The sequence below is a fragment of the Zingiber officinale genome, chromosome 3B (genome assembly GCF_018446385.1).
Source record: "Zingiber officinale cultivar Zhangliang chromosome 3B, Zo_v1.1, whole genome shotgun sequence".
Classification (NCBI taxonomy): Eukaryota; Viridiplantae; Streptophyta; class Magnoliopsida; order Zingiberales; family Zingiberaceae; genus Zingiber; species Zingiber officinale.
The window spans coordinates 45,784,233-45,856,321 of NC_055991.1; the positions used below are offsets into that span (position 1 = coordinate 45,784,233).

A 72,089-nucleotide genomic window follows, 5' to 3' on the forward strand; every position below is an offset into this window, starting at 1 on the left:
ATTTTAGATGGAAATTCAACTGTTTCTCTATGTCGCCTATATAAAGGGTTCTCGAGTTACTGGAGTAGCAGTCGGTTGACCATATACCTAATATTGTTGTTATAATTATGATTTATGGAATCAAATTAATGGTATCAATACACTCAACTGTAGACAAATACGGTCGATCGAGCTTAATGTTTTATCGGTGTTGGTTAAATTAGTTTGATTTTTATGTGGTTTAGTACTTGGGCATCTGTATACTATTAGAGTGACAGAAAAGTCAAAAAGGTTGACTTCTCAAAAATACTATTTCTATCTTAGTTCAATCAATCATCAAGTTCATATGAGAAAATTTTGAAAATAAGTTAACAATTATTGAAAAAGATATGACGTGATATTCCTTGAAAAATATCTATGTTTTGACAAAATACATTTTTAAAACACTTTCAAAATGTCCAACTTTGATTTCAGACTTAGCCATCTATAGAATAGAAAATTTTAATCGATTGATTAGGTTAAGTGCTTTCAACTTAATCTTATAAAGACTAAGCTGTTAATATGTTAGAATTACCTAACTTGATCGATATAAAATTTTTAGTCTTAATTCATGATAAATCACTATAATTAAGGGCATAATCCTAAGCATGTCATGCCTTCAAAAACACAAACTAGTTATTGTTCTTTGTGAAGATACTAGTTGACTATATCTATAGTGAATATATCTTATTGGACCTAGACTATTTTATATTTAAATGAATAAAGCAAAATATATATATATATATATATATATATATATATATATATATATATATATATATATATATATATATATATATATATATATATATATATATAAAAGAGATTTAGCTCTATGTTGAGTCTAACAAATTTCAATTTAGCAGTTGAGTTTATATGGCAAACATTAGAATGAATCATAAGTATATGTTGTTTTGGTACCCAATAGTATTTATTTCCTACATGATTGACTAGAACCCAAGTCATCTTACTTTTAGCATTTCTTTTCACTGAGATAAAGTAAGAAACATGATTTTGACTTGAGCTAAATGCAATTCTAGTCTTGTTGTATGTAGCCCGTTTGGTTCGAACCAACATATTTAAATACTTAGACCTATACGTGAACTTGCTCAACATTGACTTTAAATCATTTACTTGGTTTTTCAAGTTTGAGTTCTCTTCCTCAAGCTTTGACACTTGAGTTGAGGTTTCAACTTGACTAAACTAAATTAATGAGTCCAAGTTAGTCATTCGTTAAGGTCTTTAACCTCCTTAAGTAAAGACTAATACTAAATCCTGATCTTGGTAAGATAAGATCTAATTTATAAATATAGATAAATCATTCATGAATATATTTTTCTAACTCTATGTTGTAGATGCATACATAGATCTATGAATTCTACACACGTGATCACTGATAGAGTCTGATTTCAAGTCCAGAGTCAAAAGATATGACCTCCAGAAGATTACTGTGTCGAACCAGTAGTTGGTGGCACCTCAAGTGGATGGAGTGAATTGAATAGAACCGAAATAGACCAAACCAAACCCTACCGGTCTGAACTGAACCAAATTAGATCGAACTGAAGCAATGGATAAGATCTGAATTATTTAATTAGTTTTCTCTATAGAATTATCCATAAAATTCAAAAGTCAGAAAGTATATCCCGAATTCAATGGATCTGATAAGAACAGGTTCATCTATAAAAGGAGGTCCAATGTCCTAGAAAAAGACATCAATCTTCTACGCTAATCCTTGACTGTCTGACTGCTCCAACATCATTCGACTGCTATGCTACAAGGCTGCTATACTCGATTACTGCAAACAGACCAACACCAACGCATGAGTGCATTCAAATGTTCGTCAAAGTATTGGGTAATATTTTATTTACAGATAATTATTGTATATATAAAAGTGTAAAGTGTTGTTACACTTTCTTCTTCAATTTGTGCATTCAATTATGACTTCATAGTGGATTACCCGTCGATAGGTCCAAAGGTCTGGATCTTGGAGTAGGAGTCGTCAAAGGTTCTGAACAAAGTAAAAAATCGACTGTGTTCTTGTTTTTCTTACTTAGTTTATTTTTCCATTATACACTTGTTTTAAAAAAATCAAAAATAAAATTTTAAAATACATGTGATTCCCCCCCCCCCCCCCCCTCTCTTCTCACGTGCAATCAATTCTATAGACTAAACCTGCCATGTCATCAATTCATCTTGAGTCCACAACTGACTTGGCTATATCAGTCACCTGAACATCGTCAATTCATTCTCTGGTCGCTATGTTATCTCGATGAAGTCCATTCATTCACCATGTTAGCAAGATGACGTTTATCTTGAACAAGCACCTGGACATGTCAGAAAGTTGAATTCTTTCCTCTATCACATCGGCATCTTGAGAAATATCCTCATCAACATCAGATGTCATGTCAGCACGATGGATATTTCAGTTGCCAAGTCTCTCCCTATGTCATATCAACTTTTGGTTAACTGAACCTCACTGTTCGATCAACCGGACTTACCTTTAAGTTGTCCGAACCATACAAAATAGTGTTAGTAAAGAAATAATGTAAAATAAATATTCTAAGTGTGACAGTTAAGAAATAACTGTCCAATCTCAACTTTAAAATCTGGTAGGATTCTTAGTCAGATCAACGCAAATTTTTGTCCCCTCAATGAGGACACATCCTTATTGTCCTTCTTTTCAGAAGGACCTCTCTACTTTAAGTGTTTATCTTTATTTACCCTTTGTCAAATATCGGGTCCAACTGACATGTTTGGGCTTCATCTACTTAGCGTCCGATCACTCAATCCACTAGGACTTCCTTTGACTCGATGTTCAGTCCTTGCTGACCCATCGAGTTCATCTTGTCTGATGTCCGATCCTCTTAATCCACTAAATCTTCTGTTGCCTAGTATCCTGCCCAACTAACATATTAGGGTTTTGTTGTCTAGTATCTGGTCAACCTGGCCTACTAGGGCTTTCCTATTAAGTCTTATGCATTTAACACAAATATTAGATCCATAAGGGTTTAACTTTAAACTTTTGCCAACATCAAAACTCATGTTTGATTATTTAGTTCTCCCTGCACCAATATTTTCTCCCTTCCCCTATCCATTGCATAAATTTAAACAAAGTTATATCCTTTGATGCTTTAAGAAATGATTATATGACCTCTAATATTGACTCACAAGATTTACCTCATCATTTAACTCCAAGATAGTGGTATGGTAGTTTGGATTCAACTTAAAGCCTACTTAAATTGTAGGGTCGATAGTGCATTGGACTCTACCTTAAAGCACACATTATGAAGGCTACACATGCTTTGTTTCCTAGAATTATGCTGAGGGAGTTGGTTGTTGTTAGAGGAAATATAGACACTTGGTTGAGAATAACTCCAATCTTAATGCTACTTGGAAGTCATCCATTGATACAATGAAGAAATCTAAGTTTCCACTCCGTTCTCAAGTTGTACCAAAATTAACTTGGCAACATTAGTGATAGGTTTAGCTGGCGAGTTTATAACCTTAAGGGAAACTCTACCACTAATAATCTGGAGACTCAATTGCTTAACCTATCTTCAAAAATAAAATTATGAGTTACCCTTTTATTCAACATGTATTGACTAACTCGAGTTTGATCAACTTTGACTAAAGGTCAATTGCATCAACAACGATAAGTTATGGTATTGTCGTGAGGCCATGGTGGCCTCCTTGTGGCAAGGTCATGGCCTCGCGGTGACCCTTATTCGACCTCCTAGCTGCTAAGTTGCAACCTCGTGACGAGGCCACTAAGGTGGCCTCGTAGCGAGAAGAGGCTCTAAAAACCTCACCGTGAGATCGTGGCCTTGCTTCCTTGTCGACAGGTCACAACCTTGCCGCCTTGCAGTAAATAGAGCATTAGCCTTGAATAAGAAACATTCAATTTGTCAATTGATGCACATGAGTCAATTCGTTGATTGAAGACACTTTTCAATCAAATGGATCACTGACTATGACCTTCTTAATGACTGAGTTTTCGCCTAAATTAAAATCTACCATCTTATATGCACAATCTCTCAATTCTCTTAGAGTTTACCTTACAACTCCTTTACCATGAGGACATCTTTTATTAGGCTTCTCATCTTTCTAGTGCACTAAGCCCTTAGCTCACTCTATGTATCATCATTCATGCTCTATCTACATAATTTACCCCCTTCTAGCATAGTTGCACTTTGATGCTCTCCTCATCCTACAATCCCTTGGATGCTCCACTCCATCATTGTCGGGTCTTTTTGAACCTCATCAAATGACTGTACAACATGTTGGCCTTGGCCCTATCAAGTCATCTCCATATATGTATATATGAACATACCAAATCTTATGACGCTAAGTATCATAATTTTGCCATTCAGTTTGTCACCTTTGTTAAGATGAGTAGTGATAGAATTTGATGTCGCGGTTTAAATATTTAAGAGGTGATTACACATGTTAATGTTCATTACATATACTCATTTGTTTTGTACTTAAAATTAACATCTATGATAATTCAACATAAGGTATAAACTCAAAAATTAGCTTTGTTTCCAATCATCATCTACAATTCTAATATTGCATTATCATGAATTTAATTTCAAAGTAACAACCCATCAATTAATTTTAGGCAAGAATTACTTAAAGTTCTTCCAACCTAAAACTCCCACTTAATTTAGCATACAATATAAAATTCCATCTTCACATATATACAAATAAGTATGTATTAAAAAAATAACTCCAATATTAAAAGTTCCCAATGCATGTTCAATTCAACCATGTATATTATATAATACATTAAATTACATATGTATATAACATGTTTACAAATATTATCTAATGAAACATATATAAATAATAATTCATCTTCTTAAAAAAAATCTAATTCCGCATTAACACATGAGATATCATTTTAACCATTCGTTTCAAAAACCAATTATCTAATGGAATGAACTCCGAGAGATGTCGATTAGAAGTTATCCCTAAAGATATATAATGATCTTTTCATCTCCAGTTCAATCTTTTTCCCCAATCGTTTAATCAATGATGACCACAATTCATTGTGGAATATCGATCCCTCTTGAATTAGTATTTAATTGATTATGTTCTTTCATCGCCCGGGTAGACAATCTTTTAGTAGTTGAATTTCTTCATTATAATTAAAATGATGACCCAAATGTAAAAGCTCCAAACGTTTGTTTTTTCAAATTTTAAAATGTTGTAGCATGCTGTGCATATCATCCATTCTATAATACTTAAAAATACACAACTTTACCAAACATTCTAAAGTTCTTCTCTCTCTAGCTCCTAAATTCAATTATGCCCGATTTTTTTATTAATTAAATGAGCATGATATTCAAAAATAAATTATAAATTTTTATCCAAGTAGTAAAAAAATAAAAAACTTATTGATATTTTCTATGATAAGCTTAAGCACATAACTCTACTAAGAGCACTAGTAACTTCAATAACTCCAAGAGGAGCACTTCACAACAACTCCAGATTTGGGGAATTTAAAAATTTGGTATCGGAGTCCTAGTATGAACCTTGGAACTTCTAAGCTTATGACATCTAGCTCTTTACAAGAGGATAGGAAACTTGACTACCTAGGTGTAGCCTTACAACATCCAACAAGAAAAATACTTATGGGGTGTTTGGTTCTTTCCTAGGAATAGGAATCGGAATGGGAATCATTGTATTGTGTAATGGGAATGGGTATGAAAATGGATATCACTCTTAAAAGCAATGTTTGGTTAGTTGCATATTTTCTATCGGAATAAATCAAAATTTCTTTTTTTACCCTTAAAGGAAAATAAGAGAAAAAAATAGATGTGAGAGAAAAATGAATGTGAGAGGAATATATGATGAAAGAGAATGATGAGAGAGAAAGTACGATGAGAGAGAAAGTGTGATGAGAAAAAAAATGAAGAGAGAGAAAATGTGATGAGAGAAAATGAGAAAAAAGAGTGTGCTAGAAGAGAGCATGATGAGAGAAGATGAGAGAGAAAATATGATGTGAGAGAAAGTATGATGGGAGAGGATGAAGAAAGAGAAAATGTAATGAGAAAAAATGAGGAGAGAGAGTGTGATGAGAGAAATTGAGGAGAGAAAGTATGGTGAGAGAGAAAGTGTGATGAGAAAAAAAAGAGAACAGTGAGTGTGATGGGAGAGATTGAGGAGAGAGAAAGTATGATGAGGGAGAAAGTATGATGAGAGAGAAAGTGCGATGAGGAAAAAAGAGAACAGTGAGTGTGATGGGAGAGATTGAGGAGAGAGAAAGTATGATGAGAGAGAAAGTATGATGAGAGAGAAAGTGTGATGAGAAAAAAAGAAAACAGTGAGTGTGATGGGAGAGATTGAGGAGAGAGAAAGTATGATGAGGGAGAAAGTGTGTTGAGGAAAAAAAAGGAGTGTGACAGGAGAGATTGAGGAGAGAGAAAATATGATGAGGGCAAAAATGTGATGAGAAAAAAAGAGAAAAGAGAGTGTGATTGTAGAGATTGAGGAGAGAGGAAGTATGATGAGAGAGAAAGTATGATGAGAAAAAAAAAGAAGAGAGTGCGATAGAAGAGATTGAGGAGAGAGAAAGTATGATGAGAGAAAAAGTGTAATGAGAAAAAAAAGAGGAAAGAGAGTGTGATAAGAAAGATTAAGGAGAGGGAAAGTGTGTGATAAAATGATGAGAGAGAAAATATGATGAGAGATAACAAGGAGAGAGAAGTGATATGAAAGAAAAAATAAATATATATATTTTGATATTTGATTTAAGGGAGAAAATTTTAGTTTTAGGTCAAGGGTATTTTTGGAATAAGGGAATATTTTGATTGATGAAAATAGGGTAATAGCTCATTGAAGGGAAGGTACATGGGAATGAGTTATTACCCAATTTCAAGGATTCATTCCCTTATTTGCATTCCTATTTCTATAATCCAAACATTAACAATGACAATCAATGATTCACATTCCCATTCCCCACTCCTATTCCCCTAAACCAAACGCCCCCTTAGTGTAGATCAGAATAAATATAGTTAGTATTTTAGAATAATCTCATACTCATTGTCTACATACTACGTTTAGGAAGTTCTTTGGAACTCCAAAACAAAGAAACATTCCAAATTTTAGATCATATAATTAATAACTGTTGGACCTTTGCAGCTGGTAAGAGAGGGTGAATTATCCTGCACAAAAAAAAATAAAATACTTTTCTCAACTCGATCAGGATTTAAAGCAATTACATACTTAAAGAAATATTACAACATAAAAGAGAAGTGCGGAATATTAATTTATTTGGTCGACAATCAGAGGATTCTACTCCAAGGCAAATGAGTTCATTATAAAGATCTCCTTCTCGAACGAAACGTCAAAGACAGAGAAGTCTCATACACAGAAATTAAGCTCATAAACGAAAAACAAAAAGAGAATTGAAGTACAGAGTGTGTTGCTCGAAAAGGAGAAGACGAAGGCCCTATTTATATTCCACTGGTAAAAAACAACCATTTACTGATGTGGCACAGTCCGGGTGCCCGAACCCTCTCCGAGCACCCCCAGCATGGCAACTCTTATCGTCTTGCAAACGGCAACGCGACGAAGATAAAACTTTATCCCGGTCCGAGTTCCTGGACCCGCTTCGGGCGCCCAAACGCCTACTGATGTTGATCCACAATGTCGCAGAGTCGAGGCACCCTGGCTAGAACAAACTAGTCCAGGTCTTCCACTCCGGCTTCGCTCGCTTGGATGATTTCGGCCATCCGGAATAGGGCTCACCTGAACCCATTTTTCAACATTCTCAAGCAACCTTCTACTTCGGCTTCTTGTCCCTCGGAAAAGTTGTGTGCTTCCTTCTCATCCGCCAACGTACTCTTCCGCAGCACCTCGTCCCTCGGACGCACCGAGCCCGTTGACTCTCTCTCATGCCGTCCTTCTCGTTAGTTGTATCTTTCACTCATCTTTCTATGCTCCTAAGTTCCTATACACTTAGACACAATGCATCAAAAGACAACAAGACATAACTTAACTTGGTTGATCACATCAAAACTATCATGGAGTACTTAAAATCTTCCCTTTTTTTATGTGAACAACCCAAATTAAATTAGAATAAATCATAAAATAAATAACAGTAAAATAACAAGTACTTAATATGCAATAATAACATTTAATAAGAAAATTTACCCTCTCATTAGATTTAATCTCTAACTCTCTCCCCTTTAATCACATTAAAAATAGGAGAAATGTTGGAAATAAATCTGAATTAATCTCTAAGGGTAAAAAAATGACAAAATATTAAAATGAACGTTAAAGTTGAACTTTGAACTTTTGGGATTTATAAAGCAGTGTTGAAAAAAAAAGAATATTAAATTTATTTTGAATTCTTCAAATATTCTGAAAAGAATTTTTATAGTAGTTAAGCTGACCTATCTAAAGTTGGGATAAAATTTTCACGAAAAAATGTAATTGATTTAAGCAATAATAAATTAATTTCTTCATAAGATTGTATTTTCTAAAAAAAATACTTAAAAATAAGTTCTTACCTCAAAAAATCATGAAAAATTTTCAGAGAATATAATAGAGTAAGTATTTTTACAAAAAATAATTCAAAAATTGAATCTTTAAGAATTTTTAATATTAAAAATTAGCATTTTGATAAATAATTTATGGAAATTTTAATAACGGTTTAAAAAATTTAAAAATATTTTCTTGGATAGAAAATATGATAAGTTTTTATAGAAAAATAAAGTTTGCAAAAATAAGGTTGCAAAATATTTTTAAAGTAAAAAGATATAATTTTTGTTAAAAAAATTCATAAAAACTAATTCAATGGTTAAAACACTTTTTATACTAATAAGTAATAAAATCCTCTTTCTCAAAAAAATTAATATCAAACTAATTTCAAAGAGAAATCATACAGAAAAAAAATATTACATAATTTTAAGCAAAAAATTATGAATTTAAATTAAAAATAAGGCATGTATAATGATTTTTAATTTAAGCATGATTTTGGAACCCAATATAGGTTCATATTTACTGGATTAATTAGAAATTTTTTGAAATATATTTTAGTGACAATTTTTAAATTTGGTCCTTATGTTATCTAAAATATCAATTAAGATCTTGATAATTTCTAATTTGTTGAACATGTGAACATGCATAATTCTTCAAATTTTCTATTTCTACTTTTAATTTTTCATTTTTCATTTTTATCTTATCAAAATCTTCTAATCAACAAGATATTGCTAAGATTATTTTTAATTCCTTATTTCCCTTTTTAAAATTTTTATTTTCGATTTCTAATTTACAAGAATTTTTCGACGGCATTCTTATAAATTTAAATAACTTATCAGGAGGCATAGATCGTACTTGACTTACCTTGTCGATCTCATTATTTGATACTCCCCATGTAATGTTGTCTTCTTCTGACATTGCTTCCCCTTCATCGATGCTCTTGAAGTTCATCTCGAATGAGCTTACTTCTTCATCTTCTTCGTGATTTGTCGTCAACGCAAGTCCGACTAGGCTTTAATTTCTGATTCTAACGTTTCGTCTCATGTCGCTTTTAGGTTCTTGTGCTACTTCAAAGTCAATCTTTTGTTCTTGTCCTTTCCTTATCTTTTTTTCTTCAGTTTTGGGCAGTTGTCTTTGGCGTGTCCTTCTTCATTACAATGATAATATCTCACTCTCCTTTTTCTTCTTTTGGCCTGCACTTGATTGAATTTATTAGGTTTAAAGAATTTTTTAAACTTATCATAAATGTCGTTTCGTCATCGTCGAGAGAAGTTTCGGACTCTCGTTCATCCATTTTTGCGTTTAAGGCTATATTTTGTCTGGGCTCCTTCTTTAGATTTGCACATCTAGTTTCATATATTTCAAATGAAAAAAATAATTTCTCTAAATTACTTATCTCCAGGTCCCTAGAGATGTAATATGCATCTACTAGGGTTGACCATTCAAGTGTTCTAGTGAAAGCGTTAAGCGCTTACTGTTAGTACCCAAGGTAATTTTGATGTGATCAACCAAGTCAGATTAGGTTATGTTGGTATTTAACCCCTGTGTCTAAGTGTGCAAGAACATAGGAGCTGAGCATAAGAAGTCGAGCGAAAGATACAGCTAGCGAGAATGACGACACGGAAGAGAGCTGACGGGCTCGGTGTGTCCGAGGTATGAGATGCTGCAAAAGAGTACACGGGATGAGAAGGAGGCGTGCAACGTTCTCCAAGGGACGAGAAGCCAGAGTGGAAGTTTGCTCGAGAAGGCCGAAAGTTGGGTTCAAGTGAGCCCTATTCCGAATGGCTGAAATCACCCAAGCGAGTGGAACCGAAGCGGAAGATCCGGACCAATGCAAGCGGAACCGGAGCAGAGGACATGAACCAAAAAGTCAACACCAAGTTGACTTTTTAGTCCAGGCGCCCTGACTCCCGGGACAGCCCAAGGGTGCCTTATTTCAGCGGCTTCACGGAGCGAGTTTAACCCGGTCCGAGCGCCCGGAACTAGTCCAGGCACCCGGACTGAAAAAGTTATCCCCCTCCAGACGCCTGGAACCCTTCCAGGTGCCCCAACCAGGGCTATAAATACAACCCTGATCATAGAAGGTCATATCAACACTTGTAATTGATTATTCTTTAGTCTTGTTCTGTAATTGAGTACTTCAACTACTATAAGAGACTTCTCCTCCTAAAAGAGATTGTTTAGTGAGCTTTTCATCTTCCTTGAATTAACAACCTCCCCGGTTGTAACCAAGTAAATTCTCTAAGCCTCTTCTTTCTTTGATTAGTTTCCTTTTGTACCAGTGTTTATGTTAATATAGCTATAAAGTCGAGAAGGGTTTGTTTTTATTGTGCAGGCTATTCACCCCCTCTAGTCGGTCGTCAAGGGACCAACACATACCTTAGCGAATCTCGATTGGTTACCTTTTCTCCGAGATTCGTGAGTTTGGTGACTAGCTCTTTTAGCTTGGCATGCAGTTGAGCAACTGTTTCACCTCCTTTAGTCATAGATTTGTCAATTGGTTTCGAAGTAGATCTCTCCTTGCGAGCTTGGCTTTGGATGATCCTTTGTGAAGCTCTAGGAATTTTTTCCAAAGGTCTTTTACAGACTCGTAGGCTCTTATTCGATGTACCTCTTGTGGTGGCAGTACGCTTAGCAGATGGAATTCTGCTTTTCCATTTGCCATAAATTTAGCTTATTCCTTCTTCGTCCAGTGTTCTTCTTTCTTCAACTCGCCATTATTCTCGGTAGGTACTGAAAAACTATTTTTTTAAGATAAGAAATATATCAAAATCAGTTTTAAAATAAACCTTCATTTTCTTCTTCCAGTGTGCGAAGTCTCCTTCGAACTTCGGCAGATGGATGCTTACTTCGGCCATCATCTTTGCTTCAGTTGGCAGTTAGTTTTTTTTACGTGACTTTGCTCTGATACCACTTGTTGGACCCTTGCGGCCGGCAAGATGAGGGTGAATTGCCCTGCACAAAAGAAAACACCTTTCTTAACTCAATCAGGATTTAAAATAATTACACACTTAAAGAAATATTACAACATAAAAGAGAAGTATGAGACAATCAATTTACTTGGTTGGCAATCAAACGATTGCTACTCTAAAGCAAATGAGCTCACTATGAAGATTTCCTTCTCGAATGAAACGTCGGAGACAGAGAAGCTTTGTACACAGAAATTAAGCTCGTAAATAAAAAACAGAAAGAGAATTGATATACAGAGTGTGTTGTTCGAAAAGGAGAAGACCAAGGCTCTATTTATAACCACTGGTCAAAAATAATTGTTTGTTGGTGTGTTATGGTTCAGGCGCTCGAACCCTCTCCGGGAGCCCCCAGCGTGGCAACTCTTATCGTCTCACAAACGGCTACGGGACGGAGTTGGGATAAAACTTTATCCCTGTCCATGCGCCTGGACTCACTCTGGGCCCCCGAACCCCTGCTGATGTTGATCCACAACGCCACGGAGTCGAGGCACCCTGGCTGGACCAAATTGGCCTAGGTCTTTCGCTCCAGCTTCGCTCACTTGGGTGATTTCGGGCATCTGGAATAGGGCTCACCCGAATCCATTTTTCGACCTTCTCGAGTAATCTTCCGCTCTATCTTCTCGTCCCTCGGAAACGCTGTGCGCTTCCTTCTCGTCTACCAGCGTACTCTTCCGCAGCGCCTCTTCTCTCGGACACCGAGCCCGTCGACTCTCTCCCGTGTCGTCCTTCTCGTTAGCTGCGTCTTTCACTCGTGTTCATGTACTCCTAAGTTCCTACACACTTAGACATAAGGCATCAAAAGATAACAGAACATAACTTGACTTGATTGATCACATCAAAACTATCACAGAGTACTTACAATAACTTGGTACCAAACAACCAAGTATTAGTTGAGATTTAGAAGAATTTAGATTATCTTAAGGATGCTTAAGAGTCTTTAAAAAAAAAATTTATGATTAGATAGTATCTTGTAAAACAGGACGTACTAGCCCAATCTAAATTAATTGAAGAAAACAAACTTCGACACTTCAAAACCCAATCTAAAACACTCTTATTGCAAATCAAAGGATTGATTGTTAGTAACATAACACAAATTGAAGAAGAACTAGTAACTTTTCGTAACATACTTAATAAAATCAAGTATAAGAGCATCCACATAAATTTCTTTATCCAAAATACATAATTTAAGATAAAAAAAGTTATTTTATTAAATTTGGATATTCACTTTTCACTACATCATATATCAACTTCTCTATTTTTTTCTCTCTCCTCTATAATGTTTAGATAATGAAATTCATTCCCTAAATTTAGAGAAGTATTATTCATAAATATAAAATTTAAGAAATGGATAGAATAATTGATGCAAAAAAAAATTTAACTACCATATCTAAATTTTAGGATAAAATCTTTGATATGATAACTAATGTGGATGCTCTAAATGAACAAATTCTGATAAGGCTTTAGAATATTCACAACAATATTCTCAAATAAAAGAGGACGGTTATTATTTAGTGGATTTGACTCAAAGAATGAGCAAATCTAGGCCCAACAAAACAACACATAATAGCTCTCTTAACTTCACTTCACCACAAAATAACATTAATTGAACATAAACGGTTAAACCTCAAAAAAAACAAGTTCGATGAACTAATTCTTCTAAGATTGGAAAGAAACCCAAGAAAACTTAATCAAAGCCTTAAGCAAGTTATCTACCAGAAACATAGTTCCCAGAAGACAACCAAAAACTTATTCATTTTTAACTTACAACCCTAATTAGTCAAAATGAGTCTCACAAGAACTCACCGGCTTTCTCAAACAGTGAGAGGAGCAAACTAAAACAAAAATAACTTCTTTGTTAGATAATATTTTAGCAAGAAGAAATATTTTTTCTAATTTAATTCCTGGCCTTAGATAGGCTCTACCTTTGTCTTATTTGTCTTGAAGAATCCTCAATCCTTAGCCAATTATACTCTCTATAGAAGGGTAACTATCTAAGGAAGAGGTTGAAAACACCAAGTTTTCAAATATGTAAAACCTGTACTGGCAATAGCAAGGCAGTAAGAGCAAGAAGCTCATTATAAGTCCTGTCTACGACGGGGTAAAGTCAAAAACAAGACATGATTTCTGTTGCTCCCTAATAGATGAGACTCATTGGTGAGAAGAACATCAAAGAAGGGTATCCTTTCTAAAATGCCTAGATTCAAACAAGTCGTTAAACATTCCAATAAACCTTGGAAAATAGTAACAGAACTCCAAAAACAAAACTTCATGATAAGCTTAAGCACATAACTAAGAACACAGCTAAGTTCAGTAACTCCAAGAGGAGCACTTCACAACAACTCCAAATTTGGGGCATTTAAAAATTTAATATCACTTATAGTCATGATTAAGTATGGTCTATGTATTGCACTACAATAGAGGCCTGCTACCCTACCTTGGGTGATCATTTTTTTATTCCACTAACCTTAATTTTCTTTAATTTCACTAATTAATCATGTGAGGTTAAAAAAAAACTTTCTACTTTTATAATATATACTAAAAAAATTCAAATTTCTCAAAAAAAAAAAACTATAAATCTCATGATATTCATAATCATAAAGTAGTTGGATTCTAAACATACTTCTAAAACATTTATATATTAATCATGCTTTTCCTTTAAAAAAAAAATGAAATAAAGCACTTACAGATTTATCATTTAAAATCTACTTTGAGATCATGCTCAAAATGCTGTAATAATTATGATATGTCTTATTTATGATTAAAAAATGGATCTCATGTCTCTCTTTGGTTTTTGACAAAATAATTTTACTTGTGTGCGTGTGTGAGAAAGTTGTGAGAGATAAAATGGAGAAGAATTAATCTTCTAAAAATTCAAATCAATTATTTGAATTATGTGCATTGATCCTCATGGGCGGCCCATTTAACTTTGCTTTCGGAAAGATCTCCAAAAATTCTCGGACCACATGGAAAAGTATACAGTACTAAAATTTTCTTGTTTCACTGGGTTTGCTTGGAATGCCTCATCAGCTTTCCTCCGCATAGGAACTTGATAAACAACGCACGGTCAAATAAAATTTCATCCGAAGATATTAATGTGCCAAAATGGTACTTGTAGAATCTACTTATATAGAACTTGATCTAATATGAGCTTATCATGTGGCAAAAAAAAAAAAAAAAAAAAGTGATTCGCTCGCCCTCAGTGTCCCCGTCAACCCGTCCTTAGATCAACATGGAGAAAATAAATTACGGGTGGCTACTAGCCATTAGTGTAAATAGCCAAGACATAGGGGAAGTTATGCTCGGTCACACCGAGTTTCAACCCCAAAACCTCATGTGACAACACCGAATATCTTAATCATCGCACCGCCCCGAGAGGACATATATCATGGCTCTATAACTGTAGACATCCGATACGATTCATCTATAACTTTTTCCTTGGAGTTGTAAGAATGGTTCAGGTGTTATGTGATACTACAGAAGTCAAGGACGGTGAAGTTTTTGGAATGTCTACATCAATCAGAGCACTTCTCGCATGCACAAACATTGCAGATAGACGAGCATGAAGTATCAGAACAGTTTAAGCTCGTCATTACTAAGCTAAGATTCTCTTGCCTTCAATTGTTACAGACATCCCTTAATCCATCTAGGACACCCTATTTTTCCCTCTTCAAAGGTGCATGAGTTTCTCCCCTCACATTTATACCACATGGAAAGAAAATTATCCTCTGAAATTAAAATAACTACTCATAGATCATCAAGAGGTGGTCAGAAATTACAACCGACTCTATGCATATTACAGGCTGTCCACGTTACCCGCAGGACTATGATACAATAGAAGGACACTCAGTTATCACTCAGACATCTACAGTTCAATTCTCACCTATAATATATTTATAAAAAAATTTCCTTCAAAGAGAACGTGTTACACCAAGGAATGCTAGATTTCTAGACTACCAATCATGACCACTTCCTTATTTATCTTGATAGTTGATGAAAAACTTCCGTAGGACTAAACTAATCGTCCTAAATTTGACGTTACCAAACCTGGTTACTGTCCACATTGATATTCAGATGTAGTTGACGACGACACATCATCAAGCATTTGAGCGTCCTATACACGTCGAGCAATTTGCACAAATGCACTTCTCATTGGTTGTTTCGCCCAATGTCTTTGAACAAAATGTTATTACTCGGGGGACTAAACAATAACCCCTATGGTCGTGTTGTTAGAACCAGTCTATATAAATGAAATTTGGTTTACCAGATGGAGGAGCTTTAGTACAAGTCTCAGAAGTCAGAATTGCGCAGAAGAAGAATATTGATTCAAACCATTAGCAAACAACCAAATACCCAAGCATGAGAGTCTAAATAAAACATCGTTGGAGAAAATGTGTAACCTGCATTATTCTTGCACATTGAGTTCTCCAGTAGAACAGTGGATCTAGACATCAGGCACAAGCACAATAGATCCAGATGTTTTCCTTGACTCCAGGTCAATATGGGCACGAGCAGCATCTGACAGTGGGTAAATATGGTTGACCCGAACACGCAGCACACCAGACGCAACATTGGCAAAAACCTCTCCTGCGGCTGCAAGCAGCTCGTCGCGAGTTGCAGTGTAGTGCATCAGTGAAGGTCTGGTGAGGAAGAGAGATTTGGGGAGAAGATAACTGAGTGGAACAGGATCTGGAGTCCCTGATGACTGCCCAAAGCTGACCATAAAACCTCTAGACATCAGGCATGACAAGGATCCCTGCACACTCATATTCCGGATGAGAATAGAGATTTAAGCATGACAGCTAGTAAAGTAACCACGATGGTTTAAGAGTGCTTTCCCCAAGTTGTTTGCTGGGAGAACAGACTATTTGCTAAACATGTTACAAATGTTTACCTCAAAAGCATTCCAAAAACTACTTCTAATGTAGACTGGAGGATGCTTTCCAAAATAATTTTTAAATACAAAAATTAGCATGTAATAATAAATAATTTATTAATAATATAGACATTAACAATATTGAAAATTATAATTTAAATATTTAAAAATATATTAAAATTTTAGAATCAAATCATTGTTAACTAAAAATTAAATTATTATTCAATTGTTATTAATTCTCTAAAAAAACATGAAATAAAAGTTATTGTTTATGTATGGATAATATGTAAATTATATTAATTAAACATAATTAATAATTATTGTAAAATAGTATCTAGTAATCTAATCAAAAGACGTATTTTTATATTATCAAATATATTTTGAATAAGTAAATAATGTCATCAAGATAACTTCAATCATAAAAGTAAAGTGTATAATGAAGCAATAGTAAATTTAAGTTTCATAATAATTTTAAAGCGACAATTTTACTATAAACATCTAAATATATAAATTAATATTCATTTTTATTTAATTATAAAATCATTATATAATTTCAAAAATAAAAAATAACAATTTAATCACTATACATATGTATATTCTAAAGTATAACAACACAAAGTGTGTGTGTGTGTATATAATTTTGTTAAGACAATTTTCTTATGCTAATATTTATCATGTTATCATTAATTGAACATAAAGTGACAAGTGCTTCTAAATATATATTTCACTAAGTACTATAAGATAAAAACTTGCTTTATAAAGCAATTTCAAAATGTAGATTACCTGAAGTATTGTCACAAAATACTTGGTGCAAAGTGCATTTTCTAAACGCACATTTCAAATGCAAATGAAATTCCAAACTCAGTGTTGATCTTAAGCACTCAGTGTGCATAGATTGGGGACTTTCCTGTATTCTTTTGTATTGGAAGAAGAGGGCATTGTAATAATGCTAAAAGTTAACCAGTCAATTGAAACTTGCAAAAGAAAAGTGATGATCAATACATGAATCCAATCAGAAAATTATGCATTCATATCATCAATTACGATCTATTTCACTCAGTGGCTGATGAGAGAAATGCACAAAAAAAGTCAACATAAAACAAATACATGTCAAGTTTATCAAGAGAAGTTTCATCAGATTATCGGGGTAAATCATCATGGGCTTAAGTATTTTACAAATCGCAAAGGAATATCATTGCAATCAGCCTCACATGAGAGAGAATGTAGTGTAACCAAAATACAATAATCAAGATAGGCCAAATGTTTCCACTTTAACATTTTTGAAGCAGGAGAAACCAATATGAATTATCAACCTTTTGACCAACTAGCATCAGACCCTTAACTAGTTAATCTATCCGATCATAGAATTGGACATGATAGCCCATCAAATACATACATACCTAAATTACTTCATTAAAGTTAAAAATTGAAAAAAGTCACAATGGAAAGAATCACAATGGGCGCAAGTTTAGCTAGATTATTTACTAAGTCTACAAAAGACTTATTGCAGATCTTATGGGTCGTGCTAACTTGAATAAGTGAATTACCTTATTCTTTCTTTTGAAAATGGATTTCTTTGTTCCTTGCCTAAGATAGATTCTCACTCTTTTGAAGGTGGATCACCTCATGGTCATCCTTTTTTCATTCTTTTTTGTGTATTCCTTTTAAGAAAAAAGTTTTGCATTACTGTGATTGAGTTGTCAGGTGTATTGCCAACTACTACCTTATCATCTTCCTCAATCTAGTGCCATTTTCTGTCAAACCCCCTCAATTTCCCCACTAGCTAACCATACCGAAAGTACACATTGAATATCAAAGTCAGCTTGTGGGTTTGAGGTCCATGGGAAATTCTGAAAGTTTGCAGTTGGCTTATAGGAAGAATACATTAATTTTGTTAAATTTAAACATTATGTTTTAACTTTAATTCTTATAAATACCATCGGAATTCTTATTTCAGGAGGGAAATACACTAACTAATATGACACAAACACAGTGCAGTATAAAGGGAAAATTGAGGTAGGAAAATAAGTGCATATGCAGAACAAGCATATAATAAGAGAATAACAGCTAACCTGAAATGTATCTTTTCCAACAGAATCGTAGACAACATTGACTCCTTTGCCTGATGTTATTTCATTCACTTTGGATACAAAATCCTCCTTTGTGTGTACTATTACGTGGTGACATCCATCTTGTGCTGCCTGAGCTGCCTTCTCTTCAGTTGAAACAGTTCCTATAACAGTGGCGCCAAGGGCTTTTGCCCATTGGCAAAGCAATGAACCTACCCCTCCAGCAGCAGCATGAACAAGAATAGTGTGGCCAGCCTCAACCTTTTTCCAAACAGTATAAGTTCATCATAATATATATTCAATCTTGGTTGCAAACATGTTGAGAATGTTATGAAAGGAAAATACAAATATAGCTGATAAATCAAAGAAAGATAGTGAGTTACAACTTACAACTTGGTAAGTCCAAATAACAGCGCAAGATGCAGCTGATTTATATGCATATATATTGGAAGGTTGGTCACATGAGTCGAAACCTCAAACCGAAAGAAACAAATACCTTAGAACCTGATAGGTGGAGCCATTACCTAAACTACACGTCATCTTCCAACCGTTTTATGTCTCAACCATTTGGAGTTGGTATGAAAGAATTAGTCTCTTCAAATCTTTTTTTTTTCCTTTTTTTTTTGCATTATCTAGGATTTTCTTTGGTTTCCCTTTACACCTTATCTGATTAATTCAACTTGTCTAACTCTAAAATTCATTTGTTGTCGTTGAACATGTGCATATATCAATTTATTTCTATCATTTAGCATCTATTGAAACTACACTTGTTCTTGGACAATGGACAATAGTATTTATCTTTCCTTTTGCTTAGTAACCGCACAAATTCATCCTAGCATTCTCACAACCACTGATGTATGTTTCTCACAAACTTATGATTTTAGTTTGTCTATATATCCCATAAACTTAGTTGCACTCTTGCCAAGAGGAAACTGGCATACTTTATTGCAAGGTATTTAAGAAGCTTTATGCATTATGATAATGTTTTCTTGTTCTAGAGTACAAACTTCAAAGTAACAACCAACACAAATGATAAAACATGCAGTTACTGTCAATTCAGAGACTAGAGAAGTTATTTAATCACTTCCTTCCTAAAGAAGGTACAGTATATAGGGAGGTGTTTGGCCAATCATATTGACAATCCAACAAGAAAACTGATGCACGATAGGGATGCACTATTACCAAATTGTTCATATAGCACCAAGAACAATCTCAAACTCTTAAAAACTCACAAAGAAGCAAATTCATAAATCGAAGAACAAACCATTACAAGGGCATTTTAACCTCTTTAATAAACCAAATGATAAGATCAAGTTGCCTAAGATGAGGTCCAACTTATCCTATAAATATACTTCTTCTAAAAGCTCAGATGATTTTTAACAATTTAACAAGCATGTGAAAAATATAAAACCAAAAAAATTTAGAACACTCTTAAAATTTAACTGTAAATTTTGAATCGCATCATTTTAGGGTTGGTTTAAAATTCTTTAGGTTTTAAATCTTTTACAAGTTTGTTAAATTTTCAAAGTGTGTCTATGCTTTTAAAAGTTGTTATTTTTAGGATCAGTTTTTTCATGTCTAACGAAACTTGGATTTATTGTTTGGTTTATAAAGAGGGTTTTGATCCCCATGTAATAGATTATTCTTTGATTTATGAAATTTTTCCTCTCAGAGAATTCTGTGTGATATCGAATTTTTTGTGATACATTAAAAAAAAAACTGATAGTCCTAATATTTTACATAAAGTTGTTTTTATTTGGTTAACGGGTTGTAGGGATCCTAGACTAGGTCTTAGTTGGGAGCCGATTATTTTGTTCCTTCAACCACTAGATGCTAGTAGGAACCTTCCTCAAATGTTCTCAACATGATGATCCGAATTCTGTTAGAGCATGATGAAGATGATCAACTTTGACTTCTTCCTGAAATTTTCTTCTCTGGTGTTTGTGCCACTAGGTTAATACTTTCAGGTAGTCCAAGTGTTTCTCACTATTGAAGATTGCTTTCCATTATTAAGATGCTTGCCATGTTTGAATTATTCTCAGCTTGAAATTTGAATTTTTACTTCCTAATAGAACAAGAAATCTCCCATGACTATCATTTTTGTATTTGCATTATGGTTTGAAGTCTTGTACCATTGAACGACATGATTAAAACATATCATCCACCAAATTACTGACGTCAATATTGATCATTAGGTGAAATTTCTCAGCATCAATTATGCCAACAGCATATCTTGGCATGCAATGGCATGCGTTAAATGACTTTAAGTAATGATTATTATTTATTTGTAACTTTTTTAAAACTTTTAATTTAAATGATTATCTAATTAATAGAGTAAAAAAAAAGTGGACGGAGCAAAATTTATATAAATTCATCTTGATAAGCATAGTACTAAAAAAAATTTAAAAATTATTTAATTACTAATTGATAATCTAATTAAAAGTTGAAAATCTAAATGAAAGAAGATTAAATGAGTAAATCTCATCCAAATTTATTTTTGCATTCTTGAAATCATGCCATAATAAGACTGCCGATGTTGATCCCAAGCCCGAATGTAAAAGGTTGAGGATTGCTTTAAGTTGCTAGTCAGCGAGTCAAACATAGACAAATGTTCTATGAATACATTCATCAAACATGAAATCATGCTACAATGTGTTAAGTTCCGATACAATAAATTCCTATAAAAGTCCAATCAATTAATTATTTAATTATTATTATAGTAAAGGACAACTTGGTGCATGAAGTTCCCACCAATGTGGGATCCCAAGGAAGGATCGAACCACATTGAGTCTATTGTATGTAGTCTTACCCTGTATTGCAAGATGTTATATTTAATTATTATAGTATTAATTTATAAAAATAAACTAAGTAAAAGGGTATTAAAAGAATAAAACTAGACTAAATTATTTAGGAATACCTCAATGCATGTCAAATGATGCCAAAGTGTAGACTTGGCCACAGTTCAAAACCACACTTCGACGATTGAGAATCGTTGAATCAATAGTTCCAAAAATGTAGACCCTTAACCTTAACCTTCAAAGGCGGTTACACTTCACGGTTATGGTTCAATTCACCATTTGTGAGAATTATTATTTATATTTTATTTTTTAAAAAAATATTTAAAAATTTATAAATGTGAAAAAAAAATTTAAAAACTTGAATTATTTTAAATTGCCAGCAAATCCCCTTGGGGAATTAGAGAATTAAAGCTCATGTAGTTCATATAAATTTTTTTTATATATTTGATGATAGTCTTCAAGATATATGTATATAATTTTATTGTTGAAAAAATTATATCATTTGGTAAATTATTATTGAACATATCATAGAAATCAAATTATCTCTATAATCTCAATAAGTTAGGTGTTGAATGAATAAAAAAATAAAATAAGACCAATAAGTAACCTATTAAGAGAGTTAAATGAGAATAACAAATTCAATAAATTGTGGAATAGTCCCACATTAAAAAATTCAAAGCAAATAAATTGAAAAATTAGCTGCAATAAAAAAAGGTGGAATAGTCCCGTATTTAAATTTTTAAAATAAATAGATTGGCTTATATTAAATCACACCATTAAAATAATATATTATTGAATAAGAGGTTCTAGTTGAAAATTCTCAAGTAGTAAAAAATAAGAGTTTTTTTTTTTAAAAAAAAAGGAAAATTATGAACCCTTTATAAACCTTTAATTGAATTGATGGTTTGAACTGTCGATTCAACGGTTAATCGGCCTGTCTAGAGACGAGTGGGTTACAATTCAAACCCATTGAACTAAGTCAATGATTGACCATCCGGTTGACCCAATAACGGTTCCAAGCTGACTCCAAACAGAACCACATTGCATCTAGTGTGAAAGTACCAACAGTTTGAATGTGACTTTGATCACAAATTGAATTTTTGTCCTAGTCCTTCATGTTTCTAGTACAAAACTTAAGTCTCATGGCTAGTCTATCAGATCAGATTACTTCCATCAGATTCTTTGATCTCTTTAAACAGAAACGAAAAAGAGATAACTTGGACCTATGTCCTTACAAGAACTCGTCAAGATTGTCTAGAACTTTCAACCAACGAGTGGATATAACTTATAATCATAAGTTAACTAATTGGTGATTGGTTTCGTACCAAACAGCAGGAAAAAATGATTCAAAATTAGTATTTAGATACCCAGGGGAAGAAAAAACTTTAAAGAAACAGCCAACCTTAAAACAACGACGGAGTAGAACATATGCTGTCATTCCCTTGAGTAGAATGGATGCTGCAACCTTATGATCAATTGTAGATGGAACAGGAACAGCAGCATTTGCCGGAAGAATTTGCTCTTCAGAATAGGAACCCATTGGGTTGCCAGCATAAGCAACAACATCCCCTACTTCTATTCCGGTCAGACCAGGCCCCACAGCGGTCACCACTCCAACAGCTTCCATTCCTAGATTTGCAACAAAAACAGATATCAAGTAGGTTCTAATTTTTCCCTTCACAAATTGCACAGACTAAAGTGGAAACAGCTTCTATGTTTCTTATTATGATTAAGAGAAGAAATATACAACTGCATTAATTTTTTTGTTCAAAATTTATAACATCAGTTTGTGCCAAACCAAATAAGCACCTAATATCATCATTTGTCCCTAGCAAGTTGATGCAGCATATGAAAGCATTTTGGAACAGCTAATGATGGAAAAAAGATGTTTCTGAATTCGTGTTTCCTTCTTACCACTTCCTCTGATGGGCATAATGGGTAACATTTCCTCTTGCATTTTGCTAAAAGGATTTCTTATGCTACCGTTGCATTTGCTTCTACTCCATATTATAAGAAATTTTTAAGCATCATTATCATTTGATCCAAATTTTAACAAACAATAAACACTTAAATGACTGTAGTCATGATTAAACTTAAGTCTATTTGACTCGAATGCTGAAAGCCCATATAAGAGCATAAAACTATTGTTGGGTACTTCTTGGATATTGAAAAAAAACTTCCTTTATTTCGTTTCTCTTCCTTTCTTCCTTTGTACTGCAAGAACAATTCAGTCACATAATTGCTCTGCGTCAAGTGATATCAAGGCCCAACCTCAAGACATCTTTTGGACCACTATTACCCTGCATTACATCCCCCACTATGCTGGCACCTTAATCACATCTATCTGAAAAGGGCAAACTACCTTTACAACTACTACCTTCTTGTGTTGTTGCCTATCAAACCCATCATTTAATTCCACCACCACCAGTTTTATGCCTATTGAACATGTAAATATTTACTAAGATAAAATCTGAATGTCTGCAGAAATCCACCATACTTTCCAACAGAAATCCCCATAATTTCCCACTACTACCATCCACTTTCCCTCTGTCTTTCCTTCACATCAGCCACATGAATCCTGTTTTCCTAACAAAGAGATCAGCCAACTCTATCACCTCCAGTGTAACACTAATTGGCTTTGTCCGGATGACTTTAAAGCAAGATCCGCAATAATTGTGATAAAACAATCCAAGTTTTGCCTTATGACACAGCCTGCATAGGACACCGCCTGCAAGCTTATAGTGTAAGTGGTCTGATATTGCACAAAGCCTCACATGTTTGTCACTAAAACTTTGGTTCACAATGGCAATCTTTAAAAAACATTAATCATAGAAGAAGAAAAAACAAGTTTGTTTGAACATAGTGAGGCTATTATAGCAATAAAAACTCATCTTGTATTGGAAAATTTAAGAAGCAACTCAAGACCCCACATTGAGATTTCAACAACAAGATCTACTCATGATAATTTGACAGTACCACAACCTCATTGAAAACTAGTTTCATTTACTCATGTTAGCTAGTAATTCTTGATATTCTATTTTTCCCCCCCTCAAAAAGTATCACACCTTTGTTTCTTGCATTTTAGTCCAACCAATATCATGGCATAATTGTTGTCTCATTTATCCTTCCACTTCATCCTTTTTATTATCGACCAGTAAATATCTTTATAATTTTCACTAGTTTAACAAAAGGATATCATTAAAATGAGAAATAGGTAAATCTACGAGAGAGACAACCATATAATAGCAGTGAAAATAAATACATAAAACAATGCCAAGAAGAAAAAGTCAACATCAATTTCAACCTTGCTTGGAATCTTATCCTCTTCTAAACCAAACACAAATCACCTCTAATAAAAAAGTATGCCCTAGAAATGTGCTAGGATCACATAGAACAGACAAAGTAGATCAAATTCAAAGTTTCCAACTAAAAAATCTTGATCGATCAAGTTCTAAAGTGATCAAATTTTTATCCAAGGAAGATCTAAAACCTAATGAGGTTGAGCAACCAGTCAAAATCTAGTAAAAACAATGAAGTTATCCAAGAAATTTAACCAGAAGGTGATATTGACAATATTTGGAGATATGACTTACTGAATTAATTGGCACTTGTTAGAAATCTAGAGAAACTCATTGATTTTAGGAAAATATTTACATAGAGCAACTATCATTAAATTGCGTGCTGAAACTCGAGATAAAATGGAAGAAAGCAATATAGGAGCACATTCATAATCAAAAATATTTCGTTATAGGCTTGTTGAATCAAGATGCAATGCTTCTGCTGTTTATCCTCAGACAACGTATCCAGATTAAGAATTTTGTGGAGAAGGAGGTGATTGCAGCATATAGAGACACGGATGATGAGGACATTGGAGTGAAAAAAGTAGATGGGGATTAGATGAGCAATTGTGTTTGTCTATATAAGGTTATGGTTGTAAAATACGACAACAAATATTAATTAAATAATAAGGTTAAATAGAGGAATAACCTTAACGGAATTTTTCGAAATTTTTAGGAATTTTCTGGAAATTTTTAGGAGGCCGTATGGTGTAGGTTACGGGGATAAATATTGAGTCACGGGAAAGCCTGTTTAGACTACCCAATTTAAACGAGGAAAAGTTTGATTTTTCTTTTGTTTTTCTTTTTCCTTTTCTTTTCTTCTTTTCTCTGTCGCATGCCCTAAGCCTCACGCGACGCCGTTTCCTTCTCCCCTCTCGTGACGTCGAGCCTCCGATCGTCGCCCCGTCTTCTCCTCTTCCCCAACCCTCGCAACGTTTCGCTCCCTCGCCTCTTCTTTTTCTTCTTCCCTTCCCCTCATTTCCTCTCCCAATCGCTCCACTGCCGCCCTCTCCTAGATCATCGCCGACGTGGATTCCTCTCCCCGAATCCATAATTCGCCGACCGTCTCGCTCGTGTGACTGCCGTGGCTCGACACCGACAGCCCAACCACCCGAGCACCACCCCATCTTCCCCTATCAGAGAGTCGTGCCCTAGCTTTGATCCGTCGCCGCTGCGAGGGCTGCGACGACCATCGCTGGAGCGACTGGGCTTTCCTTTTCCTCTCCCGATTGCAGCGAGCCATAGTGCCTAACCACTTCTCGCAACAGGTATGAGCAGGGACACGCTGTGATACCCTAGGTTTACTGCTCACAACCTTCCTTCATTTCTTTCACTAGTGACAACCGAAATCTCCTCACTGGTTGCGATAATTCTCTTCCTTTGTGCTAGATCTGTTCTTGGGGATGTGCCAGAATCTTGCTGTACAGATCTGAGATGTTTTAGGTCAGAGGACAGCAACACCAGTTTGCTCCGGCCACTGTTTTTCCGACAGCAAGCACATCCGGCAATGACTCAACAATCCGACATTCAGGTTTGGGTGAGTATTTGGATTGAGTCCTTGGGTTGAATGCTTAGATGCAGATGTGATGATTATCGATTTAGGGCTTTTGGAATTTGTTGTGGCAATCTTGCTTCAGCTGAGGACATTAAGGAAGAGGTTGCTAAGGTGAGTTTTCCTGATAAGCTTTAATCCGAGCTATGAAGGAAGTGTGGATTAATTAAGGAAATTATAATGTTGGGTTGAACCTAATTCAATCAAGAAATTAATATTAGATGAATATGATAATTAGGGTTAGGGAAACTGACCCTAATTGAACGTGGAGTTATAATTAATTAGGGTTAAAATGTTGGATCTAATCTAAGCTTCGGATTAGATCCAATTTATTTAGTTAATCGAAATTTAATGAATGAATTAGGGTTCCAGGTAAATAAGAATTTGATTTAGCTATTTGATAATTGTTGGAGTAGCTAAATTAAATGTGTTATTACATGACTCTGATTTACGACGAGCCGCCTTACATGTGATTACTTTTGGCATGCACTATATTTGAGGCGGGTACCTTGACTTATCTCTTGTGATATGTCATGTTGATATGTGTAGTAGGTTATAGTCTCTAGTAATAATTATGTTTATTATTGTTATAGTATGTCACTACATGATACCTGTTGCATGCTTTCATCTGTTCTACATTTATGATTTATTATTGCCATGATTATTTATGCTCATAGAGGTAGTGACATACCGTGCCTTGTGATACACCGTACTAGACATTTACCATATCTGACCCGTATACCTAGATCTGTTTATTTGATCCATTTATTTTTGGTACATGTTTTATGGAGGTAGATATGGTCAGGATTTGCATGCTTAGTGTCTTGCACCATTCTGCATGATTGCATGTTATGCGATTGGTAGCCCTATTATTGTTGAGCTCATCGCCAGTTATATAGATCTGCCCACACAACCACTCATGGGTATATCAGGCAGGGTGTATGGCAGTTTTGCTCTGTTAGGCTCTGCTGGTCCGCTCATCGGTAGTGGTGACGCAGCGTGGTAGCCGGCAGGCAATTTTGCTCTGTTAGACTCCGTTAGTCCGCTCATGGGTAGTGGTGACGCAGCGTGGTAGCCGGCAGGGATCCCTTCTCTGGATTGTCTCAGGGAGATGAGAGCATTGAGCTCCCCCACTTATGATTTGGGATAGGAAGATAGGTGTACTCCGACAGCATCCTGTCCACTCGGTCATTCATCAGGAGCAGTAATAGCAGAGTGCACAGTTGTCATAGCCCTACCCACTCGATGTCACCATCGTGTGTGAGATGGCTGACTGGCGTCAGGGGTGACCAGGACATGTCATTGGCATCATATGCATGATTGCATTTATAGCTTGTGTTTACTGCATTTTATTTGCTGCATATTGGATGGATGCATATGTTTGGCATGCATACAGGGACATGTTACTTTTGGTCTGACGACCTTATTATTTTAATAGGAGGTCCTAGTGAGTACAGCTTCTCCTTTTCTTACAGTTTTGCATTTTCCATTACTCCAGGAGACTGTACACATATTTATTGCTATGAGTTATTTCGTATTATGCATGTCAACTTGGTATCCGCTGAGTCTTGGACTCACCCTGTTGATATTTTCTTATTTCAGGTTGAGGCCGTCAGGAGGTTTCAGTTGCTAATCCCCTGGTCACGAGAGTTTACTTATTAGTCTTATGGTTTTCTGTTTGTTTCGGACTTATATTGGTTTTGCACTTTGGATTGTATCGTTTTGCTTAAGACATTGTGATGGTTAGATTTTTGCTTGCTTAGTAGATTTTTATTTGGTGTGTTTTGCTACGCGCCTGCCAGTCGGCAGAAGAGGTGAGTTAAATGTTGTTTTTGCTTTCTTTTGTATTGTGGTGACAGTCAGAGGCTGTTTAGATATAAACTTCACGGTTTGTTAGTATTTTTATATTTATTGTTCCGGCCGTGTTGGTCGTGTATGAGTTGGTTGTAGTAAAGTTTCATATTGTCACCTGTACAGGGGAGATGCTGCCAAAATTTCTTCTAGCAGAGACTACGTGGGGCGTGACAATATTTTTGGTATCAGAGCAGGTTTACGATGCCTGTTTATCCTGTTCTGGATTTTAGAGTACCAATTTATTTGGTATCAAAGCAAGTTTACGATACCTGTTTTTTTCGTGTTTTGAATTTTTGAGTAAATCTGATACCAATTCTTTTGGTATCAGAGTCGGCTACGAAGTTGGATTTTTGTGTTTTGGATTTTCAAGTTCAGAGAGCTAATTTAGGTAACTTTCGGAGTTGTACGGATTTCCGTCGAATTTTCTAGTTTCGGAGTTACGAGGTCATAAATAGGGACTGGACAGCAACGGAACATCTCCAAACGGCAAATATGTGGGACATAATTTAACAGAGATGCGGTGAAATGCACGTGTTCCCACTCCGAGGCGTGGTGCAGGACGTCCACGCAAGAAGACATTGGAATCCCTGGCGACAGAGTTGCCAGAGATGTCGGACGAGACTGTCGGTCAGGGACAGACTCCGCATGATACTGCGGGCACGTCAGGCTCTCAGACTCTGATGGTTTCAGAGGCACCTACTCCGGCCGTACCCGTCGTACCCACTCCCACAGTATGATATAAATCTAGAATAATGGACCATGCATTCATTTAGGTCTGTTTGGTACGGGCTTGTACCTGTACTATTCCACAAGGATAACCGGTTGGACTTCCTAAAATATCTTTTTCTTCTTATATTTAATTCCGCCATTCATTCCTTTGCTTTCCCTACCCTTTCTTACCTCCTCTACAACACACTTACATGAGTTATGTGATTCCTCTTCCTTTGCCTAGTCCTCCTCCTCCTACGTCTAGGGTTAGTGATTAGTACAACCACTAAATTCAGTGGCTTCCTCCACTTAAAGTTGTGCTAGGGACCAATACTAGCACCTCGGACACTTGAAATGTCTCATTCTGACAGTGGATTGAAAACCTATCTTGGTTAGGAGCAAATGAAATGCATTGTAGCAGACCCTTACCAAGTTAAGTTTCAGCACCGATATTTAATTCACTGAGTATGGTAGGCCAGAGACTGGACGAATTCATGCGGTTACCATAGAAGATGCACAGCGGGCCGACGGATCCGTTTTCTGCGGTATGATTTTACTTTATGCATTCTCCGCTGATATGCTGATAGATACTGGTAGCTCGCATTCCTGTATTTCTCGTGCCTTTATGAGGGGCATTGGTAGACTACCTACCCTTAAACTGCAACGACTGACCGTCTCCCTACCGTCCGATGATACATTGGGCGTCACTTAAGAGGTCAAAGGTTGCCCGTTAGACTTTGGCAATATGATACTCATGGTTGATTTACTAGTACTGGAAATGGTCGACTTCGACATTATCCTTGGCATGGATTAGCTGTCTGCATATCATGCCACGGTTGATTGTCAGACGAGGGTGGTCACATTTCGACCTCTGAACCAACCCTCGTGGGATTTCACTTGCATCAGGGACGACGACATATCGATCATTTCTGCCATTCAAGCTCAAAAGTTGTTGTCACATGGCTGTTATGGATTTCTTCTATCTTTGATTAATACTAACGACAGTAGTAGTTCCCGACGTTCCAGTGGTCCGGGAGTACTCGGATATATTTCTAGAGGAGCTTTCAGGCTTGCCTCCCCGAAGGCAAGTGAAGTTTGCTATTGAGCTGATTCCGAGGACCGCGCCAGCATCGAAAGCTCCATACCGTATTGCACCGAAAGAGTTGGACGAGCTAAAGGTTCAACTCCAGGAATTATTGGACAGGGGATTTATTCGCCCTAGTGTTTCGTCGTGAGGTTCTCCGGTATTATTTGTCAAGAAAAAGGATGGTACTATGAGGTTGTGCATCGATTACAGACAGCTGAATGCAGTGACCGTTAGGAATAAGTACCCCTTACCACGGATCAAGGATTTGTTTGATCAACTCAGAGGTACATTAGTATATTCTAAGATTGATCTGCGGTCCGGATATCAGAGAGTTAAAGAATCTGATATACAGAAGACAACATTCCGTACTAGATACGGACATTATGAATTTTTGGTAATGTCATTTGGGCTTACCAATGCTCCTGCGGTGTTTATGGATTTGATGAACCGTATCTTTCTGGAGTATCTAGATCAGTACGTTGTTGTCTTCATCGATGACATTTTGATCTACTCGCGTTCCGAGGAGGAACATGCATAGCATCTTCGCATAGTCTTGGAGACTCTTCGACGACATCGTCTATATGCGAAGTTCAGCAAGTGTGCTTTTTGGCTTAACCTCAGTTGGTTTTCTGGGACACGTGGTGTCTAGCCGAGATATTTCAGTAGATCCTCAGAAGATCGAAGCTATCACCAGCAGGGAGCAGCCGAAATCAGTTCAGGAGATTCACAGTTTCTTGGGACTAGCTGGATATTACAGACGATTCGTCGAGGGTTTCTTGCGTATCGCTATGCCGCTGACACGCCTGACCAGGAAAGGCGTGAAGTTCGTGTGGTCCGAGGCTTATGAGACCAGTTTTCAGGAGCTGAAGCGGAGATTAATGTCGGCACCAGTTTTGGTTTTACCTTCTGGAGAGGACAGATTCGTACTTTACACCGATGCTTCTCTACAGGGTTTGGGCGTTGTTTTGATGCAGCACGGCAGGGTAGTCTCTTATGCTTCTTGTCAGTTGAAGGAGCATGAGAAAAACTACCCAGTACATGATCTGGAGTTGGCCGCCATTATATTTGCTTTGAAGATTTGGCGGCATCACCTTTATGGTATTACATTTGAGATTCTCACTGATCATAAGAGTCTCAAATACCTTTTCACTCAGAAGGAACTTAATCTCCGACAGAGGAGATGGATAGAGTTCCTGAAGGATTACGACTGTACTATTAGTTACCACCCAGGGAAAGCTAATGTGGTTGCCGATGCGCTTAGCTGGAAGTCCAGAGAGACTTTAGCTTGCCACCGAGTTGTGGTCATGGACTTGATTCAGGGTTTCTCCGAGTTGGGCCTTGAGGAGCAGGGACGGACAGAGCAAGGTATTATGGTTACCATGGTAGCTCAGTCGTCGACCAGGACGAGGATTCGAGAGGCTCAGGCCGATGATCAGCACTTACAGTCCATTGGCAGCCAGATAGCTTCCGGGCAGCAAACAGAGTTCACTCGAGATGACGCGGGTATTATATATTTCCGAGGCCAATTATGCGTACCTCCATCTCACCTTATCAGGGAGGAGTTACTTTAGGAGGCTCATCGCTCCCAATTTGCGGTCCACCCAGGCGGAACTCGCATGTATCGAAATTTGAAGCGTTCCTATTGGTGGAACGGCATGAAGAAAGACATCGCGGAATTTGTAGCTAGATGTCTTGTCTGTCAGCAAGTGAAGGCTGAGCACCATAGACCTGGCAGATTACTTCAGAGAATTCTGATTCTAGAGTGGAAATGGGAGCACATCATTAAGGATTTTGTGGTGGGATTGCCTAGGACACGATGAGACCACGACGCGATTTGGGTAGTCGTTGACCGATTAATCAAATTCGCACACTTCTTAGCGATCCGGAAGACCGATTCTCTAGATCAATTGGCAGATCTATATTGTCGGGAGATCATCAGACTGCATGGTGTTCCATTAAGTATTATATTGGATAGACGCACACAATTTACGTCCTGGTTCTGGTAGAGTCTGCAACAGGCCTTGAGCACACAGCTCCGATTCAGCACAGCTTTCCATCCGCAGATAGATGTTCAGTCAGAGTGGACCATTCAGACTCTAGAGGACTTGCTGAGGTCTTGTGTTATGAATTTTGGAGGTAGTTTGGAGGACCACTTGCCATTAGTAGAGTTCGCCTAAAACAACAGCTATCATTCGGCAATCCAGATGGCACCGTTTGAAGCGTTGTATGGTAAGCCTTGTCGGACACCCACCCTTTAGGAGGAGGTTGGGGAGGCCCAGCTGTTAGGACCTCATAGAGCTCAACAGGAGGCATAGTTGGTCCGTACTATTAGACGAAGGATGTCCGAGGCGCAAGACCGCCAGAAGAGTTATGTTGATCGGAGACGTGGACCCCTGGCGATCATGTTTTTCTGAGAGTCTTACCCACGAAAGGGGTAAAGAGATTTGGCCTCCGAAGTAAGCTAGCTCCACGATACATTGGGTATTTCCAAATCTTGGAGAGGATTAGATCAATAGCTTATCGCCTGGCGCTCTGGCAGGCATTCATGATGTGTTCCATGTGTCGATGTTGAGGAGATACGTAGCCGACCTAGTACATGTTCTGTCAGATATACCAGTTCACATTCAGCCTAACGTTACCTACGAGGAGATTCCGATACGGATTCTGGACCAGAAAGAGCGTCAGCTGCGGAACAAGACTATCCGGCTGGTTAAAGTCGGATGGCAGCATCATTCTGACGAGGAAACTACCTGGGAGCTCGAGGATACGATTCGAGCTCGATATCCCATATTTTAACTTGAGGTATGTGTTAATTTTCCGTTCAGCATTTATACTATTTATCCGTTGTTAGTAATTGTTGATGGTAAATAACGAAATTTGAGGACCAATTTTTATTAGTGAGGGAAAATATAAAATATGGCATCAAATATTAATTAAATAATAAGGTTAAATAGAGGAATAACCTTAACGGAATTTTCCGAAATTTTTAAGAATTTTCTGGGAATTTTTAGGAGGTCGTATGGTATAGGTTACAGGGATAAATATTGAGCCACGGGAAAACCTGTTTAGGCTATCCCATTTAAGCGAGGAAAAGTTTGATTTTTCTTTTGTTTTTCTTTTTCCTTTTCTTTTCTTCTTTTCTCTGCGATCGCCGCCCCGTCTTCTCCTCTTCCCCAACCCTCGCGACGTTTCGCTTCCTCGGCTCTTCTTTTCTTCTTCCCTTCCCCTCATTTCCTCTCCCAATCACTCCACTGCCGCCATCTCCTAGATCATCGCCGACGTGGATTCCTCTCCCCGAATCCATAATTCGTCGACCGTCTCGCTCGTGTGACTGTCGTGGCTCGACACCGACAGCCCAGCCACCCGAGCACCACCCCATCTTCCCCTATCAGAGAGTCGTGCCCTAGCTTTGATCCGCCGCCGCTACGAGGGTTGCGCCGACCATCGCTGGAGCGACCGGGCTTTCCTTTTCCTCTCCCGATTGCAGCGAGCCACAGTGCCTAACCACTTCTCGCAGCAGGTATGAGCAAGGACACGCTGTGATGCCCTAGGTTTACTACTCACAACCTTCCTTCATTTCTTTCACTAGTGACAACCGAAATCTCCTCACTGGTTGCGATAATTCTCTTCCTTTGAGCTAGATCTGTTCTTGGGGATGTGCCAGAATCTTGTTGTACAGATCTGAGATGTTTTAGGTCGGAGGACAACAACACCAGTTTGCTCCGGCCACTGTTTTTCCGACAGCAAGCACATCCGGCAGTGACTCAACAATCCGACATTCAGGTTTGGGTGAGTATTTGGATTGAGTCCTTGGGTTGAATGTTTTGATGCGGATGTCATGATTTTCGATTCAGGGCTTTTGGAATTTGTTGTGGCAATCTTGCTTCAGTTGAGGACATCAAGGAAGAGGTTGCTAAGGTGAGTTTTCCTGATAAGCTTTAATCCGAGCTATGAAGGAAGTGTGGATTAATTAAGGAAATTATAATGTTGGGTTGAACCTAATTCAATCAAGAAATTGATATTAGATGAATATGATAATTAGGGTTAGGGAAACTGACCCTAATTGAACGTGGAGTTATAATTAATTAGGGTTAAAATGTTGGATCTAATCTAAGCTTCGGATTAGATCCGATTTATTTAGTTAATCGAAATTTAATGAATGAATTAGGGTTCCAGGTAAATAAGAATTTGATTTAGCTATTTGATAATCGTGGGAGTAGCTAAATTAAATGTGTTGTTACAGGACTCTAATTTACGACGAGCCGCCTTACATGGGATTACTTTTGGCACGCACTATATTTGAGGCGGGTACCTTGACTTATCTCTTTTGATATGTCATGTTGATATGCGTAGTAGGTTATAGTCTTTAGTAATAATTATGTTTATCATTGCTATAGTATACCACTACATGATACATATTGCATGCTTTCATCTGTTCTGCATTTATGATTTATTATTGTCATAATTATTTATGCTCATAGAGGTAGTGACATACCGTGCCTTGTGATACACCGTACTAGACATTTACAATATCTGACTTGTGTACCTAGATATGTTTATTTGATCCATTTATTTTTGGTACATGTTTTATGGAGGTAAATATGGTCAGGATTTGCATGCTTAGTGTCATGCATCATTCTGCATGATTGCATGCTATGCGATTAGTAGCCCTATTATTGTTGAGCTCATCGCCAGTTACATGGATATACCCACACAACCACTCATGGGTATATCAGGCAGGGTGTATGTCAGTTTTGCTCTGTTAGGCTCTGCTGGTCCGCTCATCAGTAGTGGTGACGCAGCGTGGTAGCCGGCAGGCAGTTTTGCTCTGTTAGACTCCGTTAGTCCGCTCATGGGTAATGGTGACGCAGCGTGGTAGCCGGCAGGGTTCCCTCCTCTGGATTGTCTCAGGGAGATGAGAGCATTGAGCTCCCCCATCAACTTAGTATCCGCTGAGTGTTAGACTCACCCCGTTGATATTTTCTTAGGGGATGTTTGGTTGATAGGTTTGGGAATGAGGGAATGGAATGATAGTAAAAGATAGTGTTTGGATTGTGGGTTTGGGAATGACATTTTGGGAATGATTACTAGATTTATGGGAATCAACCAAACTCATATAACTTGATGGGTTTCATTTCCATTCCTATTCCCATTCCACCCTACTATCAAACTCATACCCATAGTCATTCCCATAATTTAACCAAACGCCCCCTTATTTCAGGTTGAGGCCCTCAGAAGGTTTCAGTTGCCAGTCCCCTGGTCACGAGAGTTTACTTATTAGTCTTATGGTTTTCTGTTTGTTTCGGACTTATATTGGTTTTGCACTTTGGATTTTATGATTTTACTTAAGACATTGTGATGGTTGGATTTTTGCTTGCTTAGTAGATTTTTATTTGATGTGTTTTGCTATGCGCCTGCCGGTCGACAAAAGAGGTAAAGTAGATGTTGTTTTTGCTTTCTTTTGTATTGTGGTGACAACCAGAGATTGTTTGGATATAAACTGTGTGATTTGTTAGTATTTTTATATTTATTGTTCCGGCCGTGTTGGCCGTGTATGAGTTGGTTGTAGTAAAATTTTTATTGTCACCCGTACAAGGGATATGCTGCTGAAATTTCTTCTGATAGGGACTACCTGGGGCGTGACAATGGTTGCTTGTGAAGGCTAGATGATAATAAGGGCTCTTGTATCAATTTGATACTGAACATAGAAAGGAAAATAGGAGAGCATAGAGAATAGGATTCCACTACTACCTTATCAAGCATTATGATATTGGATACCTTATCAAGCATTGCACAACTACTAACTGACAAAGATCATACCCACTAGCCAGAGACCGACCAACTAAGACTTCTAAACAATGGCTTCATTTCAATATTACAAATCCATGTTTATCCCAAGTAAGGTCTTACGCATTAACCAGAGGTCACTCAACTAAGACTTCTAAACAATGGCATTTCAATATTACGAATCCATGTTTATCCCAAGAATTGAATCATCAGGGACATTAAAGAACCAATAATGAGATTATTTTACTCCATCAATGTCACCAAACCCAGGTTTGGTCTAACCAAATGGCAAAGTCAACCAAATACATAGTTATCCTTATAGCAAGTCTTTGCTTTTCATCGGCAACATGTGATCACTGATCGATGTAAACAATTGTGTTTCAACGACCAACTATGACAAAACAAAAAGAGCAATCCGATGCACCCGCCAAGAAGAATCATACCACAATGGTTCGATTGTACACAACTTTACCTTACATTGCAAATAATTATTTCCACGATTTGAACTTGTGACCACAAGATCACGCAACAACAACTTCAACCAACTATGACAAAATAAATAAAATAAGCATTTAAGTCATTTAGTACTATAATATCTTTCATGATATTCCCTTATCTTACACAACTTGATTGAACTTGTATATGTAACATTTTCAATTAATAATATCATGGCATCATTCTTACCTCAACTAATTATTTCATGAAAACCTCTAGCATAGTGTGTTATGGACACACACGACAAATTTAGAAAGAAAGATACATATCAAGAGAATTAATTCAACTAAGTCGAGTATCTTTTATTTTCAGTAGGATTGAGTCGAGTATCTTTTATTGTCAGTAGAATTGAGTTGAATATCTTTTAGTTTTAGTAAGAATAAAATCTTTCTTATTCCGTATTTGTTTTCTTCCTTTGTCGGGAAGGAACGTCAGTAGTTGTATTTATATGGCTAGAATAATACAATAAAGATTACGACTGAGTTTCAAAAAGAAATCAAACCCCCTAAATCGAGAGGTTCTCTAATCCCAACGAGCCTTAAATTATCCCTACCACCATAGGCTATCAAGGTCGTAAAACCAAGAAGACAAAGATTAATTCCGCGTTGATCAGGCGGTAAACCGTCCCATTACACGATCTATATCCAAGGGTCATAATAAATTGGTAACATAACTCGTCTTAATTGGTGACTCATAAACACTTCAACAACACTTTGATGCTTTTTTCAAAATTTACTAGGAGGACAAAGCTACCAATGAAAAACGACAGCAACTCATCCATGCTCAACTAGAGGAATTGTCTAAAGACTTCTCTAAGCTACATTCACACAAAGTCATCCAGCAACAACCATCTTGACCCACAAGGACACCGCTAAAAAAGGTACTGTGGCCATAAGGAGGAATCCTCATATATACCACGGTATTTGAAACTGGATTTCCCACATTATAATAGTCAGTCCAATCCTCTGGGATGGCTCAATCTTGTGACCATTTTTTCACCATCAACGCACTTCGGTGGATGAAAAGGTTGTCCTAGCCTCGTTCCATCTTGAGGGAGATGGCTAATTATGATTCATCAAACTAGAACATGATCAACCTCATATTCAATGGGAGGAAGTTAAAGCTCTGTGTAATTTGAGATTTGGGCCACCTATTCATAGTAACAAATTGGGCGAGCTTGCCAAACTTCAACAATCAGGATTCGTGGAAGACTATCAGCGAAAGTTTGAACAATTGGCGGCACGAATGAGTTCCTTAACATCTGAACAAGAAGTTCAAATATTCATTAGTGGCCTCCAAGATCACATCGCTGTGGAAGTCGAGCTTCACCACCCAAAAGATCTCACATTGGCTATGAGTTTTGCTCGTCTTTATGAACACTGCCCGAAACAATTTGAAGCTATTGTCACACCGCAATGCGCCTCCATCCAGTCACCAAAGCAACCATTTATCAATCGATTAAATCGGGAGGAAATGGAAGAATGACATGTCAAGGGCCTTTGTTTTAATTGCGATGAATTTTACCCTCTCAGTCACTGTTGCAAACGTCTTTTCTGGTTTGAGGGATTAAAAGATTCTGATAAACAAGACCACGTCGAGAATGTTGAAATGTCTATCAATGCGATCACAAGAACCCACGCTCCTCAAACCATGCAGATTCATGGGAAGATACAATAGCTATCATGGAACATTACCCATCATTCATGTTTACGGACAAACCCTTTTTTTAAGGAGAGTAATGTTATGGACACATGTCAAATTTAGAAAGAATGGTGCATATCAAGAGAATTGATTCAGCCATAATAATTGATTTTTATTTAAGCCGAGTATCTTTTATTTTCAGTAGGATTGAGTCTAGTATCTTTTATTTTCAGTAGGACTAAGTCTAGTATCTTTTATTGTTAGTAAGAATAAATCTTTCTTATTTCGTGTTTGTTTTCTTCCTTTGTAAGAAAGGTCAGTAGTTGTATTTAAATGGCTGGAATAATGCAACAAAGATTAGATTCTAATTCCAACAAGCCTCAAATTATCCCTACCATCATAGGTCGTCAAGGTCGTAAAACCAAGAAGACAAAGATTGATTCTGCCGATCAATAGGTAAATCATCCCATTACGCGATTCATATCCAAGGGTCATAATATAGTGTTTGAAATACCATTTACGGCATGCAGCACAAGTAAAACCTATCATTTTCCTACCTGCTCAACATGTGGAATGGATTGATATTAGCTAAGGCAAGGGTTTGTTCCGTGTGTAGGAGTTCTATGAACATCTTCCATGAATGACCATTTTCTTCATGCTACGAGAAACAAAAAATAGCTCCTTATAGATCAAAAATAGTGACTAATATATTGGTGAAAGTTTCTTCCTCCGTAACATGCCTTATTCCACATGCGTGTATTTGTGAACTCTTCCATGAGTAAGGATTTTCTTCAATCTCTATCACATGAAGTTTCAAACAACTTTAATTGATTTAGACAAGGTTCAAAATCTCAAGCCATGCCGAAACTTTCATCTTTGACTAAGACGATACTATTTAGTATCATGCTAATGTCTCGATGCATACTGTCAATAATAGATTGAGTTGAAAAAGAAAGGAAATAAAGTATAATTATGAGCAGTGTTCTAAATGACGGCTAAGACGGCCACCTAGGTGGGAGGTGAGCATTAACTACATTGTCTTTGTCTTAGGCAGTGCTTTAGGAGGTCAAAGATGAAGTAAGGCTGGTGAGGTGGGTGAGGAGGCGCGTGAGGTGAGCGAGGCAGTGTGTGAAACAGTCAAGGGAGTAGGTGAGACGGTCAAAGTCAACAAAATTTAAAGACCCTAGATATATTAATACACTTTCTCTCCCTTCCAAAACATAAATAAATCCACAACCCACCAAGTCACCCACAACCCACCTCCTTCTGCCTAGAACTGCCCCGCCGTCGCACTACCACCACCTCTTGCTATCGCCACCAGCAGACTAAGGTGGCTTTATTTTTTTTATTTAATTATTGAAGATTAATGGCGGAAAATGAAAAATAACCGGAGGTGGAATTGAAGCGAAAGTTTAGTGAAATGGTTTGGGATTATGGGGTGTTGTATTGCAAAGAAAAAAAAGATTGAATCACATGCAAATTATGTAAGAGTTTTATTAAGGGAGAAGTTTATCAAATGAAGCATCATATTGTGGGTATTGTATGACAAGTTGTCCAATGAAGATAAAAAAAGAGTAAGAGCTTATTTTAAAAATAGCAAGAATAAGAAGCGAGAAATGGTGGAAAAACTAAAAGAAGAGAGGGTGGAAATAAATATAGGTGTTGATGTAAAGGATGATGATTGTTAAGTGGAGGGAGGTTCTTCTAAAAAGAAGTCAAAGCACCTCAGGCCTATTGATAAGTGAGCATCCGTAATCGATCCAACAAAGACAAGACAAGAAAACATAAATGATGTATTAAAGTTAAAAGTTTACAAATGATGTGCATAAGTACCTTGGAAGATGGATTTATGAGGCAGGAATTCGTTTTCATGCAATTGACAATCAAAGCTTTAGACAATTTGTAGAGTTGCTTTTATTTCTTTGGGGGGCCGCTAAGGTAGCGGATCTACCTTTTAGACAATTTGTAGAGGCAGTTGGCCAATTCGGCCTGGACTAGAATCCTCCAAGTTAATATCTTCTAAGAAAGGCACTTTTGAAGCAAGAAGTTGAGAGGACCAAATTATCTCTAAAAAAACATGAAAAAGAATCGATGAAAAATGGAAGTTCAATTATAACCAATGCATGGAAGGATCACAAGAGGAGAAGCATTTTGAATTTATGTGTTAATTGCAAACTAGGCACTTATTCCTTGATTCTACTAAAAAAATATGAAGGCACACACCGGGACTTACATCTTCAAGTTTGTGGAAAAATACATCAATGAAATTGACCCTCGACATATTATTCAAGTAGTGACAAACAATACGGCAAAGGTGCAATTGTTGAAGGTTACACAACCTCAAATTTTTTAAACCTCTTGTGCAACTCATACAATCAACCTCATGCTTGAAGCAATTGGAAAGTTACCCAAGTTTAACGGAATGCTTGAGAAAGCAAAATCCCTAATAATATTTATCTATGCACATCATAGAACTTTGGCTATTGTAAGGAAATATACCAAGAAGAAGGATAATGTGAGGCCGGGAGCAACTAGATTTGCTACTTCAGTTTTGGCCTTGGAAAGTCTCAAATGCAAGTAAGATCAGCTTATGTTTACATCCTAAGAGTGGAGCGAAACAAAATTAAGTAGTGTGAAGGGGAAAGCAACGGAAGCGACGGTAACAAGTATCTCTTTTTGCAATGGTGTTTCTTTGGCTTTGAATGTCTCCACCCCTTTAGTAAAAGTTTGCGCCTTATTGAAGGTGAAAAAAGCCCTCAATAGCCTTTTTATTGGATGCACTTAAACAAGCCAAGAAAGAAATTAGAAAGGCTTTCAAAAAAGGAAAAATGTCATCCTATTTTGAATATTATTGATGAGAAGTCTAAGGGTAGATTTGATAGTTCTTTACATTATGTCATTTACTTATTGAGTCTGGTCTGTTACTTCAAAGATCCAAACATACAAAATAACACCAATGTTATGAATGAGTTCTTGAATTATGTTGAGAGAATTTTTCCCAACGACGAGGGACATGCAATCCACCATTTCTAATGATGAATTGTTGAAGTATAAGAGTAAATCCAGAAACTTTGGAAGAAAAATGACAATTGTGGCATATGAGATGGATGTGTACCAATGACTTTGATTCACGTACATCTCTTTCCTTTATTTCTATTCACTAGCATACATGTCTGTTTTACCTATTTTTTGATTTATTATTTTTTTGTCTCTTTGCTTTTTAAAGTTGGATGATAGTCCAATTATAGTGGTGTCACTCCAAACTTACAAAAAAAAATGGCAATGAGATTTCTCTCTTTAACAAGTAGTTCATCGTGGTGTGAAAAAAATTGGAGTCAATTTGAAGGAGTAAGTAATAATTCATAAACTATGTTATTTATCCTTTCTTTTTATTAGTTTTAAATATTTTTTTAATTGTTTAGATATATACTAAGAAGATAAATAGGCTCGAGACATCAAGATTGAATGATCTTTTATATATGTCAAATTCAATGTCAATCTTATGAAGCAGTGTAAAAGAGAAATGGACGAAGATTTGCTTCTATCCTCTCAAGCTATTGAAGCTCGTTGATGGTGGCGATGAAGATAAGGTCGAACCGGGTTGGGGACTTACTTGGAGAATGATGGTGGAGGTCTAGGAAATGGATAAAGTGTTATAACCAAGGAGGAGTGCAAGGAACATTCCCATTAGAAAACTTGATGAGGATTTAGATACATCGGAGGAGAAAAAAGATGTTGATTTTGAGTCCCATGATGAGAGGATTATGGATATAATTGATGGTGCATGTATAGATGATTTAGGAGATTAGTTATGTCTAGTCTAGTCATTGTTAGCTTGTTGTCATGTTGGATTGAAACTTTGAATTTAAAACTTAGGCTTTTGGTAAAAATAATGATATTACTCTTTTAATATTAATATGGTGATGAATCTTTATTAATTATTTTGTTAGTTGCATTTATATATTTATTTGTACCTTATAAAAATTCTATTGTATTGTATGAAGTTTATTTATGCATAAACATCACTTAATTGTGTATATTACATAAAGAATGATGACTATTTATAATAGTATGTGATCCTATCTGAAATCTACGAAGACGTGTGTTGGCTCCGGTGAACGACAATCCTTGATGAAGATAGCCTCCGGGAGACCCAAAAGAACCTCTCCACGATCCTACGCACAATAAGACAAACCAACAAAGCGTTAGTGACCTAAGACCGAGGTGGGAATCCCTGGCTAGACCCTCCAACGCTCAAGTCAGTCTCTCTCTGAAGGGTGGAAGGAAGAAGAAGAAGAAGAAGAACAGTAACTGAAGTACTTTGGAATAGAGTTTAGATGCTAGAACTTGCATACCTTGCCAACGGAGAGGATCCCCCTTTTTATACTACCTCATGTGACCTCCGTAGTCGTGAAGTAGCCCCCGATTCATGAGGGTTTGTTAGGAGATGAAGTCATCTTCTATACTTCGTACAATAATCCTTTAAGAAATCTTTTTTGTATCCCAGATGTATCTCTTTTGTCGTTTATGACTTATATTTATGATGAGGACACGTCATCATAACTGAAGAAGCTTCTAGAAGATATTTCCCGCCAAATATTCTGTTGGGCATGTCTCGGTCGGTCGTTCGAACCGGCTGCATATATTAAGAATACCTTTTGTTGAACATCTCTTTACGCGCGGTCGGGGTTTGCTCGGCCGATAACATGTTAAGAACCATATGTAAGGCTAAATGCCTTTACGCTAGGGTGGGCTTTGCCCGGCCGAGCATATATGAGCATGTGGGTACTTACTCGGCCTTCGATAGATCGATAATGTACTAGAAGTCGTTCACAAGGCTAAGTGTCTTTATTCTCAAGCGAGCTTTGCCCGGCTGAGTGTGTATGAGCATATGGATGCTCGCTCGGCCTCCAGTCAGCCGATAACATGCTGAGATTCATATATAAGGCTAAGCGCCTTTATGCTCGGGCGGGCTTTGCCCGGCCGAGTGTGTATGAGCATATGGATGTTCGCTCGGCCTTCGATCGACCGGTAATGTACTAGAAGTCATTCATAAGGCTAAGTGCCTTTATTCTCAGGTAGGCTTTGCCCGGCCGAGTGTGTATGAGCATATAGATGCTCGCTCGGCCTCCGGTCGGCTGGTAACATGCTGAGAATCATATATAAGGGTAAGTGTCTTTATGCTCGGGCGGGTTTTGCCCGGTCGAGTGTGTATAAGCTTATGGATGCTCGCTCGGCCTCCGATTGGCCAGTAATATGCTGAGAATCATATATAAGGCTAAGTGCCTTTATGCTCGGGCGGGCTTGGCCTGGCCGAGCGTATATGAACACATGGGTGCTCGCTCGCCCTTCGATTGACCGATAACATGCTGAGAACCATATATAAGACTAAGTGCATTTATGCTCGGACAGGTTTTGCCCGGCCGAACGTATATGAGCATATGGGTGCTTGCTCGGCCTTTAGTTGGCCGGTAGCATGCTGAGAACCATATATAAGGCTAAGTGTCTTTATGCTCGGGCGGGCTTTACCCGGCTGAGTGTGTATGAGCATATGGATGCTCGCTCGGCCTTCACTCGACAGGCTATATACCTTTCCTATCTTTCTCGACCTTGACCCCTTCTTCATTCGCCAGACCGACCTATCATAACCCGTATCAGTATGTATTAAAAATAGTAAAAAAAATCAACCGCCTAGGCAGTTAAAGGCAGTAAGTGGTCATTGTCCCGCCACCACCTTACCGTCTACCGCCTACCGCCATTTACAACACTAAAATGAGACATTGTCTATCCCGAGCATGGTTTTAAATCTTATGCCAGACTAAGAGAAATGGTCAAAATATATCATTTTGCTAAATTACTAAAACTCAATGCCATTTAGACAATGTCTCTTTCCTTGTTCCATCTCCTTCCTCCTTCAACCTTCAATCTGTCATTAACACTATGCATCGAGTCATCATGATACTAGAAGAATATCTTTATAATCAAAGTCTAAAACTATAACACAACTTGAGATTTTGAAATTTGTTACCAAGTGATATCAAGTTTTGGTGATTTGACAAAATAAAATATTTTGATTGTTTTGCCAAACATAGTACGAGATTTCAAATCATGGATTTAGGTGAGAGTTGCATAGCAACTTCAAGGGTTGATCCAACTCCATATGCTTCTAAAGATAGCTCCTCAAAGGCATGAATAACCTCAAAAAGTGTCGGAACAACTTAGCTAGCTTTCCTCAATGGTGGCAGAAGCTATAGAAACTCTCCTTCAAGTAATAAGCCACCTCATCCTCCTCTTCTTTTTCCTCTTCATCTCCTTCCTCCTCCACCTTCAATCTACCATAGGCAACATGTTGAAACTCCCACACGACACTAAAACATTCTTGTTTCAGTTGAATTCAGGCACTCAAAACAAGACTTTAATATTGTGTTCACTTAGGCAAATATATTTTTTAAGTCAACCAAAGATCACATTTCTAAGCTTGTGGTACTCTCTTTTCTTATAAACCCAACACAAACGATACGTGAAATCTAATAGATAGAAAGCTAAAGGAAGAAATTGATTTACTCCTCATCTTTTCCCTCCCTTGATTTCCTCCCCTTTTTTTTCCCGTAATCAATAAGTAAAAAAAGCTTAAATATTGCTCCAGGTCCAATCAAACTAAAGTGTTGAGTACGCAATGTGATTTTAAAGCGATTATATAGGCATGAAATGAAGAACACATAAAGAAGATGGATATAAGTAAAGATGATAACAAAACATGATAAACCAAAGTTAGCCAATAAAATCACTAACTATTTCATGCTTCATATGCTCACTCATCAGATTTGTATACTTTTAAGAATGAAATTAAATAAATAATATAAACAACAAAACATGTTTATTGAAATAAGAAAACAAAGATATTCAAAAACTAATATTAATAAGGGTGTGCATCTTATATTTCATCAATAGAGTACAAAACTGAAATTTTATTTAGAATCTCAAACTTAATAATAATAAATAATAACACCTGATTTAATGAAATTTAACAAGATTTAATTGTTTTCATGTGACAAAAAAGTCACGGGTTCGAATCCTGGAAATAACCTCTTGCAAAAAGTAGGGTAAGGCTGCGTATAATGGATCCTTCCCCGGAACCCCGCATGGCGGGAGCTTCGTGCACCGGACTGCTCTTTTTTTAAAAAAAAAATTATTTAATTAAATTGGCCAAAATAAATCTGATTCAACTAATCAAAGCAATATTAAATTAACATATCAAATCTTATTTAATCAAATTAATTCATTTAAAATCTAGCTGAATTAAATTAAATGAATTAGGCTAAATTAATTAATAAAATTATTTAGACTACTTTTTAAGTAATTTAATTAATAAGAACTAACAAGAAAAATATTGTTATAGTATTTCATTTATTTTAATTAATAAGAAAAATAGTGTGATCTTGTGGTCACATGTTCGAGTCACAGAAACACATGCTTTTGTAATACAGGTAAGGTTGCATATAATAGGTCAAATATGATCCGACCCTTTTTCAGGACCTCACATTAGTGGGAGCTTCATGCACTGGATTGCCCTTTTTCTAATTTATTGATTTTAATATATGAGAAATTATTAATAATAAGTATTAAATTGAAAAAAAATTAAACATTAATTGCTCAACTATTAATAACTAAATTGTGATTAATGAAATAAGAATTAAATCCTTTTGCTATAGGATTGTTGGAGACGATAGGGGGTGAATTATCATTCACAGGTTTTTAGTTTCTATAAAAACAGGTAATGCAATGGAAAAAAAATAAAGAAAGACTATCAAATTAAAAAAACAAACCAACGTCACTTGGAATTTATTGTAGGTCAAGGGTACTCCACGACCTTGATCCATAAGGCAAATCACTCCTCGGAAGAACGAACGTCTAATCTTTCTCCTTTGTGGCCAGACAAACCTTTCTCGTGCCTCCAAACTTATATTAAAAGGTCTTATAGTTTCTCAATTTCAAACTATCATCACTCGACTCCTTTGCATGAGACCATTGTTGTTAGATCAACAACTTTATTCTAGGTTTTAGGATGCACATTAGTCAACTACTTTGAAATATTAATCAGTTGTTCCCAAATCTAGAGTAATCAAAAACATTTTGTTTATTTTGTTTGACGCCTAAGTCGACTAGTTAGTCGACTACTTGCGATTATTAGTTGATTGAATACCTGAATTCTAAATCCCTCAAACAAAAAAACCTCATTTTGTTTATGGTTTTGAGTTTGAGGTTTAATCAGTTGATATGAGTTGAATGCTGCCTGGATAGACTGTAAACAAGTCTTTATATTCGTTTTTATTTACCAATCGACTGAAAATCTTATTTTAATCAACTATTCAGCTAACTTGACTACTCCTAAATTCAAGTCCATTTTTTCCTTTGTCCCAATATACATGTGCATTCACTCTCCTCTCAGCACTTTACCTTATCCTGCCAAGAAATCCTTCATGTCTTTGGGACTTTATCATACCAAGAAGCCTTCATGCTTCCGAGTCTTCATCATGCTAAGAGACTCCCTACTCTAGGTCTTCATCATACTTAGCATTTGGTCCTTATCGACCTACTAGACTTCCTTATACTACCTAGTTGATCTCAACCTGTTGAGGCTTCCTTACACTACCTAGCATCCAATTGACCTTAACCTGTTGCCACTTCCTTGCACTACCTAGAATCAGATTGACTTCAAGCTATTGGGACTTTATGCCAAGTACCTACTTGGGCTTCCCTTATTCCACCTGCAACCTATGTCAAGTTTACTTGCACCTGCACACTTGATATACATATGAAATCAACATCTTGTTGTCTAACTTAAACATTATCAAAACCACGTGCAAATGCATGCTTGGAGCTTAATTGCACCAACATTTGGTTTCTCCCAAATTCGAGAATCACGCCTACACAATTTAGTAGTCACTCAAGTCCAAAAGAAAAGATTAATTAACAGTAATTAAAATCTTGATTATTTAGATAGCCATTGAAGTCTTGGTCCCACGAGTAGCAACTAAAGTGTTGAAGTCAAGATTGTGCATGCGGCCACTAAGAAAGTTTGTGATCTCTGGGAACACATCCTAGCACCACATAAGAGTTTCCAAGATTCAACCTAGATAATCTAGATCTGTATTTAAATTAAAATGTCAAGTCCTTGTGATTTTCAGTTGATTCGATTAATTTCTATCACATTCAGTTGAATTATGATTTTCTATCAACATTTCAGAAATTTCATACTATTGTCTAGGAAATCGATCTGAATTAGATGGGTCCCGATTCAACTCAATCAATCTGAAATGGAATCAATTGAGTTACCAACCATCGATGTCATGAACTAGGGAGTCTTTCCTTATTCTTCAACTTTTTCTTTGTTACATTCTTTCATGTCTTAAGATCCCTGATATAAATAGTGAGATTGATCTTGCAAGTCATATATTGTAAGAACCCATAGCATAAAATCCACATTTGTTAAGAAGATAATTGTTTCGAACGACTGAAAAGTAGAAGCCTCCTACAAATAACAAAATCAGATTCATACAACCTAGACAATGGAGGTACGGGCCAAATTGAGATATTGTAGCATCAAGCTTTGTAAGTAAATTAATTAAACTGCCATGTCAAATAGACAAAATATTGTGCAAAATTCTTGTCCCCACAGTGTAGCCAAGTTGGTACTCAGGTGATAGAGTTGCTTCATTCATGACCAAATAAAAGAGACCATATTTAAAATTCCCCATTAAGATAATATAAGTCTGTCTCTAGGTCAGAATGATGGGGAATAGTGTATGAAATCTGCATTGCACTTTACTAAGATGGGAAAAGAGCTCATTCGGGTATACACAGCCTGTATCCAATAAATTAATGATACAAAAAGGAACTGAGTAATCAAAATGAAGTATATCACAGAATAATCATCTTGAATGTTGAGAAAATTCCAAAGGTTTGATTCAAATAAAATTGGCATAGCAAAGTAAGCATCAACATTAAAAAATCATTTATATAGTAACTAACAGAGAAGCTGAACTAAATGCTAAACTTGTCATGCTTCTCAATGTTATGGCATGACTTGTTTCCTTGTGAAGAAAAACAACCTCCTTGTTAACATTAGTGTACTTTGACATAGAGATCAAAATTTGATGAAAAGAACATTATTCATATCAAGAAGTTCAATGGGTACCAATTTTCTCATCCTAGTCTAGTAGAATGGACTTGCTAAATGAAACATGGTCATCAAATTGATGTGCTTTCAAATGACCATACCATAATGCATAACTTAGCAACGAAATGCCACCAAAGAAAAGACAATTCATCACATGCATGATGTTTATTTAGGATATCAAAATGTACGACACCTACAGCCTTTCGCATGGGGCTTTTATACAAACATGTGATAAGCGATAAAGAGCTAAGAGAGAACAAACCAGGTGTAAAGGGCAGGTCCTTAGTGTACACCCCTTTGCGGAAGTAAATATCGATGAAGTTAACGCCTATGGCCTTGTTCCTCACTCTGATCTCTCCCTCCTTAGGCTCCCCAACTTCCACCTCTTCCCATTTCAAAACCTATATCGAGAACACGGAGGAGCATAAGCAATGATTACTCAAGACAAAGATCAAATTGGCGTTTGCTCTGGTCTTACCTCGGGGCCTCCGAGCTCATGGACTCTGATGGCCTTGACCTTCACCATATTTGGTTCCTCTGTGGACGACAAAGAAGAATAGGAGGAACGAGCAGCCACGACAGCGAGGGTTCGCAGGGAAGGGCTTGTCTGGGATCGAGGTAACTGCAGCAGGGAGGAGGAGCGAGGATCGATCGATGGAAGCAATCGTAGGGCAGAGCGATGAGGAGCAGCGGCGAGGATTGACCGAACTACTCTGACGTTACTCGTCACCATCGAACTAATTTCCACAAGCAAGTAGCGTCTGCTCCGTTATAGCTGACGTCATTGATTGCGATACTTAACTATGGGTTCCGTATTTCATCCAATCACACCCTTATGTTTCTTATTTGACATATTACTCCCTCCCCGTCTATTTGGCCTTTTTCAATTTACATATTTCCGTCCATATTCTTCAAATCACCCCTTGAAATATATTCCAATTTTATCCCTTGTTTCAAATTTCCTTAAACTTCAAATTTATTTTTGACCGAGAAAGATGATTAGCCAAGTTGCAATCATAATTCTTACACAATTTTTAAATTTTCTAATTCTTCATTAATATAATGATTTTGACAATGTAAACTAATTTCATAATAATCTTGAATATACGAACACTTCTCGATTTATCTTGACAATTAATGAAAAATTTATATGATACTAGACCGATCATCCCAAATTCGATCTTACTTAGAATATAATTTTGATGTGTGAAATATGTAATAAAAATAAATAAAATAGATATCTAATAAATAATAATAATAATAATAATATAATTTATAGACCCTTTCCTACTTCATGGCTCGTAGCACCTCTAGTGCAATGCACCCTTAAAGAAAAATTCCCTATTAAGCAAAGGCTCTCTTACAGATTTAGTAAATTTAGAAACCCTATATTGGTTCAATACAAATCAATCTTAGAGGATTGCAATCTCTTTTACAGATTTAGAATGAGTGAAAAGGATATAGAAAAACTTCAACCATAGAGAATATAGATGAAAAACTAGATGAGAAGAAGAGTAACATGAGAGCTCCATGTGCAATCAAAGCCTTGATTTTACACATAAATTTTTTTTTAAACAGATATTCAATTTACGTTAAGTAATCTTGGGATGATCAATTCAATACCATAGAAATTTTTTATCGACAGTCAAAGTAAATTAGAAAGTGCTCCATTAATTTAACATTTTTTGATTAACCATTCGTTAAAAAAAAATTATTCATTAATTTATCACACACATATAAATTCTTTGTAAAAAGACCATACAAAGATGGAAGGACCATATTCAAATATTATCTTGTGAGAAAATTCTTTTAAATAGTGTTTATTTTCTTGAATAAATAGTCACTAACAGCATATAGTAAATATTAAGCTTAAATATTAAAAAATCTTGGGTTTTGGTCAACGCACCTTGTTTCCAACAAAAGTTGGTTCACCAAGCTTCAAAATTGGTCAAAACAAAATTCCCAAAGGGAAATAAGTCAACCAATCTCCATTACTCCGTTTTCACAACGAATCTATTTTTAGACTTGAGTTTGATTAACCCTCTGTAAATCGAAGGTCACCAAAACTCTGAAACAACCTTCAAACAACTTTGAAGCTTTTAAAATTTTATTTATCCCTTAACAATTTAACATTGATTTTCCTTAAGTTTAAATCATCAATCTAGAACTTCCTACATCAATTGTGTTGTAAGTAGTCCCTAATTAAGATCAGTTCAAAATCGAACCAATGGAACTGATTTAATCAAAATTAAACAAGTCAAAAAAAAATTTTAACTAAACGAATCGATCGAACTTTTCAAAAAAATCAACAAAACAAACAAATAAAACATCAGATAATTTAATTTTTACCAAATTAACTAAATTTTTCAATAATGATACATTTCTATTTGATTTTAATTTTTTAAGTCAGCGACTTTGAGAACGTGTGTTTATCTGTTATTGTTAGTGACAACTTTGAGAATGTGGTATCATCGGAGATCATGTATAATCACAAATTAGATATTATCCTTCATCCAAATCTCTAACGATTGTCATGATTACAAGAGGGGAATGAAATAAATTGGTTTAGTCGAATTAGGAGTTTTAAAATTGAGACTAAATTGAATTAATTGAAATAACTGATATTATTTAATAAAAAATTAAATTTCTAAAATAACTAAATCAGATTTTTTTTTTTTAATTTGATCAGTTCGGTTGATTAATTCAATTTAATTGAATATTTACTCACCCCTATCCCTAATTCAAAAAATATGAGATCAATCTTATTATCAGACTAAAAACAAGAAGGATGACACTATACATATACCTATGGAGTCAAAAAATTTGTAACCTTAGTCGCAACAACTATTTAACCCCTCAAAAGGAAGGTCATTCAATGAGAATCACCCTCCTACTTCAATTAAGGGGGTGGCGATTCTCCTTTAGAAGGTGGTGAGTGTTAAATGTATACTAAAAGCCTAACTTTTTGTATAAATATTTATTTTGAAATGAGAATCACATTGGTCAAATGTTTGTATTTAGTTAAATGCAGTTGTCCATTTAATTTATATTGCAGATAACTGTTGGGACTTTCGAGCCGCAAAAATCACTTTTTACGTTGCGAAAACCCCGAAGTCCCATGCCACCGGATCCGTGCGAAGATAAAATTTCATGTACTTGTTTTCTAACCTAGATCTACATGTTAAGGAGTTTATACCTTTGATGCGAAGCCCTTCGCTTATCCCGCTCGTCCAAGGTTCGTCGGATCTCAAGGATGTCAAGTGAACACCCCTCTATGTGTATCCACACGAACAAAAAGTATGGAGAAGAAACCTTAGAGTGTGCTAGCACTCATGGAGGTTTCGGCCAATGAGGAGGAGAGGGAGAGAAGAGAAGAGAGGATGAAGAAGATGGAGTTACACAAGCACACCAAATGCATTCACTTTAGTGGTCGGCCACTTAATGGAGGAGTTTTTATCTCCATGGTATACCAAGGGTCACAACTCTTGGTCTCCCTCATGAGGTGGCACACACTCATGTAACCTTTGATGATGTGGCACATCATCATTGGCCGGCCCTATGTCAAGTCACAATGACATGGCATTTGGTCAAGTCAAGGTCAAATCAAACTTGACTCTTCATCTTCCCTCTCAAGTCAAGTCAAACTTGGCTTAAATTCTCCCATAGTTGATCAAATCTAACATTTTATTTAAGTCAATTTAATTTATTGAATCTCTATCCATTAAATTAAATTGATTCAATGAGTCATAATCTAAATTAGACTCATTAGACACATGAATCAAATTGAGTCCAACTCAATTAGTCTAGTTTGGATTACTCTTAATCCAATTTGGTTCACCACATGAACCTAATCCTCTTTGGTTCATCATATGAACCTAATCTCCATCTAATTGTCCTTTGTGTGTGACCCTATAGGTTCTTGTAACGTTGGCAATACTCCTAAACTCATTTAGAAGCATAAGTAATGAGCAATATATAGCAACACATCATTACTACCCAAGTTACAAGAATGTTGAGATCCAACATCACCTTGTGACTACTAATTGTGACCCTTCACAATATATGACAAATGTCCTTCTATCCTTGACATCAAGATTGATCAATTTGAGGCATAGACGGTGTTATCCTCTGATCAATCTAAATCTTGAACTCCAAGTAGACTCACTATAATCTGTAGGACCGTTGTGGCCGGCTAGGAGGGGTTGGATATCCTGCAAACACAAAAAGACAAACCCTCCTCGAACACTTTAAACTAACACTTGCATATATAAAGTAAGCTGATAAATTAAAAGCATAAAGAAAAAGCGAGACACAAAAGGTTTACTTGGTTACAACCGATGTGGTTGTTAATCCAAGGAAGATTAAGCTCACTAAAAATCTCCTTCAGGCGGAGAAGCCTCGTACAACAATGTAGTGCAGAAAACAGAAGTTAAACTAGAACTGAAGCACACAAGTATTTGGAATTACAATTTAGAGTTCATTAAAAAGCTTCTGGACCAAGGCTATATTTATAGTCTTGGTCGGGGTGCCTGGAAGGGTTCCGGGCACCCTCGGGGATAAAACTTATCCCCCAACGTTTAGATCGAGTCAAAACTCGATCTGGTCAATTTTACTGCTCAGGGCGCCCCGGAGGGCTCCGGGCGCCCCGGAGCCCAAAGTCAACAGTTGTTGACTTTTTCGTCCGGGACTTCTTCTCTGGTTCAGTCCCGCCTCGGTCCGGTTCTTCTCTTCCGGATCCGCTCGCTTGGGTGATCTCTGCCATCCGAAAAAGGGCTCACCCGAACCCAACTTCCAGTCTTCTCGAGCAGCCTTCCGCTCCGGCTTCTCGTCCCTCGGAATCGCTGCGTGTTTCCTTCTCGTCCACCAGCGTACTCATCCGCAGTCTTCGTCCCTCGGTCGCACCGCGTGCCGACCTTCTCGCTAGCTGCGTCTCTTGCTCCCCGAGCAATCTTCCGCTCCGGCTTTCGTCCCTCGGAACCACCGCACGCTTCCTTCTCGTCCACCGGGGTACTCTTCCGCAGCACCTTGTCCCTCGGACGCACCGCGTGACGTCCTTCTCGCTAGCTGCGTCTTCCGCTCGAGTACCTGTGCTCCTAAGCTCCTACACACTTAGACACAAGGTTAAAACAACGCAGGACCTAACTTAACTTGTTGATCACACCAAAACAACCTTGGGGTTCCAACAATCTCTCCCTTTTTGGTGTGATCAACCCAAGTTAAGCTAGGGTTACAAATAAACATAGAATAAAAATAATTTATTGCAATAACATGCAACATAATAGAAAAAATTGAATTTCAAAAATTTCAAATTTTAATTTTCAATTTTCTACCTCCCCCTAGACTTATACTTTCCCTTCTCCCCCTTTGATCACAATAAAAATGGGGTTTCAAGAAAAACAATCTAAGGGTTTGACACTTAGAAAAATTATAGAAATCTATTTCAATGTTTTTCGGAGAAAAATATTTCCAAGTTAAAGGAAAAAAATTTCTAAGTCAAAGAATGACTTTTGAAAAAATTTTAAGTTTTCACCAAAAATAAATCTTTCTAAGCCCAAAAATTTATGCAAGAAAATTTAAGAAAATTGATAGCATTAAAAAAAAATTTCTATGCATTTATTTATTTATTTTATACTGATACTTATATCAGCAGGTTTTAAATTTCCATTTCAATTTTTCATAACTTCTCAAATTACACTTTTTCAAATTTAAAGCCACAGATATTAAACATACAATAATTTGTATCATGTTAATTTCTATTATTTTTTGAATTTCAACTTCACAAAAATATTCAAATAGCATAGATTCTAACTTGATAAAATTTTTCGACAATATAAAAAATTCTTTCGGCAATGTGCAAAATTCGTTCGAAAGAATATTTTGTAATTTGCAAGAATTTTTTAAAAACAAAAATTATAATTTACAGGAATCTATTAACAATAGATTTCTTAATCCGAAACACCTTTTCGGTGACTCAATTTCTAAATCGCAAAATTCTTTCGAGAGAGTAATTTGTAATTCGAAAAATTCTTTTGATGATTCAAATTCTGGTTCGCAAATATCTTCAGGCAATTTTTTGATTGATTGAACCAATCAGAGGTTCGAGTCCATACCTTACTTACCTCGTCGGTCGTTGGTTCTCCCCCTGTTGAATTACTTTCTTCCAAAGATTCTCCCCTTTCATTGATCTCGAGAAGAAAGTAATTATCGGCTGTTGGGGCTGTCTCGATAATTTCTTCCGTCTCGGATTCTGATGACGGCTCGATGTCTATTGAGGGGACGACTTCAATCAGTTCTTCGTAGAGTTTTAAGAACTTTTCCCAAAGTTCTTTTGAGCTGTTGTATTCGCCAATTCTTTTGAGATCTTCATTTGGTATCACGGTTAGGAGATGAAATTCTGCCCGTCCGTTTGCCATCGATTCGTTACGTTACTTTTTGTTCCAGAGGCGTAGATCGAGTCTTTCTCCGTTCGTGTTCTTCGGTTCTTCATAACCAGATTTTAAAATTAAAGAAATACCAAGGTCTGAGTTAAGGTATACCTCCATTTGTTTCTTCCATGAAGAAAAGTCCCCCTCGAATGCTGGTGGATATTCGCTAGCTCCGGCCATCATTTTGTTGCTTCAGACGGCGGTTAGTCCTTCTGAGGCATCTCGGCTCTGATACCACTTGTAGGACCGTTGCGGCCGGCTAGGAGGGGTTGGATATCCTGCAAACACAAAAAGACAAACCCTCCTGGAACACTTTAAACTAACACTTGCATATATAAAGTAAGCTGATAAATTAAAAGCATAAAGAAAAAGCGAGGCAGAAGATCAAGAGGTCTTTGTCTACGAAGAAAGGTACAACTAGTTCTTTATTCTGCAACGAAACTAGTTTAGTTTTTCTTTGTATGGATCTTGAAATATCAACACAAGAGGCTATCAATTTTTTGCTTCAATTGAGTTCTCTGTAGTTAAACCTAGGGTTTATTATAAGGAGTTTAAATATTCAATTTCTTTGAAAGGCTTTGTATAGGAAGTGGCGGATGATCCCATAACCAAGAAGGCCGAGTGCTTCGCCAACGACCTGGAAGTCAATCCTTGAAATAGATATTTAATCAACTTCTGTAATATAGTTTAACTTATGAAGAACACATGAGTTGAACTTGGTTTAATAATGCTAAGTTTCGTTTGCAATCCAAGTTTAACTTTTGAAGAACACATGGGTTGCTAGGAAAAGTTTTGTACTTGTAAAAAATTTTTTCAGGGGAAACAGAATAGAATTTCGAGTAGCACCCAACAGTGAGGAATAGCTAGTAGGCAAGGAGGATCGCAAGCAACGTCTGATACCTATAAGGAATAAAGCTCTATTCAAGGCAACACTTTTAGGGTAAGGGTGGTTCCTGTATAGGGCTAGCTAAAGCATTGAAACCTTGGGCACTTTTTGAGAATTGGCAACAATGGTGACACGGTGAATCCTTTAAACCTACCCTCTGATAGATCATAATATGTGTCACTGCTAGCAAGCTATGTGGGCCTTATCGTTGATTGTATGAAGATTGGTCTCACAAATCCTCTGCTATTGTCATGTTCCTATTAGGGTCGATTTGTAGCTACAGGGGGGGTGAATAGCTCATCATGCTTCATTGTCTTGCTTTGATGATGATGATATGCAGTGGAAATACACACAAAGCACACTCACAATGCTAACATGAAGGATTTACTTGGTATCCACCTCAAGAAGAAGTTACTAGTCCAAGCATCCACACACGACATGCTCATCCACTATGAAAATACTCCTTTACGGTAACTACCGAAGGCGGAGAAGCCTTATACAAACTCTCAATACAAGAAGAAAGGAAAAACAAGCTTATACAATACAAATCTTACCATATTTACAAAACCCTAGCTTGTTTCTTCTTGTATGGAACGTCTCTTGACCTTGGAAGTGCAACAACACTTTACTCCAAGAAGCTTCAAGAACTGGCGTGAATCTGTGAGAGAGATCACAAGAAGTGAAGAAGAAGAACTGTGGAGGAAGACGCTCGCCAACGGCTTTATCCTGCACAACGGTCGTCTCCCAATCGATCGATCGATCGATTAGGGAGGCTGAATTAATCGACCGATCGATTCAGCCTTCTTCTGCGCTCTCTGGAAAATGGCATGAATCGATCGCCCAATCGATTCAGCACTCTCACATCACACACGATTTCCATCCCCCAATCGATCGGCTAATCGATTGGTCGTGCCCAATCGATCGACTGATCGATTAGCGATGCCCAATCGATCGGCTGATCAATTGGCGGTGCCCAATCGATCGGTTGATCGATTGGGGACCGTTCTGTGCTCGCGATATTTCTTCTCAATCGATCAGCTGATTGATTGGGATGTTGTTTGTCGTAGCACTGTGCCCAATCGATTAGCTAATCGATTAGGCTCGGTCTAATTTGCTCACTTGATCAAATTGACCAACCCTAGATTGCTCAAGTCAAGTCTAAGGTGCCCCAAACCCAATATTCTGTCAACCGTGACTTGTTGGGACTCCTTGTGCCTAGCATCCGATCAACCTTGACTTGCTAGGACTTCTTCGTCAAGTGTCTAGTCAATCCTTTGACCCACTTGGACTTTTCCCTTCATGCCAAGTGTCCGATCAACCTTGACCCACTTGGACTTACCGTCTAGTGCCAAGTGTCGGGTCCTCCATGACCCACTTGGACTTCCACCAGATGTCTGGTCACACTTGACCCATCTGGATTTACTCGTGTCAAGTATCCGGTCAATCCTTTGACTTACTTGGACTTCTTGATATGCGTAGATTATATACACTTATTTAGCATATTTTAACGCACATTTACATATTTTACGCATGCTTTGTCTATACACTTTCATACTCTTTGACTTACTTTCAGCATAAATACTTTTCTTTGTTCAGAAATTTACTCTTATGTATTTTCTATCTTCAGGAGTCGAATTTGGAGAAGAAATGGTGTTCGTGGTTGATCTAGACAACAAGTAAAGGAAGACAACATTGGCCATGTGAGCCACACGGTCATGTCAAAGGAGTAGGGAGGAAAATGACCTTGGCCGTGTGGAGCAGACAGACCGTGTAGCTTCACCGGAGGAGGAGAATGACACGGCCGTATGGATTGGCACGGTCGTGTCATCCCAGCAAGCACAACCAGAATCTAGCCATGTAGATTTACACAGCCTAAGCAACTTCTCCACATGGCCATGCAATATTTCCAGAGAAGAGGTAAGCCCAAGTCGTGTATGCTACACGACCGTGTGAGGTTTCTAGAGGAAAAGATTGGCACGACTGTGTGTGCCACACGATCGTGTGAGCCAGCCAGAGGCAGAGAGTTACACGGTTGTGTGAAGGTCACACGATCATATACATAATTCCTAAAATTCCTAAATAGATATGCATGATCCCTAGTTTAGGGTAAAATCAAAATCTACATCTCACAAAGACTATAAGTTGAGTTGTATGTGTTTTAGTGCACATTAGATACAAGTAAGATGTTAGGATGATGAACAAGACTCAAGATGTTGATTTAGTGCATCTATTTGAGTTTTGATTTTATCAAAACACATAGTTATGTGTACTCCAATCATTGGGAAAGCTAATGCATAAGTCATATGCATTGAAGCTAAAGAACATGGTTGGAAATTGGGTTTGAAAAATATTTTAAATGTACTTTGGAAAACCTTGGTGAATGCTATCTTTTGATAGTAATCATCATTGAAAAGTTAGACACAAACTTGGAAAAAACATTGAAGTTTTTACAAGTTTTCAATTTTGTGTCAATCTTTGAAAATAGAAAGTATTTTCTAGAAAACTATTTTTTTCTTGATAGTATATACCCTGAATAATATCTACAACAATTTTCATGATTTTTAGAATTTTGTAGAATTTTTAGAGTATTTCTGAATTTCGTTGAAATTAAATTTCAGGAAATCAGAGCTTCAATCGATCACCCAATCGATTGGAGTGTTTCAATCGATCGGGTGATCGGTTGAGAGAGCTAATTTCATGAGCAGATCAGTCAGTCGATCGATTGAGAGAGCTCATTGAATCGATCAGCCAATTGATTCAACCCCAACTGCATCAATCAGTCGATCGATTCAAGCAGGTTTTCTGCAAACAGAAGCTTGCTGAATCGATTAGTGGATCGATTGAGCAAGTGTCAATTGATTAAGCCCCAACCCAATTGATTGAAAAGGTTGATTTTGGCTAGGAAAGTCTGATTTTAGCACTTTGGGCCATGTTTAGTCTCTTTAACCACTTCTAAACCCTTAGAAAATATTTATATACATCTAGGGGGAGTTTTAATGATGAAAACAAGGATGGATTGATTAAGGAACACTAAATTAAAGTTTAGGATGAGGTTAGTTTCAATATTGAATCTTTTAAACCTTAAAACTTTAAATTTTTGGGTTTCCTAAAGATTTAGGGATTCCAAGTGATTGTTAGTACAATGACAGAAGTTTGATGTATATTTTTAGGGGGAGCTACTCTTTAAAAACATGGAAATATTTTTCCAAAATCATAGAAGGTGGTAAAACCTTCGTTTGTAAAATGCTCAAGGTTGAGCATGGGGAAACAATGGTAGATTGAATATCTTCATTGTTGGAAAGAAGAATGCTCTAGGAGGAGCATTGACTATAATGAAGGGTATGAGACTTTCATTGTAGAAAAGGACTATGCTCAAGGATGAGTATTGAATATAATGAAGGGTATGAGACCTTCATTGTAGTGTTGTGAATATCATGTGAGGTTATGAACAACGCTTGAGTAACTCTTCAGGGGAAGAGTTTTTTTATGTGTGCCAATAGGGAGAGAATGTAGGATTTAAGTTAGGTCTTCATTATCCAAAGGGGGAGTTTGCCCTCTAGGAAAGGGAGAGAATGAAGGAGACCCTCATTTATGCATTGGCATGAAGAAGAAGTTGAGGCTATGAGATTAGCCTAACTTAAAGGTATTGTCAAACATCAAAAAGGGAGAGATTGCTGGTGCAATATCCCTATGTCAAGGTTGACCTAGATGACTAAGCTTGAGTTGGCTAAAGCTTGAGTCATGATGTTTAGGTTTCGATGTTTGGCAATACATGGAGATTGCAGATGCAATCATCCGATTAGGGAGATTGTTGATACAATTCTCCTCTGGTCAAGGGATGACCAGTTTAATGTGAAGAAGAGTCAAACCCTAACTGGAGGTTAGGCAGTTGGAAAACCCCTAGTGAGTGAAGCTAGGTGAAAGTTCTAGCGAGTGAAGCCAAGCAGATAAAAAGTCTTGGTGAGTGAAGCCAGACAGATAGAAAGTCCTAATGAGTGAAGCTAGGTAAATGGAAAGACCTGGTAAGTGAAGCCAAGCACGAGGAGATCGAGGTAGGTTAGGTTAACCGGACACCTGGTGTTGGGAAGCCCAAGTAGGTCAAAGGATTGACTGGATACTTGGCACGAGGAAATCTAGATGGGTCAAGGGTGACCAGACATCTGGTGGAAGTTCAAGTGGGTTATGGAGGACCGGACACTTGACACGAGACGGTAAGCTCAAGTGGGTCGAGGTTGACCAGACACTTGGCACGAGGAGAAAAGTCCAAGTGGGTCAAAGGGTTGACTGGACACTTGGCGAAGAAGTTCTGGCAGGTCAAGGTTGACCGGGTGTTGGAATTGGGGACCCTAGGCTTAAGTTAAGCAAGTCAAGGGTGGCTAATCGATCAACCGATCAATTGAACCGAAGCCCAATCGATCAATCGATTGATTGGGCATAATGCTGCGACAAATGGTGGCCCAATCGATCGACCGATCAATTGGGAGCAATTGTCATGGGGACAGAAGCTTTCCCAATCGATCAGCCGATCAATTGGGGGTTGTTTCTTGCACGTGGACGCGAGGGAGGCTGAATCAATCGACTGATCAATTCAAGCCTCCCCAATCGATCAACCGATCGATTGGGATGTGACCATTGCTCAGGTAGCGAGCGATAGACAACTAGGATGGCGCGGATCTGACGTGACAATCGATTGGGAGCCCTAGAAGCGCGAAGTATATAGCCGTTGGCGAGCTTCTTCTCCGCAGCACTTACACGATTCTTCACTGCTACTGTTCGTCGGACTTCGAGTGTGGAAGATAAGTGCTGTTGCACTTTTCAGCTAGTCCAGAGACATCTTCATCAATAAGAGATCAAGCAAGAAGAGGTTTTTGCCTTGTACACTTTTGTATTTATTTCTTCCTTAGAGTTGTATCTTGTTATGTGAGCTTGTACGAGATTTCTCCACCTCCGGTAGTTACTGAGAAGGAGCTTTTTCATAGTGGAGTGAGTGTCGTGTGTGTGGATCCTTGGATTAGTCACCTCATCTTAAGGTGGATACCAAGTAAATCTACGCGTTAGCGTTGTATTGTTGTTTCACGTTCTTTCCGCTGCACATCATCATCACGAAGCAAGCAATCGAAGCACGATGAGCTATTCACCCCTTCCCCCCTGTAGTTACAAATCGACCCTAACACTTCTCTTATTGGAAGTCAACAACAATGTTTTATCTTATTAGGTGGGGCCAGTTATATGGATCATTTTATATCATTAGACTCTTTCCTCTATAATATATATATATATAATTTGTTTTTCTTTATTATTGTTAACTAAGTCTGTTTTAGTCTCTTTTTTTTCATTCTTGTTTAATGTATGTATTTATCATAGTTTTTTATTACCTAACTAGAACATTTATTAATCGTTTAAATAAATATTTGTACCATTTTAAAAGTCTCTCAAAGTTTTCCTTCTATAGGTACAACTCTGCTTTCTTTCTAATATTCTCATTTTTATCTTGTCTATTATCGTATGTCTGCACATCCACCTTTATATTCTCATCTTTATGACTCTCATCTTCTACTCATATTTTCGAGTTATAATCCAACATTTAACTTCATATAACATAGCAAGTATAACCATCATTTTTTTATAATTTCTCTTTAATTTTAAAAAGTATTTTATTATCACAAAAAACACCTAATGTTTTCCTCCATTTCAACCATCCTACTTATATTATATGTAAGATATTTTTTCTAACCTCTCTATTCTTTTTGTAAAAATAATTCTAAATACTTAAAACTCTTATTTACTCATCATGTCCTATCTTAATTATTATTTTATTACGTATAATATTGTTAAACTTAAATTTCATATTATCTTTGCTCTAGTAAGTTTAAAATCTTTCACTTCTAATATTTTTCGTCAAATTCGAATTTAATATTTGCTCCTTTACATATCTCATTTATTAAAATAATATCTACAAATAATATGTACATGTCTTGGAGATGTTTAGTGAGTTTATACATGATTAATATAAAAAATAAGAACTTAGAAGTGATTATTAATATAAGCTCATCTTTGTAAGAAACATTTTATTTAATTTATCATAAACCTTCACTCTTATCATTATATCGTTATACTTTTTTTTATATATTATGCTAACACTTGATTCTTTGTTTAAATTCTTCGTGTAATTTTTCACAGGACTCTAGAATTCTCCACCTTTCTAGAATTCGTATATTGGAAGTTAATTAACATGGAATAATATTTCATCCCAATGAATTTAAAGGGATGAATTGCCACGTTAAAAAAAAAAAAATCAAAACTCCAAATAATTGAAAGGGAAGAACATTCAAAAAGTGGACTGAAAAGAAAATTTTAAAGATTCAAGACCAAAAAAAAAAGATAACTAACCTCTTGGTTGATATTTTATCTAATTAAGTCTTATGCATAATTGGTGAATGCAAAAATACAAGAGCGTGTGGAACTGGAGGATATATAGAAGTTTACCAACACTTGAACACATAGAATCCAAGGAAAAAAAGATCTTTTACACTCAAAATCTAAGCAATGAAACATCTACCTCACCCCGAGCACATTGAGGATGAAAGACCATCGTCATCGAAACAACTAAAAAGATCTATTTCTACATCCGAAGTCAAAAACAATGAGTGCTCAACCTCCAAGTCCCACGACCTCAACTGTGGAAGGTAAATCTAAAGGGAAAAATACCTTTAACCTCCGGTATTTTTTATCAAGCAGCATGGTGTACCCCTATATTTTAAAAATAAAATTTAACTTCCCATTGACCAAAGTCAATTGTAAAAAAAATTATAAAAAATAATTATGTCCATATCTTTTTTGATATTTTTTATAATCTTAAAAGAAAAAAAATATTAAATTTATTAATAATTTACATCCATTTCTGTTTCCTTAGTTGATATTTAAACTAATTCTAGACAATTCAATCCCTAATTAATATTTTCAACATGTACATAACTACTAATTTATTAATTAAAATCAATAACTTCTATGTAATCTCCAACAATATATAAAAGTTAATACTTAATTAGACAAATAAAATTAAGTAATTTAAAATATATATTTTCATTGCTCCGGTTGCAGAACATTCAAATACAATATATAATAATTATTTTCTTCATTTTCGCCTAAATTTAACATTTTAGATCTACCCCTGTCCACGATTATATAAGATTTCAATGAAATAGGTGAAGGTATAATTTTCTTTTCTTATACGAAGATAAATTTTTTTCATCTTCTTCAAGCTCTTTTGTATATGCGAGCCTCACATCTTAGTTCATCACTAACTTGACTGTCAAAGAGGGTAACACCGACAAACCAGACACCAAGAGCGGAAACACCAATAAATCGACATCAATAATAGATCTGAGTGAGTGACAAAGGAAATTATCACTGAATGTTTCTATATATTTTTTATTCTTTTATGTATATTTTTCTTCTTGTATACACCATTAATCTAATTAATCAATAATTAAAGAGCGGACTCAAAGATATGTAATTATTTTTCATATCAATTCAATATTTTTTTTCACATTTGACTTTAATCAAAGTATTATTTTTTAAATAAAAGGGACCAAATACTACTTGACAGAAAATACATGGAAAGGTATTTTTCCTAAATCTAAATTCAGAGATTATATTATATGTTTTAACTATAGAGGAAAAAACGCTATAAAAACAGGAAAGATCAATGCAAAACTTAAGTCACTCCTTCCTGTTATAAAGCCAAAGATCAATGCCAAATGCATATTCAAACAATTTATCAATTTTTTTTTTAATATATTTTTTTTTTTTTTTAATTTTTTCTTAATCCATTGCTGGTCAAGAATATATCTAGTTGAGCTTGTGCTAGGTAAGGGTCAATTCTGATCCAAGACTCTTAGTCCAACACAACACAACACAAATTTTATCAAACCAGAGCAGGTAGAGCCAAACTCTATCTAAGCACAACTTATTAACATCTCTAATTGTTCCAAAGTCAACTAATCTATTTTTTTTTTCTATTTTACCCATCATTTAGAGCAATTTTCAAAAATAAAAATATATACAATGAACAAAATAAAAATAATCCCAGAACATCAAATTTCTAAAGCAATGCCAATCGACCAAGCCAAGAAGTTTTACAAACCAAAAACACATGAAAAGTTCAATACAAGATCACCAGAATGATTGAAAAGCAAATGGCCATATATTTACCCATTTAAACCACAAGATGCATCCAAATGCATGATGTTCATTCATATCGATGCCAACAGGTTCCACAAGAAAAGAAACCTAAATGAATGATTTGTTACCTTATATTCTGTCCGATGTTCTCAAGCAAGTACATGAGAATCACTCCAAACTATAAAACTTGTGTCTCCACTTCAGCATGGCTGTTCTGTTGGGTACCAGGTCCAGGGACTGCAGAACTGTTTCGATCACTCATCTCCTGCACGGGTGGTGGGTTGACAACCGTCATTGGCATGACAAGATTGTCAGATAGCCGACCTTTCATTTCCCGGTGCTCCTGACAGATGGCACACCAATGCATGCAGCAATGAACCATGCAAGGGTCGCAAGGAGAATTCTGCAACCAAAATAGGTTTAGAGATGAATAAGGTAGCATATCCAGTGCACCAAATGTTCATGTTCTCTATGAACAATAGCATCTTAACAATAGAATGTATAATCATTTATGACTGTTCTTTTGATACTTCATTAGAAAAACAACCATATATAGTTCTCACACAATACTATTGGAAAAAAACATGCACAAGCATCTGAACCTTTATTTGGGTTCATATCATAAATGTCAAATTAATTAAGATATGAAGTCAGAAATGGGCACAGTTAGTGGGATATACTAATATCTCATGGAGAGCTATATCAGCGCACAAATTATACAAGGAAAACAAAAGCATAGGTCCTAGTTCCATGAGTTTAACAAACGTGTATATCCGGAGCTAAACATCTCAGTGGCAACCCTTTTGACCATAGACAACTGAACTTGAAATATTAAAACCTATAGGCCAATGTAAGAATTAGTTTCTTTATCGTGTAGATGCTACTAAAAAGTTTTGAGATATCTAGTTTAGACCCACTAATTTCCGGTAACTAAAGCATGCTTAAGAGCATCATTTCTGTTTCAATTTGTGGAATCTTAGGAATAAACATGAACTGCATAATTCCATTTCAACATAACCAACACATGTTTCTCATGATATTTTCACTGTTTGCATCCTTTCCTATACTAATATTCATCTTACTGACAGATTGATCTTCAAATTCAAGTCCAAGAAATTACATCAAAGATTATGAAACAGGCTAATTTATGGCCTCGCTTGAGATTCTCTGAATTTAAGAATGCACTGATTATAAAAGACTAATCTAAACAAAGAATCAGTGTGCAGTGCATCTTTAAAAACCTTTTAGAGGAAAACTAAATTTTATTATGTTTACGAAATAACGAAAGTTATAAAATGACTAACAGATTCCTCTTTCAAGTGGCCATAATCCACACATCATACAAATACTAATATACTACCTCATTAACAAAGAAAACCAAATTAGAAGCAGCAAAAACAAATATATGAACACTGTCCAAAGAAAACAACCCCCAAGAATTAACAAACACACAAGCAAAAAAGGCTGAATGATTTAACAATACAAATGTAATAATGCATAAAAAATAAGACAATCAGAACTGAGTTAATGTACTCCACAGTGTGTGAGAGAGGGATAGAGAGCACCTTTAGATGATATTTCTTCTGCAAAGATTGCCTAAATATACCAGTGTAGATGCTACACATCCACCATGCAAAGACTAATCCTTCTCCAATAAAAAATGATGTCCTTGGGTCAATTCCATGGAAAAATGCTGTAGCAACTGCAAGTGCAATGCCACCTTCAACACAGATAGCATGGCAAATACAAGGACTTGTCCATGGTGTATCTTCTCTAAGCCTCTCCACATTGCGACCAAACAACACACAAGGACAGAACAACCCAGTCCAACCTATCATCCAAAGAGTAACTGATAATATAACAAGTTTATGTAGTTGTAACTGAGAATTATAACTATGAGATCAGATGTGCATGAACTAATAATTTTAGCAAATAAATGATGCACTAAACAAAGAGAACAGTATTAATTACAAGAATGAAAACCCATGCCAAAAGGTCAAAAATAATAGCCATTAAAGGACTTTCAAGTTTCAACCTCTTTGAAAAGAAAGTTAAAAAAATAAACAGCATTCATAAACACGAGAAATTAGGCATCAGTACTCTACAAGGCTAATGCAACTAGAAAAATAATTGTATACTTTTTCTTCCAAAGTATTCAAACAACAATAACAGAGGTACCTAACAGCCTTAAGTGGTTGACGAGCATCTTAGAATTTTGTAGTAGCATTAGGAATCCATTATGAAGGGGGCAGAGGGAGACCCTAGATGAGTACAGTATGTCTGCTCAACAACACAGAGTAGCATGTCTCTAGTGTTTACTCGATGATGCAAGAACATGATGACAGAATACCGTCATGAGATGATGAGACAGCTTAATGGCTTTGCAATGAAAGAAAACAATTGAAGGTTTACCCACAACCTGAACTTGCTGACCTAATAATGATGGTCAAATGACAAGCCAAGAAAATGATTGTAGTTACTTGCACTATTTTTTTGTTGATTTTGTTCTTCAACTTAGTCACTGTAAAAGTTTAAGTGAGACTGAATTTCTTATTTCCTCTCTAGTTGTAAATATTTCAAACAGAAGCACTACTTAAAATTACCAAACTTGCTTTTCCTAAGCTTGCATTTGTACCCAAGAGTTATTAAATGGAGATTTGTATAGCAAGTCATTTTGGTAAATTTTGAATAAGTTAGGTTTAAATAAATAAAAAAATAAAAATTTGTTAAAAAAGAATGTTACTTTACCCAAAAAATTTGATAACCACAAATATTTTTTAAAAAATATATAATATTGCATTTATTATCATAATAGTATAAATAAAGTTAGTTGATGTTGTTTAAAGTCTTGAGTAATGCCAAAGTTTTGATCTTTGACCAAAACAATACAATTTTTGTACCATATTATCCTATGTCAGTACAATTTCAATACTAATTTAATTAAGTTACTTAATACAAATTATAAATTATAATCATTTTTATTCTAATGAATTGTTTGCTTAATAATTAATTAGATTGCTAATACATAATAAATGTTAATTTTATGTTGTTTAATTTGGTAACCTCAGTCCTTAAAATTAAAAATGTTTGCAAACAATTAAGTTTTAATTTCTAAGTCACTTCTTTCATTTGATAATGATTTACACTTATAATTTATTCAACTTTTGTAGATAGAACACTAACAAGAAAATGCAACTTTCCCTAGTCTTCTATAGACTAGGTGTACACTTTGCTTTTGAATTTTGTAACATTTGAGCACTTTAGATTTGAGAACCAAAAGACTTTAATTGTGGAGGATGTGTATTTGATAAAAACTTGAGCACTAAATATCACTTTGTTTGACAGAATCTACATAAACTATGAGATGCAGTGAAATGAGTTAAAAAAGTTAATGTTTGTCTTTAATTTAGTTTTATTTCTTCCAAATAATTACAATTATTTAAGAGTATAAAAATTAGAGCGATCTAGTTTTTTTTTTTTTTTTCCTCAAATTTTAGAGTGTAAAATGTTATATTTTAGGTTTAAATTATACTTTGAATTTTGAAAATAAATCTATTTAATTTATAAGTATAAAATTTCTAAAAAAAATACGATACACCTACACGAGTCAATCAAATTTAAAAATTTGAATTCAAGATTTTCTCAAGAAATCAAATTCAAATTTGATTTTTTTTATACTTTCAAATTCATCTAGATAGACTTTTTTAAAAAAAAAATAATTTGATGAACAATGCACACCTATTCCAATATAATGAATTAAAAATAGTGAAAATAAATAATTATTTTCTTATTTTGATTAAAAATATTTCCGTTTAATCAAAGTGGTGTGTTGAACCTTAGTTGTTCCTTGACACTAACACCAAATTTGAGAGAAGACATAAAAGAGGAGGCGAAACTTGAAATGATCTTAACGAATCTTAGTTCTCTTGTTGCATGCTCACATGGTCACATTCAGTTCCTCCCAATGTCACACAAGCTAGAACACGAAAAAAAAAATCTTCATCGATGTTTGATACCAAATTTTATCCTATTTAAATTTTTTACATTTCAATTTATTTTTAAAAAAATTTCGAGATAACTAATTAAGTAAATTAAACAAATATTTTGACTTTTGAGGTCGAATGGAAGTCTATTTAGGATTAGGTGGAGTTCATCAAATAGTTATGGAGATTAAGATAGCCCATATTTGGTTTATTTTGATCAATTTAAAATTGAACTAAAGTGTGTATATATATAGGACTATCCACTTCAAGACTAGTATTTTGAAAAGTTAAAAATTATATCTCCCCTTTGTTCTCTCTCTCACTCTCTCTCTCTCTCTCTCTCCATATCCCATATCTCTCCTCTAGTCTATCTCATCACCCCCCACGTTTGTCGTGCCTATTGTACCCACCGTGTCAATCACGCCCACCACTAATCCCTCTCTCTACGGTACTACTCTCTCTCTCTTCCTCTCATTTCTACCATGAGCCGCCATCTTAGTGTTGGTGCTGAAGGGTCTTGCATGCAGATTAGTGTTGGTGCTAGAAGCACCAATTAATCAAACTTATGTGATATTGGCAAAAGTTAAAAGTTAAGTTGTGTTGTTGTTCTAACAAGCAGAAAAATCCTAAATAATCTTAGGCAAAGGAAAGTCCTAGTTGAGGTTAAGCAGGAGGAAAGTCCTAGCTGCGGTTAGGCAACGAAGTCCTGATCCGGGGGATTGGGCAAAGTCTTAGGGAGCCGAGGATATTGGGCGAAATCCTAGAGTCGAGGACGTTAGGTGAAAATCCTGGGGTTGCGGACACCAGGTAGAAAACTAGATGGGTTAGGAATCGAACGTCTAGAATGAAGTCCTGATGTCTCGGACAAACTTTTTTGGTTCACCCCAACATTACCCACTTGTCCGACTTTTGCTAAGCAGATTTTGGATATCAAACGGACCTCCCTGGATGGTAATCTTAATGTGGCCGATTTTCCTTCTTTTGCTATCAGTTTCGCTACAGCACCTGCTGCTCTAGCTAATTGTCCACCCTTTCCAAGTGAAATTTCTATGTTATGTATGGCCATGCCTAAGGGCATATCGGTTGAAGTGGATTTTATTTTTTATCAATAAAAACCTCTTCCCAAACTGTACAAGCTTCTTCCAAAGTATACGACTTTCTAGATGTATATGATGATATCTAGACAGATGGATCTTATATAGCAAAAGTCCAAACGATCTGGAGGACCGATTTGGCAAAAGGTAATCTCTCCTGAGAGAAGTAGGTGAGAACGTGTTTCCCGAAGACATAACAGTAGGCGTCTGTCCGACCTAGAGTTTCAACAAAACTCAAAGTCAAGACCAGACAGTCCGGAGGCTATCAAAACTTACGCTTTACGTATTATTTGCCTGGACTAACTTTATTTTACAAGAAGAAGAGGCTGGCAAAAAAGTCGGTCCGGGCACCCGGATAGGTTTCATCTCAGAGGAAGCCCCGAGCGGGTGTCTAGCTAGGCACCCGGGCAGTCCGGGTGCCCAGACAGCCAAAATTTCATCGACAAGCTGAGCTAGAGCTCTACGACTGGCCGACCCATGTCAGTGGTCCAGACTCCCGAAGGGGGTTCGGGCGTTGGGACGTGGTTAAACTTCAGGGGTGAAGTTTCAACGAGAGCTCTCCACGTCAACACAGTCCAGGCGCTTGGGCGAGGCTATAAAAGGAGGCTTCAACTAGCAACTTAAAAACATCAATTTAACGAAGTTTCTCTCTTGCACGCTGCTCAGAAAATGCTTCTACGATGCCCAAACACTGCTCCAACGACCGAAAGCTCGATTCTTCAAATCTGTAGATTGTTGGTACTTTTAAATTATTGCAATTGCAAATCTCTACTTGTACTCTTTCGAACTGATAGTGATTGCACATCAAAATCACTCAACAAGTGCGAGCCTTGGAGTAGGAGTTGTCACAAGCTTCGAACTAAGTAAAACTTGGATGTGTTAACATTGCTTTTGTTTTCCTGTATTCCGCCGTGTTTATCTCTCCGAATTTTTAAACGAACGTGAAAGCCACGAGCGCTATTCACCCCCTTTAACACAACGATTCTACAATTGTATTAAAGTGAGGTCGCTTTGAATTGGTGAAATCACCGTTTGAGCAAATATTTTGAGTTTTTTTGCTAGTGAATATATTCTTACGCCTTTTTTCAGTTTTTGCATCTTGAGATTTTCAGAGTCGAACGGAATCGGTACGATCACCCCTTCCAATCATTTTTTTCGCAATCGAGTTTTTTTTATGTTTCTTCAAGTTGATGCAACACCACTCGAGTTCTTTTATTTTTTCATAAGTTATTTATACCGCACTGCTAATCCAAGACCAAGTCTTGAGACAAGTCTCCTTATTTTATTGTGTGCAAGATTTTTTTTTTTCAAATGGCATACCAGGCTACAGCACCACACGCCCACTACTATTCTCTGGCGAAGATTTAGACTACTGGAAAAGCCGAATAGAGTACCACCTCAAAATATAAGTGGAAATATGGATAATCATCCAGACATGATTCATATATCACATATTCCACCGAAGATAGAGCTCTCGTCTCCTGTGACAAATAGGACGCACCAATCTGTAAGAAGATCGAAACCGATGCAAAGGCAAGCCAGACTCTCCAATGTGGCTTAACCAAAGAAGAGTTGAACCGGGTCAACCCCTTCAATAACGCTAAGAAGTTATGGGAAAAGCTAATCGAGCTGCACGAGGGCACATCCGACACTAATGTAACTAAACGAGATCTAATTCTAAATAAATTATATAATATAAAATGCAGGATGGTGAATATGCGAGTCAACTTCATGCTCGGATTCAAGAATGCTCAACGGTCTCCACGCAATTGGTTAGAAGGTGGAAAATCATGACGTTATAACGTATGCCCTTAACGCTTTTCCAAGAAACACTTTGTAGGCATCCATGGTGGATGCTTATAAAGTTTTTAAGGATTTCTCTTTAATTAGATTAGATGAATTGTTTTTTGAATTTAAACTTCACGAACAAACTAATGTACTTTCAGTCGAGAAAGGTATTGCGTTGATTGTAGGTATAAGCAAGACAAAGGAGTCTAGGAAGAAGTACCAAATCGAACCTGAATCTGAAGACAAATCGGATTCCGAAGACGAAGATGAAATCACCACGGAACTAGTCAAACTAGTTCAAAAACTGTACAAGAAAAAGGACTTCACCAAACGAAAAATCAAAAAGGTGACTCAATTGAACACGAAGGTTTGAAAGCAACATGGTCTGAATTCTCGAAAGACTCCGACGAAGAACACAAGTGAGCTTTAGGGATGGCAATTTTCCCCGCGGGTTTGGGGCCCCGCGGGGAAAATCCGAAATGGGGATGGGGATCCCCGATTTTTCGGGGATGGGGCGGGTATGAGAATACTATCCCCATCCCCGAACCCGCCCAGAATATTATTATTATTAATATTAATAAATAATAATATGATTTTTTTTAAAAAATATTAATAATAGTGTTAATATTAATATTTTTGAAAATATTATTAATAATAATATTATTAATATTGATATTAATATTATCATTAATAATAATTATTAAATAATAATAATAATAATATAAATTAAATTTGGGAATGAGGCGGGGATGGGGATTTAATCCCCGTGGATTCGGGTTCGGGGAATCCCCGAACCCGAAAAAATGAGAACGGGGCGGGGATGGGAATGGCAAACCCGCCCCCGCCCCGCCCCATTGCCATCCCTAGTGAGCTTCCTTGCACTACTAGTACAAACTTATGTTATCGAGATTCAATCCGAGTCGAGCGAAGCCACGGATCCGTATCTGGTTTAGAAGATTCTCAATCTACTATAAGTATTTCTTTAATTAAATCAGACAATTTAATTTCCTACTTATCTAGAAAGTTGGCTAAATTCAACCTCAGGGTCAAGTCACTCCAAGAGGAGGTCAAAGCCCTCAAGGAAAGGACTAACCCAAGTTCATTAATTGAGAAGACACAAATTGGAACTCCAACTCAAGTCCAACTTGAGGAAGAAAATTTCAATCTAAGACTCAAGTTAAAGAACTTATGGAAACGTTGGAACGATTCACTTTGGGTTTCAAGAACCTTGACCTAATCCGTGGGAAACAAAGGGTCGTATACAACTGATTCGGACTCGGATATAAGGTCAAACGTCGATTCAAATTATACTTATCCTTAAAAAATCGACCAAATAGAAAACTAGTCCAAGCATGGGTCTCTAAGTCTAACTTGATTAATCAAGTTGGACTTAATCAATATTGGATTCCTAAGAATCAAATTCACTACATTGATAAACCTCATCGAGGCTATGATCCAGGGAGAGCCAATAGAAAGACCATTTTTATTACATAAAATTATTTGATGTTTGTTTTAGCGCTTTCCCTATACATGCTTAAATTAGGATAGATAGGGCCTTAGACTTGATCAACACTTGACTAGTTAGAACAAGAATTTTCAGAAAGAAAATTAAATATTCAATTTCTTTAAAAGGCTTTATTTAGAAGTGGTTATTGCTCCAATACCCAAGAAGACCTAATGCCTCGCCACAACCTAGAAGTCAATAATTAAAATGGATGTTTAATTGACTAACTGTTAAACCTTAGTCTAACTCAAATCTAAATCAATCCTTAGATTTTAATCTAAATTAGAGATAAAATTAATCATCTCACAAAATAGATAAGGTTCCATGATTGACAATCTAGAAAAAGGGTGAGATGAATTTAGGTTTAAA

The 72,089-nt window shown here is 36.4% G+C and overlaps 2 protein-coding genes across 2 annotated transcripts in view; both read right to left on the minus strand.

Moving 5' to 3' along the window:
- Window positions 1–15,716: 15,716 nt before the first annotated feature.
- On the minus strand, window positions 15,717–48,621 carry LOC122056456 (quinone oxidoreductase 1-like). Its single transcript, XM_042618417.1, has 5 exons — window positions 48,335–48,621; window positions 48,119–48,257; window positions 22,617–22,843; window positions 18,420–18,677; window positions 15,717–16,227 (listed from the first exon to the last, which is right to left on the minus strand). Exons 1-5 carry the CDS (start codon window positions 48,587–48,589, stop codon window positions 15,916–15,918), a joined length of 1,191 nt encoding a protein of 396 aa, XP_042474351.1. The 5' UTR covers window positions 48,590–48,621; the 3' UTR covers window positions 15,717–15,915.
- Window positions 48,622–63,351: 14,730 nt separating this feature from the next.
- The window catches only part of LOC122056457 (cell number regulator 6-like), an 11,638-nt gene continuing 2,900 nt past the window's right edge, over window positions 63,352–72,089 (minus strand). Inside the window, exons 3-4 of the mRNA XM_042618418.1 lie at window positions 64,917–65,182; window positions 63,352–63,754 (exon numbers count right to left, since the gene is read on the minus strand). Of these exons, the coding sequence (XP_042474352.1) occupies window positions 63,530–63,754; window positions 64,917–65,182 (491 nt within the window). The 3' untranslated portion in view covers window positions 63,352–63,529. The remainder of the gene's footprint in view (window positions 63,755–64,916; window positions 65,183–72,089) is intronic.

Coding starts and splice junctions, on each gene's coding strand:
- LOC122056456 (XM_042618417.1), bottom strand. CDS start 48,589: ATGGTGACGAGTAACGTCAGAGTAGTTCGGTCAATCCTCGCCGCTGCT. Junction 48,258..48,334: donor ATGAGCTCGGAGGCCCCGAG/GTAAGACCAGAG, acceptor TTCTCGATATAG/GTTTTGAAATGGGAAGAGGT. Junction 22,844..48,118: donor GGACCTGCCCTTTACACCTG/GTTTGTTCTCTC, acceptor TTGCAAATCTAG/GAATGGAAGCTGTTGGAGTG.